We start from the raw sequence: 71,563 nt of genomic DNA on the forward strand, positions 1-71,563 counted from the left end.
TCTACTGTATCCTTTTACTCATGTTCTTTATTTCTTCTTGTGAATTCAAGTTGCTGTCTAGAGTCCTTTTTTTCAGCCTGAAGAATTCTCTTTAGTATTTCTTAAAGAACAGATTTGCTAACAATAAAGTCTCTTAGTTTTTGTTTATCTGGGAATGTTTTAATTTCTGTCTTGTTTTTTAAGGAAAGCTTTGCTGGATATAGAATTCTTGATTGACAGTCTCTTTCAGTGCTTTGAATGTGTCATTTCATCACCTTCTGGTCTCCATGGTTTCAAATGAGAAATCAGCTGTTAATCTTATTGGGGATCCCTTGTACCTGGTGAGTAATTTTTTTTCTTGCTGCCTTCAAGATTCTCTCCATGTGTTTCACTTTCAACAGTTTGATTATGATGTGTCTATGTGTAGGTCTCTGAGTTTATCCTAGAGTTTGTTATGCTGCTTAGATGTGTAGATAAATGTTTTTCCATCAAATTATTTCTTCAAATATTCTGAATCTTTCTCTCCTTTGCTTCTGGAACTCCTGTTATGCATATGGCATTATGCTTGATGATGTCCCATAGGTCTTTGAGACTCTGTTTATTTTTCTTCATTAATTTTTCTTTGTGTCCTTCAGACTGACTACTCTCCATTGACTCATCTTCAAGTTTGCTGATTTTCTTGTTGCGTGCTCCAATTTTCTGCTATCACTCTAATGAAGTTTTAATCTTAGTTATTGTGATTTCCAACTCCAAAATTTCCATTTGGTCCTGTTATAAATATAATTTTAAATCTCTTTATTGTTATTATCTATTTGGTGAGACATCATTCTACTTTCCTCTAGTTCTTTATACATTATTTCCTTTAGCATGTATTTTAAAAGGATTATTTAAAGTCTTTGTCTGGTAAGTTCAATGTCTGGGCTTCCTCAGGGACAGTTTTTATTGATTCCTTTTTCTCCTATGTGAGGACCAGTTTCTCCTCCTTCTCTTTCTCCTCTTCTCCTCTTTTTTCTCCTTCTTGTCCTCCTCTTCCCCTCTTTCTTCTCCTGCTACTCCTTCTTCTTTATTTTTTTGAGACAGAGTCTCACTCTGTAACCCAGACTGGAATGCAGTGGTGTGATCATAGCTCACTGCAGCCTTAAACTCCTGGGTTCTGGGTTCAAGCAGTCCTCCTGCCTCAGCCTCCCAAGTAGCTAGAACTACAGGTGCACACCACCACAGGCTAGTTTTTTAAAATTTTTTAGAGATGGGGTCTTGTTATGTTGCCCAGGCTGGTCTTGAACTCCTGGTCTTAAACAATGCTCCCTCATTAGCCTCCCAACGTGCTAGAATTACAAATGTATTGGCCATGAACCTGGCCATAGTTTCTTATTTCTTTTCATGTCTCTTTATTTGTTTGTTTGCTTAAACCTGAATATTTTATATAATGTATTATGGATGCTCTGGAAATTATATTCCAGCCCCTCCCCACGTGTTGATGTCGTGGTGTTTGGTTTTTTTAAGTGACTTTTCTGAACTGCTTCTATAAAGGTTTGATCCTTTTGTCTGTGTGGTATTGAAATATGGGGCAGAAATTTCCTTAAATGCCTGCAACTAAAATGTCTCCCAGCTTTTGTTTAGGGTCTGTCTGTATGTTGAAGCATATTCAAAACTCAGGTAGGCAATTGATAACTCTGCCTTAGCCTTCACGTTCTGCTTGTGCAGAGCCTCAAGGTCATCCAGAGGTAATAGTTTAGGGCCCTCTCAAGTCTTTCCTGTGTGCATGGACAGCCCTGGGCAACTGTACCATCCCACACATGCTCATGGACTTCTAGAATCCCAGGAAACGTCAGAGCTTTTCAAAGCCCCTATAGGACATCTTATTCTTCAGCTTTTCCTTTAAAGCTTTTTAGTTAGCTTATTGTTTGCCCCAAATGTTATATACAACCAGTGCAATCACAAAGTTAAATAATTGCCTCTAAACGTTTTTGACAAATACCACCAGTGAAAAGGCAAGAAAACCTTTTTGCATTGGGTAAGCTCTGAATGAGCTAAAATACAGTCTTGCAAGTGGGGTCACCAGATGGGCCAACAAGGACAATTCCAGGGCATGTGACTTTGAAGAAGCTTCAACTCTATTCTGTCCCTCTGGTGGCTGCCAGTTTGATAGTTTTCATCATAAATGTGGGCTACTGGTTTCCAAGGCTACCACAGAGCTGAAAAGAGGGGGATGGGAATAGGGCAAGTAAGAACATCACAGAGGTCACTGTTCTTATCAAGATTTAGCCTTTTTTCTTGAATAAATGCTCCCTCAATTGCTGCAAGCCTTTGATTAATTTCAAGATTCTGAAAAAGTTGATTCTGACCATTTTTTCCACTTTTCTCATTGGAGGAAAGAATTTTCCAGTCTTCCTCCACCATTTTTACTGATGTCACTCACCTCTGTTCTAAGGCCAAATATTGCCTTATGTAATTTTCACCATAACTCTATGAGGCAGATATTGATTTTTTAAATTATTATTTTATTTTCTCCATTTTACAGATGAGGCATCTGAGGCACAGAGAGGTGAAGTGACTTGCCCCAGGTCACACAGCCAACAAGTGGTAGAGCAAGGATTCAAATGCAGAGTTTAACTCTAGGCCCGGAATTCTCGCTGCGATCTTTTGTCTCCCTAGAAGTAGGAAAGGAGCACTGGCTTTGGGAGTTAGGAAGTCTGAGTTCAAGTCCCAGCTTTGCTGCTGTCCAGTTATGTGAGCCTCAGTGCATGACTCTCTCTCTGCCTCAGTTTTCCCATATGTAAAATGAAGTCGTGGACTGATATCTCCTATTTTCTCCAAGAGTTAGCATTTCCCCAGAGTGAGAACTGCCCACCAGACATAAAACTATGACCCCTGCATGGGGACCAGGCCTGGGCACTGCTGCTGCAAAGAAAGGTACCCTGTCCTCCCAGAGCTCTTCCTTAGTGGGCAGCAGCAGCCATCACAAACTGCTCCGGCCCAGCCTAGTCACTTGGGTGCTTTAGGTGACTCCAGAGGAGGCTTTTGCCTGCCGGGACTGCCACTGGCAACAGGATCCTTTCACTTGTGTTGTGGATCCCAGAGCACTAATTCCCCCTCTGGCTCCTAGGCGGTGCTGCCCGACACCAAGGAAGGCCAGGCTGAGAAGGAGAAGTCTTTGCTCCATCCGCTGCTCCTCTCACTTCTACTCCCCATCTTAATTCCCCTCCCACCAAAGCCTGCAGGAACCTGACTCTGCTTTCAGTCCATGGAATAAAGGGCATTCTTTAAAGAAAATATTTTCCCAGTCTTTTCTTTGACCTACGAGGCCCTACTAATATCAGGCTTCCAAGTTACCCCCATGACCTCATCTCCTATCGCTCACCTCCCTCCCTGGGCTCCTGACACACATGCCAGGCACACTCCCACCTCAGGGCTTTTGTACTTGCTGTTCCATCCACCTGGGACGTCAGAGGGCTCATTCTGTCACCTCTTCAGGTCTTTGCTCAAACAGCCCTTTTCAGTGAGGCCTTCCCTGGACTCCCTAGTTAAAATGCCTCACTCCTAACCTCCCTTTCTTCTCCCCACTTCATTTTCCCCCTTAGGACAATAAATTGCTTTTATGCCCAAACCAGTTTGTTTTCCTTCCTTTGCAAACTAAGCATTCCTATGATCACAGCCCTCAGTGAAGACTCAAGAGCTGAACCTCCAAAGGCAAGGGCTCCTCCTCTGACCCCACCAAAGGTCTTGGCATGGAGCTGGGTGAATCGGAGGCCCGGACCCAAAGCAGGACAACTTGCCTTGCTTCGGCAATTGGCACAGGGATGCTCTAAGATGCAGCTGTGTGCAGGACGACAGCTGGGCCACAGACAAGGCAGGGAGAAGACACAGATTCAGATTCAGATGAAGCTGGACTCTGCCCTGTCCTTCCCATCCTTGCCAACTTGAGACCTGACCCAGCAGTTGGGAAACATCTTTTCCTTTTCTCTTGCTAAAGTCCAGCTGGGGCCAGCCTTTTTCCACCAGGCCATGTGAGCAAGATGGAAACTATGACAGTTCTGGATGGGCTGGAGGCTGGACTTTATCCCTGCCACATCCCTGCCAGCCAGTCATCCTGACCTACCACATCCATGCCACCTGCCTGCCAGGCCATTCCCAGAGTTGCTCTGTCCTGGACAGCTTGGCAGCTGTGAAGTGCCTCACACAGTGGAGGGAATAGGAGACGATGTCACTCAGGAGTTTGGTTGACTGAGCACTCCTGGAAAGATGGGCAGACTGAGGCGCCACCAGGGGAGGAGGTGCTCAACAAAATCTCGTGTTCAACAAAATCATGTGGCTTGCGAGACCAGACAGGCCTGGGTTTTAACCCAGTTTGTACTAACTTTCGAAGTGGTCAGAACTATTCTTACAAGGTGTCAACGCATACTGAGTGAGGGCATGGGTCAGGGTTGTTTGTGTGTGTTGCCCATTTCATCCTCCTCACAATCCAGTGTAAGAGAGACTGTTATAACCTTTGATTAGGGAACCAAGGCTTCACTGTATGTGAAGTGTTCTACTCTACCAGTTCATTTCATCTTCACGCAACCAGGGAGCATTACAATTAGCCACTCCATTTTACAGATGAGAAAACTGAAACCCAGAAAAGTTGAGAAGTGCTGGATGAGAAGCCTGGAATCTCCAGGCCAAAAAGGGCTATAGAGAAAACTACAGCACACTCTTCTGGGGAATGTGTGATTCTAGTTTTGTTCATTGTCTCTGAACTTGATATTTTGCACTTTGTAAATTGCATATAACTGATAGACATACAAACTTTGTCTTGTCTGATGGAATTGACTTCCATCCCTTTGTGGAAAAATTAACTCAGCCTCCAATTATAATTCAGGTCCTTTATTCCATATAAATTTGTGCTTGTTTGACTTGTCCTTTGACCCAGTTGTAACATCTGTCTATTTATTTTACTCTATATACGTTTGTACTTTTCTTTTGAATGATTTACAACATCTGTCTTGCCCCCTCATTGGTTAACAAGCAAAGTAAAATCTTTAGTATGGGTTCATTTTTATAGCTGTAAGAGAGTCATGGTTTTAATCTTTTTCTGAAAATTATCTTTTAACAGAGCCTTAGAAATCAATGCCTGATTCTTACTGAAGTAGTCCTGGAAACCAACCCTCCCATTCCTCCTCGCTCACCTCCAGTGCTCAGGGCGCCGTTCCATTTTGTAGGTAATCCTCATTTGAGGTGCTACCTATCACCCCTCAGCTTACAAATATGCAAATTAAGGCTGAAAGAAGCAAAGCAACTTGCCCAAGTCTACACAGGAAAGCCAAGCTCTGTGTGTGTGTGTGTGTGTGTGTGTGTGTCCTGACTGCTTGACCAGGTTGTGAATTCAGCTCCAGGTGGAGTACAAAGAACACATTTGGAAACAATCTGGTGCTTGGTGGGGGCCAGGTGATGCTGTGGTTAAAGAGCAGGTTCCAGGGGCCTTGGCAGGTTGCACAATCTCCAGGGAGTGAGACTGCAGCAGTACTGTTAGTACTGTTGGTAGTGTCTTTGACCCCTGCAAATCCTAAAGAACAGTCCAGGCCTAGAGGTGGCCTATTTCTGTCCCTTCCTAGCTCTCCGCTTAAGAAAATTGCTCGGGGTCATACTGCTTGTAAGTGACAAAGCCAGGATTTGAGCCCAGAAAGTCTGACTTGCGAACTTGCATGCTGCAGGCTTCAAGACTTGGACTTAGACCCAAGTTTGTTCTTCTCAGCTGTGTGACCCTGGAAAAGTTAATTAATTTCTCTGAGCTACTTAACTTCTCATTTAAAAGTTGTTAAGAAAATTGAATTAGATAACATGAGCTACGTGCCAGACACATAGTAAATCCTCAATAAATAGCTGCTGTTTTCCAAGACCTCGTTATCTCAAATAATGAGCCACCTCTTAGGAGCCCTTACCATGAGCCAGGTACCATGGGAGACACTTTATTGGCATCATATCTGGAAATCCTCCCAGCAGCCCTTGGGAAGACACCACTATAACCCCTATTTGACAATTTGAGAAGCCATTTCCCCAAAGTTGCACAGTGAGTAAGCAAAGAGGCCAAGATGTAAACCCAGGTTGCCTGACTCCAAGGTCTAGACACTTTTCGACAACTATGCACCTGCTAATCTATTTATTCACTTATCACATATTTATTGGGCACCTACTATGTATGCCAGGCTCTGTTCTAGGTGCCAGGGCTATAGCAGTGAACCAAACAGACACAAATCCCTGTGCTCGTGGAGCTGATGTTCTGGTTTGGGGAGCATCAGGCAGAACTTATAGCCTTTCAAGGTGAGGCTGGTCACCCCTCCCACCTGCCTGACCAAGGTGGGCAAGTGCCTGATGGAACTTTGGGGCTGGAGCTGGACATGGGTGGCATGGGGGCAAGGCAAGGGTCAGGCCCAAGTCTGTGAAAGGATGGAGACAAGGAGAAGTAGGGGGTACAGAAAAGAGAGTGGCCTCAGAAACCGACCCACTGTGCCTCCAAGGACTTGGGTTCTCTGAGGACTGTCTATCCCTGAGGGCAACGATGCCCAGAGCTAAAATCAGGTATTTCCAGGTGTGAAGGCTGATTGCAGTGTAGACAGAGCCTGCTGGGGGACTCTGGTCTAGGGCTTCCCTGAACCTCCTGGTGGAATGAAGTGACGTTGGAGCAGTGTGCCTCTTGCTCCGTGGCTGCCGTCCGCGGGCATTTGGGTGGGCCAGGGTGCCCTCTTGTGGTTTCCCTTGTCTCTGCAGAGACTCTTCATGTGTCCTTGTGGTTGGAGGAGCTTCCCATGCCTAGACCATTTCTCTGTTCCCAGCCTGGACCCTTGACCCTTTTTTCTATTCCCAGCCTTTTCTGCCCCTGAGGTCTGAAAAATGGTCCTCAGTCATGAATCTTGCCTTTTCCTGTGTAGATCTTGAAACTCAGAGCTCAGAATCCCGCAAGTCCTTAGTAATGCTGTTGGAGGCATGGCACTGTGGTGAGAAGGCAAGCAGGCTGACTGCCTGGCTCAAATCTTGACCCTGCTGCTTAGGACGATGACACAACTTCTCCCTGAATTCTCTCATTTTTCAAGCGAAGATCATAATAGTTTCTACCTTAAAGGGTTGTTCTGGGAATTAAATGACACAATATACATTGGGTAATTTGTCTGTCAAAGCGTCAGTACCAACCCCCTGACCCCCACCACACACACACACTCTCACACCTTTTATGTCTTTCCTTAGTATTGCAGGTGCCTGAAACCTAACAAGTGCATTTTTCAAAATGACTTGCCAGCTGGGTTCCAAGTTAGATCCAGCCACTGGGCGGCAGAGGCAGGGGTACATCATTGCTTCTCCAACAGCAGTGGCAGAATCTCGAGTTTCAGGTTTCACTTTGGCAGCAGCCTCTGCAGGCCCCCCCACCACCCAACATACACACATGCTGCCCCAGGATGGGAGGCAGCTGTGATCACTGCTGGCGGTTTCCTGAAGCTCCTGCAATGTCCAGACTTTCTGAAAGTTGGTGGCAGCTTTCCCTAATCTTTACCTTCCAATCCATTCACTGGTTCAGTAAGCACCACATTTTCCCCTTTAAATCCCCTTCTGCTGGATGTCGAGCAACCAGGGCTCTCATTCATTGTTGGCAGGTGTGGAAAATGGTATGACCATTTTGAAAACCCATTTGGCAGTTTCCTATAAACATATACTCTTCCATAAGATCCAGCAATTCTACTCCTAGGAATTTATCCAAGACCAATGACATCATAAGGCCATACCAAGACCTGTCCATGTATGTCTATAGCAGCATGACTCATCATCATCCCAAGCTGGAAACAACCCAAATGCCCATCAGTAAGGGACTGGATAAATTAGCACATCCATACAACAGAATATTACTCAGTAAAAAGGAAGGGACTGATACACACGACATGGATGAAGTTTGGACATCATGATTAGTGAAAAAAGCCAGGCATGAAGGGGTATTATTTTATGTGTCAGCTATGGAGGGGTGCCAAAACTTCTTCAAGAAAATAATTGCCATGCAGCTGTGAGGAGTGCAGTTTGCTAACATCCTCCAGCTGTAGGACCACTGGGACCATGCCGAAGCCATGCTCTTTACAGGCAGCCCACCGAGCAGAGAGAGCACTAAGGCCTGGCCATTTCAGTCCAACAGGGAACTCTCTATGACATTTCTTGGTGCTGGAGTTCTCCGTTGGGCTGGCTGAGACTTTCTCACTAATCCTTATTCCTTCCTTCTCTTCTTTCGTAGGTGCCAGATCTGCAGAAAGGCCTGAAGGTTCTCCCCACATACTCCTGTTCCCACTCCCCTTTTTCTTTTGTGACTTATCCCCAGTAAACCTCTAACACTGTAACTCCATCTTGACATCTGCTTCCTGGGGCAACATATACATTTCATTTATATGAACTTTTAAGACAGGCAAAATTAGACACAAAAAATATAGATGCAAAAACCACAGATCAGTGGTTGCCAGGTGATATGGTTTGGATGTTTTGTCCCCTCCAAATTGCCTGCTGAAATGTGACCTCCAATGCTGGAAGCAGGCCTAGTGGGAGGTGTTTGGGTCATGGGGCTTGATGTCCTCCCCATGGTAATGAGTGAGTTCTCACTCTGTAAGTTCATGTGAGAGCTGGTTATTTAAAGGATCCTGGCACCTCTTCCTTGCTCTTTTCCCTTCTCTCTCTCCATATGACATGCATGCTTCCCCTTTGCCTTCCACCATGACTGAAAGCTTCTTAGGCCTCACCAGAAGCCGAGCAGATACCGGTACCATGCTAGACAGCCTGCAGTGCCTTTCTTTACAAATTACCCAGTCCCAGGTATTCCTTTATAGCAATGCGAAATGGACCAACACCTCAGCTAGGGGCTGGAAAGATTAACTGCTAAGGCACATGAGGAAATTTTTTGGAGTCATGTAAACATGCTATATCATGGTCATGGTGGTTACACTGGTCTATACATTAGTCAAAACTCATGAAGTATACAACTAAAATGGGTGATTTTATTGTGTGTAAATTATACCTCAATAAAGATGAATTTTTAAATATCCTTTCTTTTTGGAAATATGTAGAGAATATGGTGATTATAAGACCGTGTGCTTTTGTCAAAACTCAGAATTATACACTGAAAAGGGGGAGTTGTACAATCTGTAAATTATATTTTTGGCCAGGCATGGTGGCTCACCCCTGTAATCCCAACACTTTGGGAGGCCAAGGCAGGTAAATCACTTGAGGTCAAGAGTTCGAGACCAGTCTGGCCAACATGGTGAAATCCCATCTCTACTAAAAATACAAAAATTAGCTGGGCCTGGTGGTGCGTGTCTGTAATCCCAGCTACTTGGGAGGCTGAGGTAGGAGAATCTCTTGAACCCAGGAGGCGGAGGTTGCAGTGAGCCAAGGTCATGCTACTGTACTCCAGCCTGGGTGATGGAGCAAGACTCTGTCTCCAAAAAAAAAAAAATATATATATATATATATACACACACACATACACACACACACATATATATTTTTTCATTGAAGAAGAATGAATTAGGGAAATAATAATTTTTACTGATTATCATGTGGTTATTGCTGAAAATAACTTCATAGATGAGGAGGGAGGTGTTAAAAAGTGATCTGCTTCATTGACGGCCTCATACTTCCTGATTTCAAAACTTACTACAAAGCTACTTCAAAACATTATGGTACTGGCATAAAGACAGACATATAGACCAATGGAACAGAATAGACAGCCCAGAAATGAACCTTCACATGTATGGTCAAATGATTTTCAACAAGGACGCCAAGACCATTCAATAGGGAAAGAACAGCCTTTTCAACCAATGATGCTGGGGAAACTGGATATTCATATAAAAAGAATGAAGCTGGACCCCTCCCTCACACCACACACAAAAATGAACTCAAGATGGATCAAAGATCTGAATGTAAGACCTAAAAATATAAAACTCTTGGAAGAAAATGTAGGGCAAATTCTTCACAACATTGGATTTGGCAGTGATTTCTTGGATATGACATCAAAGGCACAGGCAGCAAAAGGAAAATCAGGCAAATTGAACTTTATAAAAATTAAAAGCTTTCGTGCATCAATAGACACTATCAACAGAATAAAAGGCAATTCACAGAAAGGGAGAAAATATTTACAAATTATATATCTGATAAAGGAATCATATCCAAAATATATAGAGAACACCTAAAATTGAACAACAAAAACCAAACAACTCAGTTAAAAAATGGGCAAAGGACTTGAACAAACATTCTCCTAAGTCATACGAATGGCCAATAAGTACATCAAAAGATGCTCAGCATCCCTAATCATTAGGGAAATGCAAATCAAAATTATAATAAGATACCACTGGCTGGGCATGGTAGCTCACGCCTGTAATATCAGCACTTTGGGAGGCTGAGATGGGTGGATTGCTTGAGCTCAGGAGTTTAAGACCAGACTTGGCAACATGGCAAAACTCCATCTCTATTTAAAAAATAAAAAACATACCACCCCATACTCATTAGGGTGGCTAAATGGCTACTATGAAAACAAAACAAAACAAAACAAAACAAAACAAAATAACAAGTGTTACTGAGAAGGTGGACAAATTGGAATGCTTCTGTACTGTTGGTGGGAACGTAAAATGGTGCAGCCTCTGTGGAAAACAGTGTGGTTAGTATCACTAAACTGTAGACCTGAAGTGATTACGATGATCAATTTTATGCTATGTGTATTTTACCACAATAAAAAAAACTTTAAAAAACTAATAGAGTTAAATAAAAAATTCTTTTCTTTTTTTTTTTTTTTTTTTTTTGAGACAGAGTCTCGCTCTGTCGCCCAGGCTGGAGTGACGCAATCTCAGCTCACTGCAAGCTCTGCCTCCCGGGTTCACACCATTCTCCTGCCTCAGCTGCCCGACTAGCTGGGATTACAGGCACCCGCCACCACACCTGGCTAATTTTTTTGTATTTTTAGTACAGACGGGGTTTCACCATGTTAGCCAGGATGGTCTTATCTCCTGACCTTGTGATCCACCTGCCTCGGCCTCCCAAAGTGCTGGGATTATAGGCATAAGCCACTGTGTCCGGCCTAAAAATTATCATCTTTTTAAGAAAAGAGGTATCTGCTATGGGTGTCAAATATGCTGGGTACCCCATAGACAAGGGGAATGGGAAGTTGGGAAGTCTTGGATATCAGATACTTGGTAGAAGCAAAGAACAATATCAATCATGGAGGGCTTCCTGGAGGAGGTGATATGGTTGGGTTGATGCTAGGCCGAGGAAGAATTACAGTAGTGAATGACTTCGCCTCAGTGCCCATCTAGGCACTGTCCGTTGGTTCAGTTCTTCATGGTTTCCAGGGAGGCAGGGAGCTTGGAATACCCACATTGCTGTCACTTGGCAACCAGGAACTGGTGGCTGCAGCCACCGGCCAAGTTCTTTCTATCATCCCGGGCCCTCATCTCTGGCATGGGCTCTTGGTAGTGGGGGCCCAGACAGGGAGGCACCCACCACCTGCTTCCTTTCTCAGCCACTCACAGCACTTACAAGGGCAGAATGGGACTCTTGCTGATGTAGGTAAGTCCACAGAAAGTGCTGGATGAATCAGGGGCAACACACACACACACACACACACACACACCCCAGCCCCAGGAGGTCCTCCCATTTGCTCCCATCCCTGGAGGACCCTGGGGTTCAGGACAGGTGGAACATAGTCCTGGCCTTCACGGGATTCACAGCCTGGTTCAGGAGATAGAGTTTACCTCATTCTTTCAATACACTGATGCCAGTGCCTATTCCATGCTGGCTGCTGGGTTACAGACTTTCCAAGGCATGGCTCACCCCTGGTCAGGGGTGTGGGAGGACATAGCAGTCCGCACTACAACACCCTCATCACCCTTCAGCAGTCACCTCTACACGCAGACTGCTTTCTCTAAATTATGCGACTCTCTGCCTGAGGGCCTTCCAGGACCCCAGAAGCAGCTCTCAGCCTGTGGCAGATGCTCTCAAATGGAAGAGCTCTGAGACATGCCCCATACTGCCTCCCAGAGTTCCCAGGTAGGTGTGCGGTCCAGTTGCCCGTAGAGGTAACTGGCTTCATCACACTCCCTCTGCTGGCTGCCTTTCCTTCCTGTCTCACTTCCCTACTCCACTGCCCCCACTGCTATTTCCTGGAATCAGCTCCCAGATAAACCACTCAAATCCCTGTCTCACCATGGGCTTCTGAGATAATACTTGTTAAGACAGGGATGATGGTGTAGAAGAGGGAGCCAGCGTTCTATAAGATGCCAGCTACAACCAACTGTATGCAAAGCAGTGTTGAACCAAGGGGTGGGGATGACGGAGCTGCCTGCCCTGGTGCAGACAAGGAGTGGGTACATTTGCTGTAAAAAACTTTAAAGTAGTAATAAAAGAGACCAAAAGTCAGTCCACTTTTTGCTATCATCATGAACCAGCAATTTACATCAACTTCAATGATAAAATTCTCCACCTGACTAAGGCTGATAGCTCTCACTGTCCCATGCCCACCCCTTGGTACCCCACTGACGCCAAGCACACTGAGGAAAGAGCAGTTAATCATGGGCAAAGAGATGAGGGAAACCTCACTCAGGAGGCAACATTGACCTTCTAATCACACACAGCTAGCTGCATTCCACCACGCCTTTGCACATACTGTTTCCTTTTAGTGGAACACCTTTTGCTCCTAAATCCACTTTTTTTTTTGAAGACAGTCTCGCTTTGTCACCCAGGCTAGAGTGCAGTGGCTTGATCTCAGCTCACTGCAACCTCCACCTCCTGGGTTCAAGTGATTCTCCTGCCTCAGCCTCCCAAGTAGCTGGGATTATAGGTGCCTGCCACAACGCCTGGCTAATTTTTGTATTTTTAGTAGAGACAGGGTTTCACCATGTTGGCCAAGCTGGTCTTGAACTCCTGACCTCGTGATCTGCCCGCCTCAGTCTCCCAAAGTGCTGGGATTACAGGCGTGAGCCACCGTGCCTGACCAGTGCTTTTTTTTTTTTTTTTTAATTTAAACACTAGACAGTGAGCCCTATAGGGACAGGAACCTGTTCATCTGTGTCTGGCCCACACTAGGCACTTAGGAATGGGCTGCCACTAAGTAGGCACCTTAAGTGGACACCCTGCACTATGGTTCATGGCAGCCCAGCCTATCAAAGTTTATTGATGGAATGAATCTGTAGAACTTTTCCATAACTGGATAAGGGTATCACAACAGAAGGGACAGAATAAGCAAAAGCAGGGAAGCCCGAAAGTGCAGAACTTCTCAGTAGAAAGGGCAAATAGCTTTATGCCACAGGCAGTACATCTCAGAGTGGAGTTCCACAGCCATCAGCTTTAGTGTCGTTCAGAATGTGGTCAACATACATGCACTCTTCCTCAGACCTTCTCATCCAGAATCTCTGCAGAAGGAGTTCAAGAATCTGGGTGTCTCAAGGAAACTCTAGGAACACAAAATTTGGAGAGGCACAGGACCAGCTGACAAAGGGAGTGGTGAACTATAAAGAGATAAGAGTGGCCTGATTGGGTTGGGGCTAGGACAAGAATTCATTTCTTCATTCAGTATTCATTCTTTCTTTCAATAAGTATAGATTGATCCCAGATGGCATTCAGGTACATATGTGCACAAGGTAGACATGCTCCCTGTTTCTTTGTCACAGTCTAGTGGAAAGACAGTCATTAAATAAGCAAAGAAATAAATACCCAATATAGTTTCAGGTTATGATTAGTGCTTTGCAGGGAAAAAAAAAAAAAAAACAGGAGAGGGGTTAAAGACTGGAGAAGGTTATTTGGATGGAATGGTCTGGGAAGCCCTCTATTGAGGATGGTAGGAGTGAGGGATGGAGCCACTAGAAATGAAGAAGCAAGACACGTAGATATTTGGGAAAAGAGCATTCCAGGAAGAGGAATGCAAAGGCCTAAACAGAACACATGAAAGAGGGAAAGTGGTTGGGAAGCTAGATGCTGGAGGATCAGACCAGGGTGGAAGCAGTGAAGGTGATGGGAAGTGGTCAGATTCATAATATATTTTGAGAGTGAAGTCAACTAGCTTTGCTGTTGGACCATATGTAGCTGTGAGAGAAGGGGAGCCAAGGTCATTGCAGGTATAAAGGGGATGGGAGGACAGTTGAAGGAGATTGAATCAGAGAGGTACAGGACTGGCAGGGCTGGGGCAGGAGGTGGCAGACCACATGCAGGTTCCTGCAGACCACGGGGAGGACTTTACTTTTCCATTGAGTGTGATGGGAACCCTGTGAGATTTTGAGCTGAGGGATGTGATCTGACGTGTTTTCTTTTTTCTTTTTGTTTCTTTTTTGAGACGGAGTATCGCTCTGTTGCCCAGGCTGAAGTGCAATGGTGAGATCTTGGCTCATCGCAACCTGCACCTCCCGGGTTCCATCGATTCTCACGCCTCAGCCTCCTGAGTACCTGGGACTAAAGGCGTGCGCCACCACGCCCAGCTAATTTTTGTATTTTTAGTAGAGACAGGGTTTCACCATGTTGGCCACGCTGGTCTCAAACTCCTGACCTCAAGTGATCCACCTGCCTCGGCCTCCCAAAGTGATGGGATTACAGGCGTGAGCCGCCACATCCGGCCGATCTGACCTGTTTTCTAACATAATCTCTCTGGTTGCGAAGTGCAGTACAGAGAGAGACAGGAATGGAATGGGGCAGTTCCGAGGCTGATGCCAGGCGTCCAAGTGAAAGATAACAGGAGCTTGGACCAGGTTGGTGACTGGGATGGGGAAACTAAATTTATTTGGGTAAAAACAATAAGTGGATTTCATGAAACTTGTTGACGTAATGGGTGGTAAAAATCATAAAGGGGGTAGTCAAATAAATGATTGAAATTTGGTAATGGGTCAGGAGCTTCAGCTCTGCAGGCAGCAGTTGTGTCTTCTTGGAAAAATGGTTTCAACTCTCAGCCGTTTTGTCATCTGCAAAATGGGGATAATAATGGTACATCATAGAGTTGTTGAGAAGGTGATGTAAAGGTTTTAGTACAGGATGTAGCACACAATAAACACTTAATAAATGTTATCTTAGAAGCCAGACTGCTAGGTTCCTGTAACCATCTCAGCCATTCACCCGCTGGCTGTTGTCATCTTGGTCAAATTAGCCCTCTGTGCCTCAGTTTCCTCATCTGTGCAATGAGGCACATTAATCGTTAATATCAACTGCATAGAGTTGGGTTGTGAAGATTAAATAAATGAATACAAGTAAAGCATTTAGAATAATGTGGCCGGTAGTAAGCACTGCGTACGTATTAACGATTATTAAGAATGTATTTTAGCCACATTTCCCAGCCCCTTCCCCGGCCTAGCATAACCCATTTTGTGCATGGGAAGTCTGGCTCTCAGCAAGGTGGCCTCTTGGAGGGCGCTGTGCCTGCGTGAAGCGATCCTGTCGGCCGCGGCGAAGACCCAGGTTCCGGCTTTGAGGGGCCACGCCCCGCGCGGTCCCTGGCGGAACCTTTTAGTTCTGCGCTCGCGTTGCCAGCCCGGCGCGCCTCACGCAGTTGCGCCCGCTCCTGGGGCTACTTCCGGCGGCCCCGCCCCGCCCCGCCCCGCCCCCGGGCGTCTCCATCTTGGTCTCAGGTGTAGACTCTGCCAGAGCTAGCGCAGGAGTCAAGCGGAGTTATAGCTACCCGGGCCGCGGAGCTGGCTCACTGCACTACCCCCTCCCCCTTCTCTCCTCCAGACGCCGAAGTCGCTGGCGCTCATGGCGGGCCTGGAGGTACTGTTCGCATCGGCAGCGCCGGCCATCACCTGCACGCAGGACGCGCTCGTCTGCTTCTTGCATTGGGAAATGGTGACACACGGCTACTACGGCTTGGGTGTCGGTGACCAGGTACGCCACGGAGCCGGCCAGGGTGGAGGAGGGAACTGTCTTCTGTCCAAACTCAGAGGCCCGGAGGCCTTGTCCAGAGCGCCCGATTTCCCCGCCTTTCCCAATGCAGGGCCTGGGGCACATGACGGCGTTGGTAAAACCTGCGGGTCGGAGGTTACTCACCTGCTCCAACCCAGCCCAGAGTCCCTCACAGCACAGCTGGCACAACATGATTTGTAAACTCAAGGGCAGAAACTCGCTTCAACACAGCCTGGCAGCCTCTCAGGCCAGGACTGTGTGGACCTGGCATTCCATAGAATGGAAAAGAATCCAGACAGGAGTTTAGCTCCCCAGAGCACTCCTCACCCACCTAATCTCCTCAGAATTCCTTCCCACCCAGCCTCGGGGTGAGGGGACTGACTCAGTTCCGCCCTGATACCACACTAGAGCCTCCACCAAACATCTGGATCCAAGCACAGGTACGGGAGTGAGCTTTGACCTACTCAGCCCCAGGCCACGGCCCTTTTTTCACCCCTTAGCATGGGCCCAGAGAGTTCACATGCCTTTCACGCTTTACTGAAGGGCCCAGCGTAGTCCACTCGCTACTGCCATCCCCAGCTTAAGCTCTAGGAAACAGTCCCCCCTAGAATCGTATACACATACAGCCTGGATGTGAGAGTCATATAAGATTTTCTCCTCATAGCTGTCCCCATAGGGCCAGCCCACTCCACTCCCATCCCCAGGCTCCACCTCTTACACCTAGGGACGTTGTTGTCATCCCCACCGAGTTCCAGGACCGCTGGGCCCAACCCACCTCACTAAGTCTTTGCTCTAGCATTCTTCTGTCTTTCCTGTCTCTTCCCTGTGACCCTCATCCCCCACATCCACATCATCCTAGACATCTGCTTGCTGGGACAACTGGGCCTGCCTACATGCGTGCCGCTCACTGTCACTGTTCTCTCTCAGAACCAAGACCAGCCATGGGAAACAGACCACCCCATCACCCTTCCTCTCCTTTTTGACTGCTTCAGTCCTCAACTCCTCTAATCATTTTTTTTAGCTTCTCAAATAGAGTCTTAATTCTCCTCTCCTGACATAGCTTTAGGGACCTATGTCTTCAAACTTGTTTTGTACATTCTGAGCACTTAGGCAAGTATCCCCTTTCCCCTACCCCTCACTGCTGTCCCTATTCCTCTCTGTCTCTTAGAACTAAAGACCAAGGGCGAGGTGGCGGGCGCCTGTAGTCCCAGCTACTCAGGAGGCTGAGGCAGGAGAATGGCGTGAACCCGGGAGGCGGAGCTTGCAGTGAGCTGAGATCCGGCCACTGCACTCCAGCCTGGGCGACAGAGCGAGACTCCGTCTCAAAAAAAAAAAAAAAAAAGAACTAAAGACCAAGACCACGATACCCCTCTCACACTTTACCTCCTTCAGCAGGAACCAGAGCCTAAAAACTGTCAGGGATTTCTGGCTCTTCCCCCGCCCGCCCCCGACCTCAGTTATCTCACTGGGACCCCAGGTACACACTCAGGATCCCCATTCCCACCTCCAAACTCACACATACTTCATCTCTCAAATGGGCTCTATGACTGGAGATGAGGATGGAAAAGAACAGCCAGCCTTTCACACACACACATCTGGAAGCAGGAACCATTTCACCTTCCCAAACACATCTGTCCCTGTCCTTTCTCTTTGTGCTGCTCTTCATTCCACATACCTTCCAAATGCCTTTCAGCATTTCAGACCTTAGTACCAGGTAGAGACACATTTCAGTGTCAGGCCCCTGTTTCAGTGCATAGTCCCCCTAACAGAAATCTTGTCTCCCCACTTGTCCTACTCCAGCTTTTTAATCTTGAGCAGCTCTTCACTTGCCCCAGTCATTTAATTTCAGCTTTTCCTAGATTCTTCAAAGAAACTGGTATCTGGGATGGTGCAGGGGACAGTGGGGCTGAGAAGAGGAGTAAGATTTGATTTTGACCTGGGAGCTCCTCCATTGGCCCTCAGCTCTCTTGTCCTTCAGATGGAACAGCTGTGCTCTGCACTGCCCCTTCTCATGTACCTCACTCCCCTTACCCCTAACTGGCTACTTCTACTCTGCCACACTGTCAGAACCCTGTCCACCTCTGCTCTGGAACTTGTTCTAGAGGGTGTGCCTGATGCCCTTCTCTTCTTGCCATTCCACAAATAAATATCAATCGCTGTGAATCTGCTCCCACCATTCTTACCCTCACTCATCCTGTTGAATCACTTTGACAGTTTGGGAACATCAGTTCACATAAGTCGATACCTTCTTTTAGCTGGCATTATCACCTTTCCATACACTCAAGGCTGCAAAATTTTTGGATGAAATGTACAGAAAGAATACAATCTCATTTTAATACTGTTTTTTTCTGTTGTTGTTGTTGTTGTTGTTGTTTCCAAAAAAAAAGGCCTTTACCAATTCCCCAAGGTCCATCTGATTTTTCTCTGTTCATGGTGCTATTTTTTGAACTTCTGCAGGCCAGAAAAAGATGCTGGTTTCAGAAATCTTTGGGGAGGCCCAGGAGCCTGGGGAATGGGGTTTTTGTAAGGCATTGCCACCTTTCTTCCTGAATCTTGCATGCTCTTGAAGGAATGGGTGTTTGGATTGCAAACTAGAGTGTGGTGTATTTTTGCTTCTCTCTGCCTTTTTTCCTTGATTGCCAGTGGGGCTCAGGTTGCACTTGTCCTCCTGTCACTTCTGCTGAGTCTACTTTCATTCAGAGTGGAAGCTGGAGAGGCATCTTTCCTGTTAGTTTATTTAAAAGGAGGTTTAATTTTTCAGCCTGGGGCCAGCCAACTCAGCTGACTTGATTGTATTTTCCAAGCTCAGAGGATATTTGTGTTGCCTCTCCTCCCATCTCCTGTTTCCACCCTTCTGGGGGTGATAACAAGAGGAAGGTCCAAGAGTGTATGCTTGACTACACAAGTTGACAGTTAAATGGAAAGCTAGATTGTCTGCTTTCTCTTAGGTTTTACCTCCTCTGTTATAGGGGAATTGTGTACGTAAAACTTGATTAGAAGACCAGTGCAGCCACTGGCTTCAACAAAAATCCAATCTTAGAATTTGGATTTCTTTCTTGATGTTAGAACCACTCCTTGCAAGAACTTTACAGCTTTGCCAAGTGGTTTAGGTGGCAAGGGGATAGGTAAGGGATGACTTAGGTGGTCATCGACATAAGTTAGATAATTTTGTTTTCTGTTGTGGAGAATGTAAGGATTGTGATGAAAGAGAGAAAATGCCCAAAATGATCTGTTTAAATTTCTTTGGGTGCATGTTAGCTCAGAGGCATTGGATCAAACTCATGACCATTAAAGAACGCTTCCAGTGCCAGGATTTTACCTAGGAAGACAGTTATCTTTATTCTTTTAGGGCCATCTTATGGACCTGGCTGGGGAAAACCTTCTCTAGCCATAGCCTGGGGCAATCAGAAGCTCTGAATTCCAAGTACAACCCTACAGCTGACTTGCTGAGACCTTGGTCAGCTCTCTGACCCTCTCAGGCCTTAGAATTGTCTTTCTTTTTTTTTCCAAGATGGAGTCTCACTCTCAGGCTAGAGTGCAGTGGTGCGATCTTGGCTCACTGCAACCTCTGCCTCCTGAGTTTAAGCAATTCTCCTGCCTCAGCCTCCCCAGTAGCTGGGATTATAGGTCCCCGCCACCATGCCTGGCTAATTTTATTTTGTATTTTTAATAGAGACGGGGTTTCACCATGTTGTCCAGGCTGGTCTCGAACTCCTGACTTCCAGTGATCTGCCTGCCTCTGCCTCCCAAAGGGGTGGGATTACAGGCATGAGCCACTGCACTCAGCCTCAGGCCTTTGATTTTTCATCAGAGGAAGTTAAACCATGTGACTGCGTACTTAGGCTACTTTCCAACTGTGGCTTTCTGGGACTCTTGATATTTGATGTCAGGGTTTACAGGGCAGTTGCATGCCATGTTTGGCCTGATATCCCCAGGGTCTGTCCTCTGTTTACTGGGAAACATCAGTTGCACTGCAGTTAGAGACAGCAGTTTCACCTGACTTCAGGGATTTTCTGTAACTCTGGAAGCCAAAGGTGATGGGGAGGTGAGCAGACCAAATTGTTTATATTCCAAGAGAGAACTGTGGTGGTTTGAATGCTGTACGTGGAGGATATAATATAAATTTAAAGGCCTTTGACAGAGCAAAGATGAGGATGTCATCAAATTTCTGGCTTCCAAAGTAAACAAATCCATAACGCTAAGCACTAAACATATTTGGGAAAGTTACCCAGTTTGGGGTGAGGGGATAGTTTCTCTTTCTCAGAAGAATGGTTTGATTAGTTTCATTTTTGTTTTTCCTCACTCTCATTTCTGTGCTTCAGGCCTGTGAATTTCATCCTCATCCAGCCAGGTTTTAAACCATGCCAGCTGTGACATCCTGAATTTTATTTGGATTCTCTTTCCCCAAAGGATTTCTGAGCACCAGGGGTGACCAAAGAGGACAGGCCGGCAGTTCTCAATGTGTGGTCTCCCCTTGTCCTTAGTGTGTGAAGTTTTGCTTTGCTGGACCTTTGTCTTTTCCATTTTCTTCATCTCCAGTCCCACTCCCTCCCGCCGTATTCTCATGACTGCAGATCTTCCCAGTCCACCTGACCCATGGTGAGCAATATAAATATACATCCATGAAAAAAGATTCTAACTTTTTTTTGTGCTTTTTAAAATTTTTACATAAAGGTACTGGAGTGTAAACCTCATTTTGGGGGGAACTTTCCTTTAAATCATATTTTTTATTTTATATATAATACTATCATTAGATCTGGTTTGTTCCTTCTGACTGCTAAATAGTATTCCACTGTAAGCATATTTTGTATTTTATCTCCACTTTGGCTACCTTAGCCAAGGCTATAATGAAGATCCTTTGTTATGGACCCTGTGCACAGGGTTTCTTCTGGGAGTAGGGATTTTAAATTATAGGCTATTGGCTTACTTAATTGCACTAAAAACTGCCAGATTGCTCCCCAAAAGGGCTGTATGAGTTTAAATGCCCACCAGCAGGGACTAGAGGTTCCCATTCTCCCCACACCTACACAGACATCTGGCAAAAAGTAGAAAACTGGGTAATAACAGTCCGAATCGTATAACTTAGTGTCTCATTATTTCAGTTCTGCTTCTCTGATTGCTAGTAAAATTGAATAACTCTTTAAATACTATTAACCGCTCTTTTTCTTGTTCGTATCTTTTGCCACTTTTTGGAGTTGCCAGTTGTTATTGTTCATTTTCCAGGCATTCCCTTTATGTAGAGGTTATTAATTTCTTTCCTTTGCAGCCATAGCAAATGTGTCTTCCTAGCCTGTGGCTGCTTATTAACTTAGTAGTGTCTCTGTTGAACAGAAGCTTTCAGTTACAAACAATGTCAAAGGCAGCATTTTTTTTCTTTTATGAATCTTGTTTAAGAAATCTTCCCCACCTGGAAATCACTATATTATTTTTCCTGTAGAAATAATTTGAGAACTATTTCTCAAACTTTAGTATGGAAAGTCTTAGGATTTTTTAAAAAGAAAAAAGGAAGACGTCACAACTCACAATAAAAGATGTATTTTACACCCACCAGGCTGACAAGCATGAAAATGGCAAGCATTTTACCCCTACTAGATTGGCAAGCAACAATAGCAATGTTGCCAACTACACGGAGCAACAGGAGCTTTCATACATTGCTAGTGGGAGTATAAATCAGTAACTCTTTAGAAAACAACTTGACTTTATCTTGTAAATTAAAAGCTTTTCCTCCATGCATACTCTATAGAAATTTATCCATGTATGTACCAGATGTGTACAAGAATGTTCATAGCAGCATTGTTCATAATAGCAAAACAAATAAGCTGGGAAATACTCCAAATCACCATCAACAAGTACATGTATAAATTGCAGCATAGTTATACAGAATGCTGTGTAGCTGTGAATGTGAATCAGCTGTAGTTAAATGCATTGACATGGATGCCTTTCCAAAAACAATATCGAATAAAAAAGGCAAATGACAGAAGTGATGCTGTTTATTTAAAATTCAAAAATATTTGAAACAATATATTTTTGTGGTTGCATGTAGAGTAATATAACTCTAGGGAAAAGTAAAGAAATTGTTTAAGAGTGGTGATTACCCTTGAAGGGGAAGAAGGGACATTTATTGGAGTTTGCTACCCAAGGCTTTAGCAGTATTGCTGATGTTCTATTTCTTAAGCTGGTGGTAGAGACATTTTATAATTCTTTGTTATTTGTACATATGCTACATTTTGTGTACTATGAAATTAAAATTTTTGTACATCACTGCAGTCAGTTAGGGTGTATTAGGATCTGTGTTTTTAGTCAACACCTTGGTAATCTATTGTAGTTAGCCTAAGGTCCAAACTTTGAAAAACACTACTTAGAACTTCTCAGTGTTCCTCAAGGTGACTGGCTTTATTCTTAGCAGAGGGATGGGGAAGAGATGATTATTAAACCAACACTGCAGATTCTTGACAGGTTCCAATGCTGTGTCAGAAAGGTAGCTCAGTATGAGGGAGAGCACAGTAGAACAGAAGCCCAGAGACCTGGGCCCTAGACCTCTCTCTCGCTGTAGGATCTTGGGCAAGTCATTTCTCTTGACCTCCACATCTTCATCTGTGAAGTGAGGCGGGTAAGATTAGCTTATCTTGTGAGGTTCTTTATAATTCTGTGTTTTGAGGTCATGATCTTTCTCCTCTCAACTGTGGTGTCTTCCCAGCCGGGTCCCAATGATAAGAAGTCAGAACTGCTGCCAGCTGGGTGGAACAACAATAAGGACCTGTATGTCCTCCGGTATGAGTATAAGGATGGGTCCAGAAAGCTCCTTGTGAAAGCCATCACCGTGGAGAGCAGCATGATCCTCAATGTGCTGGTGAGTCTCTGAGACACGTAAGTCTGCTGATGAGATGAGGATGGGAATGGCTGTTTTGAAACCCATTTAACAGTCTGGATCCAGAGCTCCAATGTTTGTGTAGCCCTTACCCGGTGATCCCACTTCTGGAAATTTATCTTAAGGTGAGAACCCTAAGTATAAAAAACATTTGTACACAAAGATATTCACCACCTGGAATTAAGAAGGAGGGGCTTTCTGTCAACAGGGAAATGGTTAAATAAAGTAAATCTATTCAGTGACAAGATAGAAGGAAAAAACTTAGGTAACTCCAGTGGGCTACTTCAGTTCCTTAAATAAATTGAATTCTTTGCTGCCTTGGAGCCCTTGCACTTTATATTTCCTATGCTGGAAGGCTCTTCCCCTCCCCCATCTGCCCCTCTCACAGCCCTTCACCATTCCTTCAGCCTGGACAATTCTCTTTCATGTTTGGCTTCCTCAAAAAGTTCAGTTCTGACTACCCACTCCTACCACTCCTACTGCCAAAAAAATCTAAATTATGTCTCTTTACGCCATCATTTTATTTTCCTGCCTGACACTCATTGCAGCTTGTAATTGTGTACTTATTTGTGCTTTGCTTTTATTCTGCCATGGGACTGTATGTGCCACAAGGACAGTGACTTTCTTTTTATTAACTTTTGTCTTAGTGGTTTGTGTGTGACCATGTGGAAGCATCCTGCTATATGTATTATACTGCACTTTGCCTTTTTTTCACTCGATGTTTTGGAGGTGTTGACATGGAAATACATGTAGATGTACCTTATTTGTTTTAACTGTTATGTAGTTTCTCATGGCACCATAATTTCTTTATTCCTTTCCCTTTTGATGAACATTTAGATCTTGTGTCAGATAGGGTTCTTGGTTTCAAACAACAAAAACCTCTTGGGTTAGTTTAATCAAAAAGAGTTTATTAAAAGAACCAGGATCACCCAGGTGCAGTGGCTCACACCATAATCCCAACACTTTGGGAGACTAAGGCAGGTGGATCACTTGAAGTCAGGAGTTTGAGACCAGCCTGGTCAATGTGGTGAAACCCTGTCTCTACTAAAAATATTTTTAAAAATTAGCCAGGCACGGTGGTGGGTGCCTGTAATCCCAGCTACTTGGGAGGCTGAGGTAGGAGAATCTCTTGAACCCAAGAGACAGAGTTTACTGTGAGCTGAGATTGCACCACTGAACTCCAGCCTGGGCGATAGAGCAAACCTCTATCTTAAAACAAACAAAACGAAACGAAAAGAACCAGGATAGCTCATTGAAACAGGTTTAAAGCTAGGTTTCCAGAAGCAATGTCCCAAATCATGCCCCGGAAACCGCTGCTGCCACCAACACTGCCCAGTATTAGGTACTGGCTGATTCTGTCTGCCCTGGTGCACCCTTCTGTTAAGCTGCTGATATGACCCCCTGGCCTCTGCTGCTACCCTCATTAACAAGATATCTGCCCCTTGCTGGGTCTGCCTCTTCATGTTACTCACCTCCAACTCAAAGTTGATGCATCAGTTCAACACCTCAGTTACCATGCCTGAGCCCTTTTGCGAAAGAGCCTGGGAAGTAGGTGTTTTAGCCTCTGCCTTGGAAAGGCAGTATTCCTAAATCAAAGAAGTCTCTAAGCCTTAGGAAGGTATTTTATATAAACAGTCCTTATATATGTCTTTGTGGACATATGTGAATATTTCTTTAGGTTGAAGACTCTGTTACTCTCCCTCCACCCTCCCACTCTTAGCCTAGAAATATCCCAGTCTCTCACTTTCTATTTTCACTCATCTAGGAATATGGCTCACAGCAAGTGGCAGACTTGACCCTGAACTTGGATGATTATATCGATGCAGAACACCTGGGTGACTTCCACAGGTACTTCTAAATGATGTCTCTTCCCTGGAAAAGAGAGAACCAATGGCAAGATATAAGGAATAGGGTAGATGTGTCCAGAAAATTAAGGAAGGTGGATGGAAGGACCTTTTATTTCTGGGCACAACTTCCTAATTTTCTTTTCTGTTTTTTATGTATTTGAAGAGGAGACTCACATAGGAAATGCCACATGAGACAAGATGATGCAATCAAGAGTCCATAAGTGCTGTGGTGGCTGCACAGTAGAGGTGGAGCCAGGCCAACTCATTCAGCCAGAGCAGACTCCTGGGAGAATGTGTACCTCATTGGGTCCCCAACCCCAATCTCCAACTTAAAAAAAAAAAAAAAATTATTTTCTTTAGGGTCGTTTTGGGTACAAGCAAAATTGAGCAGAAAGTGCAGAGCATTCCCATATTACCACCTGGTCCCATACACCTACAGCTTATAGCTTCCCTGTGTCAATATCCCATACATAGTGATACACTCCTTACAACTGATGAGTCTACATTGACACATCATTATTAGGGCTCAAGCCTGCTGTTGTGCAGTCTGTGGGTTTTGACAAATAGATGAGAATGTGTGTCTACCATTATAGTATCACACAGAATAGTTTGACTACCCTAAAAATCTGTGCTCCTCCTATTCTTCACTCCCTTTTCACTAACTCCTGGCAACCACTGATCTTTTTACTGTCTCCATAGTTTTGCCTTTTCTAGAGTGTCATATAGTTGGTATCATACAGTAGTACATTCTAGGCCTTTTCAGCAGATAGAACTAGGAAAATTTTTCCTTATGAGTTTAAATTGCCACCTCTGTTTTTAATATAACACTACAGGATTCTTTTTCTCTTATTCCGTACTTATATGTCCCTTCTCCTGTGGTGAGAACCCTGATTCCCAACAGCATCAACATATTTACTTATTTGCTTGATCCCAGAATACACACAAATATTTTCTGAATGACATCAGTGCCTACCAAGAACAAACCTACTAAGTAAAGTTCCACATGATTTATTTCCAGTTTTTTGTCTTTTACCTATGTCCCACAAAAGATGTAGGCAGAGTAGTGTCTTCCAAAGGTACTTAGATTAGTGCTTGTTTTTTAAATCAGTATAATGAAGTTATCTGTTTTATAGATAGGTAAGCTGATTTATGTCTGCTTTATTCCGTTATAGGGAATTTTCCCCCATCTTCATTGACCACCGCAGGATTTTATTTTTTATTTTATTTTATTTTTTTGAGATGGAGTCTAGCACTGTCACCCAGGCTGGAGTACAGTGTGACAATTCAAGCAATTCTTCTGCCTCAGCTTCCCGGGTAACTGGGATTACAGGTGTGCACCACCACACCCAGCTAATTTTTGCATTTTTAATAGAGATAGAGTTTTGCTGTTGACCAGGCTGGTCTCAAACGCCTGACCTCAAGTGTTCCACCCGCTCAGGTGATCCTTCCAAAGTGTTGGGATTACGGGTGTGAGCCACCACGCCCAGCCATCCTCAGGGTTTTAGAGTAAGCTTGGCATCACTATAAATGCACAGTTATGAAACCTTAACTGAACCTCAGAACTACCCAGAAACCCTGTTGCATTTAATAGCATCTAATCAGCAATACTCTGTTTGAACCTATTCCAGTCCTCACAGAATTTCAAACCACTGCCACTCCTCATTTCTCCTCCCCTCTTCCACGCAACTTCTGTGTGAGGAGGTCTTTTACATATTCCCCTCCTGCATGCCACCCTCCAGTGTATTTCCCTCATAGCAGTCTGACCAGTCTTTTTCAGACATAGATCAGATCATGGTTACAACTCTGGCTTAAAACCCTTCAGTGATGCCACTTCACACCCATTAGGATGAGTACTATCAAAATAACCAGAAAATAAACAAGCGTTGTCAAGGATGTGGAGAAATTGGAACCCTTGTGCACTCTTGGGAATGTAAAATGGTGCAGCCACTATGGAAAACAATATGACAGTTCTTCAAAAAATTACTGTATAATCCTGCATGTCCGCTTCTGGGCATATACCCAAAAGAATTGAAACTAGGTCTTGAAAAGATATTTGTACACACATGTTCATAGAAGCATTATTCACAGTAGCCAAAAGGTGAAAGCAGCCTGGCTGTCCATTGACAGATGAATGGATAAACAAAATGTAGTATGTAAATACAGTAGAATATTATTCAGGTTTAAAAAGGAAGGAAATTCTGGCCCATGCTACAACATGGACAAACCTTGAAGACATTATGCTAAATGAAATAAGCCATTCACAAAAGGACAAATTCTGTATGATTCTATAAAAGGTACCTAGATTAGTCAAATTTATAGAGACAGAAAGTAGATCGTGGTTGCCAGATACTGGGGCAAGAGGGGAATGGGGAGGGGAGTTAGGAATTAATGGGTACAGAGTTTGTTTTGCAAAATGGAAAGAGATCTGGAGGTGGATGGTAGGTGATTGCACAACAGTGTTAATGTACTTGACACTACTGAACACTTAAAAATGGTTAAGATGATAAATTTTATGCATATTTTACCACCATTAAAAGGCTTCAGGGAATGCTCATTGCTCTTAGGATAAAGAACACAATCCTTGATGAGGCCTTAAAGCCTAGCATTCACCCCTTCAATCTCACCTTGTACGGCCTTCCCCACATCCCTGTGCTTCAGCCACAGTGTCATTCTGCCCTCTTCAGACTGCTTCCCTCTGCATAAAGTGCTCTCCTTGATCTCATGTAGCCAACTCCTGTTTATCGTTTGGTTACCAATTTAAATGTCAGTTCCTTAGAGAAGCTTCCTCTGGCCCCCAGGCTTAAAGCTTCAAAACATTTTACAATTTTTTTTGGAGACATGTTTCCCTCTGTTGCCCAGGCAGGCTGGAGTACAGGGGCACAATCAACTCATTGCAGCCTCAACCTGCTGGGCTCAAGTGACCCTCCCACCTGAGCCTCCCAAATAATTGAGTCTACAGGCATGTGCCACCATGCCCAGCCAGTTTTTTATTTTTTGTAGAGATGAGGTCTTTGCTGTGTTGCCCTGGTTCAAAACATCATTTTTTAAGCATTTAATCAATCAGTAGATATTTTACATTTGCCTTCTTAGAGTTGGTCTTCCCTTGCTTGTGATCTCCTTGAGGGCAGGGCTTGGGTCTCTTTTGCGTACTTTAGACAAAGCGGGGAAAGGGGGAAATGAGCCAGGCCTGACCAGCAGAATGCTGCTCCTCTGGGTGTTGCACACACTCTGACACTGAACCCTTTTAGTGGGTGAGGGAGGGACATTTGGAGAATGGTCTCTTGACTTCTTCACTCTGGAGTTCCATTGGGACAGAAATTGACAAAACCTGTGGAAGAACCTAGGCATATTGGCCATTCATGCTCATTAGAGCATTCCGTCTGCTCAGTAATACTGAGAGAGAATTGTGATCCTGTCTCTATTTGTTTTTTAAGTACATTTGTTTGAGGGGTTTTTGTGTGAGGGAGAGGATGTGTGTTGTGTTTTGTTTTGTTTTTTGATTACTGTGAAATGAGGGACACAATAGTACTATCTCAGGGTTTTTCTGAGAATGGAATGAGATGTCAGCACATAGAGTGCTTAGTGCTTAGTCCAGCTCTTAGTAAAATACACAAAGGGGAAAAAAATCTGATCACCAGGAATCATCTCCGTGGAAATGGGCGGTGAAAGCTGAGGTATGGCTCTGCCTCCTGATCAGAGGCCCTCTCTCCCTCCTATACCTTTCAACCATAGCCGCCTCCATGTAGCCCTCTTTGTTAGGTCATTGTGGCATGTCTTGACTCTTCTAGGAATTTGTGCTCCTCAGTGAGCAAACTGTGATTTGCTAAGAAATATAAACCTATTGTGTTCCATTCTGCTGTACCCTTTCTGTGTCAGATGAGATGATAGGCTGTCGCAGTTGTTCTGCCAAGGCTTAAAAATTATGTGAGAGCCTCTCCTTCAGGACCTGGTGGTTTTTTAATCAGGCCTGAATTTTACACATGCCTAGGGATATCAGAGGCCTCCCTCTGATCTCATTAAAAGGAAAGAGGATTTGAATTTACCCCCGCACCCAGCTTGGGCAGGCAAGCAGCTCATTTTTTTACCCATGGATGTCCAGTGGCTTACTTACTCATTTAGATCAAGGCTCATTTTTTTTTTACCCATGGATGTCCAATGGCTCCAACATCATTTGTTATTCCTTCATTGAATTGCTTTTGAAACTTTGTCAAAAATCAGTTGTCTGTACATCTGTGGATCTATCTCTGGATCCTCTGTTCTTTTCCATTGATCTCTATGTCTCTTCTTCTGTCAGTATTACTCTACCAGTATTGATTATTGTAGGCATTAATATTGAGTGGAATAATTCCTCCCACTTTTTCTTCGTCAAGATAGTTTTAGCTATTCTAGGTTCTGTGTCTCGTCCTTTTTCTTTTTTTCTTTTTCTTTTTTTGAGACAGAGTCTCGCTTTGTCTCCCAGGCTGGAGTGATGGCTCACTACAACCTCTGCCTCCTGGGTTCAAGTGATTCTCCTGCCTCAACCTCCTGAGTAGCTGGGACTACAGACGCATGCCACCACGACCGGCTAACTTTTTGTATTTTTAGTACAGACCAGGTTTCACTGTGTTAGCCAGGATGGTCTCGATCTCCTGACCTTGTGATCTGCCCATCAGCCTCACAAAGTGCTGGGATTGCAGACGTGAACCACCGCCTTGTTCCCAATCTTAGGGGCAAAGCAGTCTTTCACAGTAAAGTCTATTGTTATGGGTAGGTTTTCTGTAAATGTTCTTTATCAGATTAAAGAAGTTCCCCTTTATTCTTAGTTTGTTGAGAGTTTTTAATCTTGAATGGATTTATCATGTTGGATTTTGTCAAAAGCTTTTTTCTGTATCAATTAATATGACCATATGATTTTTCTTCCATAGCTTATTGATATGGTAGATTACATTGATTGGTTTGTGACTACTAACCAGTCTTGCATACCTAGAACAAGTCATACTTGGTCATGATATATAATTCTTTTTATACATTTTTAAATTCAATTTGCTCATATTTTATTGAGGATGTTTTATGTGTGTAAGTTCATAGGATATAATAGTCTGTATTTATTTATTTATTTTTTGTATGGTCTTTGCCTGGTTTTGATACCAGAGTAATACTGGTCCCATGAAAGGGGTTGGAAAGTATTCCCTCCTCGTATATTTTCTAGAAGTGATGGTAAAATTGATGTTAATTCTTCTTTAAATGTTTGATAGAATTCTCCCTGAAACAATCTGAGGCTGGAGATTTTTGTTTTTTGTTTTTTGTTTTTAGAATGTTAAGTGTAATTCAGTTTCTTTAATGAAACTATTCAGATTATCTGTTTCATTTTGGCTGAGTTGTAGTTTATGGTTTTTAAGAATTGGTCTATTATGAATTGTTGGATTAAGTTGTTCTTAGTATTCTCTTATTATCCTTTCAGTGGCTACAGATCTATTGTAATATCTCCTGTTTCATTCTTGTTACTGGTGACTTATGTCCTCTCTCTTTTTATATTTGTCAGTCTTGCTAGAAGTTGGTCAATTGTATTCTTTTTTTTTTTTTAAGAATTGACTTTTTGTTTCATTTTCTCTTTTTTTTTTTTTTTTTTTTATTGACTTATGTTCTTACCTTTATTACTTCTGCTTGCTTTGGGTTAATTTGCTCTTCTTTTTCTAGGTTCTTTAGGTCAGAATTTTGGTTATTGATTTGAGTTCCTTCCTCTTTCTTGATGTAAGCATTTAGTGCTATGAGGTTTCTTCTCAGCAATCCTTTAGTTATATCCTGCATATTTTCATATGTTTTTATTTTCATTTTAATTCAGTGCTATATATTTCTTTTTTGGGACTTTGATCCAAGGATTTTCTAGAAGTATGTTGCTTAATTTTCATGTACTTAGAGAGTTAACTTTTTGTTTTGATTTCTGTTGTGCTTCCATATGGTTGGAGTACATACTTTGTATGGTTTCAGTTATTTTACATTTGTGAGCTTTGCCTTATGGGCAGGATGTGGTTCATTTTAAAATACCAGTGTTTTAGGAAGCCTGGAGTCTACCCATTCTGTTACCTCAGCCTGCCTCCACACCTCAGCTGTGGCTCACGTCACTTGTCTCTCACAGGCAAAGAAAAAGAGGCCCAGGCAGGATGGGATAGGTGTTAGGGGCAGCCTTCCGAGGACTCCTGAGTTAGTGACAGAACTGGACCTTGAGCCCCCAGAGCTCTGCCTGCCTGGACCAGGAACCTGATTCATCCTCCCCATGGAGCCTTTGCCTTCCATGACCCTTCCCATGACACATGATGAACACACAATGAAGCTGAGGGAGGGGTGAGGTGGGTGAGAACAGAGGAGTAGCCAGTCCAGGCTCTGTGCCCCTACACCCTCACCTCTTTCTAATGGGGTGGTAACGAGGAGGGGCAACTCAGATGCCTAAGAAGCTTAGGCCCAAATCTCAGAGACAGCGTGGGGCTGTTGCCCCCCTCACCCAGGTCCACCAGGCGGCCTGTTCCCCCACTTATAAACAGGCCAAGCGCAACGCCAGGAGCTCTCAGGGCCGCCGCTGCCATCGTTGTGGCCAGAATACCGCTTCCAGGGTTCCTAGCCAACTGCAAGCAGTTGACTCTTCGTCTGCTTCCTGCAGGACCTACAAGAACAGTGAGGAGCTTCGGTCTCGTATTGTGTCTGGAATCATCACACCTATCCATGAGCAGTGGGAGAAGGCTAGTGTAAGCAGTCCCCACCGGGAGTTCCCCCCTGCTACTGCTAGAGAGGTGGACCCACTCCGGATTCCTCCACACCATCCACACACCAGCCGGCAGCCTCCCTGGTGAGTACAGAGCGTCCAGCGGGAAGCCCATGCTTTTGCAGCGGGATTCCAGCCAGCTATCCTCATCCTGCCACTTGACCCCATCCCTGGCCCGTGTGTGTTTTCAACAAAATGATCAATGTCTTGGGGTTCAATGGAATTAGAAAGTGGAGACGTAAGTGGAGCAGTGAGTTCTTGAACTGCTACTAGTCACCCTAATTACCCCACATCTTAAGCCTGCCTGACTTCTTTCTAGAGGCCACACAGAGCCCCTGAGTCTATCCAAGGATCAGTGCCTCTGGGGCTTATGTGCAGTAAGTAGTCCAGGGTTGCTGCCCAGGTAATTCACAGCTAATTCATCCCAGAGCTCTTTGTCTAGACAGGGCCCTGGGCCAGTCTTTTTGAGAAAATGCAAAGATGCAGAGGTACTAACCCAGAGGAGATGCAGTCCCAATGTCTTGCCCATTTCATTTCATTTCACTGTAGTCCCCCAACCTCGCTATCAACTTCAGAAGTTTTCCAAAATAGCATGGGGTGCGAGTGAGTCACATTCCAAGGTTTTTGCAGATTAGGATGGCAGCGTTAGGACTGGAGACTTCTGCTCAGAGGGAGGAGACAAGGACCATGAGACCCTAGTCTCTAGCTGAGATACCACTTCTCAGTTTGGAGCCCATACTGTGATATCATACTGTTGGTGGGGATGAGGGACAGAGTTCACTGTGAGGGACATAAATAAGCACTTAATAAATGTAGACTACCATTGTTATTTTATTCTGGTTCATAATTATATGCCTTTAGTTAGCTAAAAATGGGAAATCAGTTAAATTATTACAGGTAATGATTGGCATATCTCTTTGGCAAAGTCTTTACCAAAAATATTGAGTCCTGTGAAGACAATGGAGAATTAGAAAAAGTGGTTGAAAAGATTGAAAATGACTTGTCTGATGTATCTTATTTTACCAAAGGGAATAGAGATAAGATGACCTGCCTGAGTTCACCAGCCACCAATAAAGAGGTAGAGCCAGGGCTGGGGTCTAGGTATCCTTACTCCCTGCACAGTGCTCTGCCTGTGATGTAAACAGATGTGATCTAACCACCTTTCCATGCTGGAAAGATTTAAGAATAAGCCCTGGTCAGAAGTCAGGTTGGGAAAAAATTTTAGACCTGAAGTAAATAGTAATTCTCAGCTTTATTTGTTTATTTCAAAACAAATATTCGGTGAAATAGCTCTTACTATATTGAAATGGAATTCATAGGTATTCTAACTTACCTCATCCACATTTCAGAGGAAATCAGTATAAAGTCCTAACTATAATATAAATTAGAAAAAGAGAGTAATTAATAAGATGATGATGTATATTCCATGTGTAGGTGCATGAGTACACTGGAGAGCAGAGATGTTTACATATGTATGTGGTATTATCTTGAATTCAACAGTGACAAAAGCTGTTGTATAAGATGTATTATGTCAGCAACTCAAATACCACAAAACTCTGTTGCTGTTACTAACATGACTTTTTTGAAATGGTAAACAGCTGTTAGGAGAATTGCAAACAAAATAGTGATTGAATATTGTTTCTTCAATTATGCCATAGTTACATTCCTGGAAAAATGTGCTTGTTTTAAAGTAACAGAAAAAAAATACTTTATGTTCATACATAAAATGGCCTTACATTCAGATAATTTATTTAGGCTTACACCTCCATGAATATCTAAACAAGACATTTGAAAATTGTGTGGGATGTAGGTCATTCTTCATTTCGTGAATCTCTACTATCAATTGTAGAATATCCAGCATCTCTGGTCTCTGCCTGTAAATGCCAAGAAGGCCCTCCAACTACTGTGACAAGCAAAAATGACCCCAGGGCTTGCACTATGGCACCTGGAGGTTATACCTCCCTATTTAGGACTCATAGACCTAGAGTATAGAATTGTGAAAGTAAAAATCCTAGCCTTGGAAGAACTGAGAGAATGAGAAAATCACCATGTTGCAACTTCTGCTGAAATAATGTACCTAGTCACAAATTGTCAATGGTTGATAAAACTATGAAGTAAAGGTTGATAGGGGACTTTATAATAGGTGGATCTAGCAAGTAGCATATGAACCCATTGATTAATCTTAACGCTAAAAGTGGGATAGCCAGATACTGTTTTCTAATATTATGCAATAGTAAGTTCACAGCAACCTCAATCTAGATCTAACTGCCAGTTTCAAAATATGAAGGACAGAAGAATGAGTTAAACAGACACATGAGGATACAACATCCAAAACTGGAATACAGAAAAATTGTATAGGATAAATTGACCTTGTTTTTTCACCAAATAAATTAATCGCATGGGGAGAAAAGGGAGAAACAGGCCGTTATGGAAAGAGTCATGCCAACTAAAATGCAGTGTTGGACATTGTTTAGATCTTGATTCAAACCAATTCAAAAAATTATTTTTTAAACATTTGGGGAAATTTTAGCATGGACCAGGTGTTAGATAACATTATCAATTACTGCCAATTTTGTTAGGTGAAATAATTCTGCTTATGTTAAAAAAAAGAGGTCTTTATCTGTTAGAGATATACATTGAAGTATTTAAAGGTGAAATGATGTGTGTGGGATTTGCTTTAAAATAACTTCAGCCCCCAAAAGAGTAAGGTGTGGGGGAGGGGAAGTATAAGTAAAATAAGAATGGTGGACTATTGATAATTATTGAAGTTAGGTGGGAATACACACAGGAACTCATGATACTGTTCTTACTATTTTTTGGTATGTTAAAAAATTTCCTTAGTAAGGATTTTTTATTAATACCAGTTCTTCACAAAGTCTTTCAAAAATAGAAGGGAGAGAATACTTCCCAGCTTCTTCTGTGAGGCTAGAATTATCCTGATACCAATACCAAAGACATCACAAGAAAACTACAAACCAGTATACTTTATGAATACAGATATAAAAACCCTTAACAAAGTACTAACAAACCAAATCCAGCAACGTATACAAAGGATTATATACCCTGACCAAGTGAAATTGATTCCAGGAATGATTGATTTAACATCTGAAAATAAATCAGTGCAATACACCATATCAATAGAACAAAGGAGGCCAGGTGCCCGGTGCCTCATGCCTGTAATCCCAACACTTTGGGAGGCTGAGGCAGGTGGATCACCTGAGATCAGGAGTTCAAGACCAGCCTGGCCAACGTGATGAAACCCCTTCTCTACTAAAAATACAGAAATTAGCTGGGTGTGATGGTGGGCACCTATAATCCCAGCTACTCAGGAGGCTGAGGCACAGGAATCGCTTGAACCCAGGAGGCAGAGGTTGCAGTGAGCTGAGATGGTGCCACTGCGCTCCAGCCTGGGTGACAGAGCAGGACTGCATCTCAAAAAAATAATAATAATGATACAACAAAGGATAAAAACTACATGTTCATCTCGATAGAGAAATAGCATTTGACAAAGTCTGACACCCTTTCATGACAGAAGCATTCAGCTAGCCTGGGAAATACAGTGAGACCCTGTCTCTACAAAAAATTTAAAAATTAGCCAGGCATGATGGCATATACCTGTAGTTCCAGCTACTTAGGGGGCTGAGGTGAGAGGATCACTTCAACCTGGGAGGTCAAGCTGCAGTCTGTCATCACACCACTGCACTCCAGCTTGGGCAACAAAGTGAGACCCTGTCTCAAAAAAAACAAAAAACAAAACAAAACAAAACGCATTCGCAATAGAAGGGGCCAGGCATGGTGACTCACCCCTGTAATCCCAGCACTTTGGGAGGCCAAGGTGGGTGGATCATTTGAGGTCAGGAGTTCAAGATCAGCCTGGCCAACATGGTGAAACCCTGTCTCTACTAAAAATGTAAAAATAATCTGGACATAATTACGCATGCCTGTAATCCCAGCTACTCAGTAGGCTGAGGCAGGAGAATCACGTGAACCTGGGAGGTGGAGGTTGCAGTGAGCCGAGATCACGCCACTGCACTCCAGCCTGGACAAGAGAGTGAGACTGTTTCAAAAAACATGCACACGGAAACAACAACAACAAAAACAATGGAAGGGAGGTTTCTCAAGCCAATCAAGAGCATCTACAAAAAGCTCACAGCTGACAGTCTCCTTAATGGAGAAGGATGGAGTGTTTTCCTTTTAAGATCCGGAACAAGGCAAGCATGTTTGCTTTTGTTTTTGCCACTTTTATATAACATTGTACTTGATATTCTAGCCAGGGCAATCACTCAAGAAAAAGAAATAAGGGGTATTCAGATTAGAAAGTAGGAAGTAAAAATATCTCTATTTGTCAATGACGTGATATCTTGTATACGGAAAATCCTAAGGAATCCTCTAAAAAAACAGAACTAAGCAAATTCAGCAATGTGGCAGGATATAAAATTGATATCCTGACTAACACGGTGAAACACCGTCTCTACTAAAAATACAAAAAATTAGCTGGGCGTGGTGGCAGGTGCCTGTAGTCCCAGCTACTCGGGCGGCTGAGGCAGGAGAATAACGTGAACCCAGGAGGCAGAGCTTGCAGTGAGTTGAGATTGCGCCACTGCACTCCAGCCTGGGCGACAGAGCGAGACTCCATCTCAAAAAAAAAAAAAAAAAAATCGATAAAATCAATTGTATTTCTATAGGTTAGCAATGAACAATCTAAAAATTAATGAAATTATCCCATTTATAACAACCCCACAAAGAATATAATACTTAAAAATAAATTTAACAAAAGAAGAATTGTAAAAGATTTGTGCACTGTGAAAGATTTGGGAAAGAATTGTATAAGGTTTGTACAGTGAAAACTATAAAACATTACTGAAAGAAATTAAAGATTTAAATAAAGGAACGACATTCTGTGCTCATGACTAGGAAGAATTAATATTAACCATACTCCCCAACTTGATCTATGTATTCAGTGTGATCCCAATGAAAATCCCAGCAGGTTTTGGGTTTTTTCCCCCAGAAATTGGCAAGCTGATCCTAAAATTCAGGTAGAAGTGCAAGAGAACTAGAATGGCTAAAACAATCTCAAAGAAAAACAAAGTTGGAAGACTTCCAGATCCCAATTTCAAAACTTATTACAAAGCTTCAGTCATCAGGACAGTATGGCACTGGCATGAGGATAAACATATAGAGCAAAGAAATAGAATTGAGAGTCTAGAAATTAACCCATACATTCATAGGGAATTGATTTCAGCAAGGGTACCAAGAGAGTTTAGTAGAGAAACCATAGTCTTTTCAGATGGTGCTGGGACAATTGGATATCTACATGCAAAGTAATGAAGTTGGGTCCCTTCCTCAGTTAACTCAAAATGATTCACACACGTGAGTGTAAGAGCTTGAACTATAAAACTTCTAGACCTAGTAATAAGTCTACCTTGGGTACTCTTATTCGCTGACTTTCAGTTAGACTGGTTTCTTAGACACAACACCTGGGAGGTCAAGAGCACAAGCAGTGAGGAAAAAATAGACAAATTGAACTTTGTCAAAATTAAAATATTTTGTACATAAAACAATAGTATCAAGAAAGTGAAAAGATAATCCACAGAATGGGAGAGAATATTTGCAAATCAGATATCTGACAAGAAACTTGTATCCAGAATGTATAAAGAGCTCTTACAACTGAACAATACAAAAGAAAACCCAATTTTAAAACGTTCAAAGGATTTGAATAGATATTTCTCCAAGGAGGATGTACAGATAGTCCATGAACATATGAAAAGATGTGCAACAACATTGGTCATTAGTGAAATGGAAATCCAAACCAAAAATAGCATTATTTGCAATAGCCAAAAAGTAGGAACAATCTAAATGTCTATTAGTTGATGAACAGCAAATATGATATATGCTTACAACTGAATATGTATATTATAGCAATAAAAATGAAGTACTTATACATGTTATAACATAGATGAACCTTGAAAACATCATGTTAAGTGAAAGAAGCCAGTCATAAAAGACTGTATATTATATGATTTATTTAATGTGAAATGTCCAGAATAGGCAAGAGATAGAAAGCAGATTAGTGTCTGCCGGGGTGGAGGTAGAGGATGGGAAAGCAGGAATGAGGAGAGACTGCTGATGGGTACAAGGTTCTTTTTGGGGTGAAGAAAATGTTCTAAAATTAGAATATTTGCACATTCTGTGAACATCTAAAAACCATGCATTATACATGTTAGCTGGTTGAATTTTTTAAGTGAAATGTATCTCAATAAAGCTGTAAAAAATGGGTATTTTACAAAAGTCCTAGAGTTAGCTTAATTGGAAATACGAATATATAATGATAGAAATGATTTCCTTGAGATCAAACCGTAGTCCAAGAGAATCGATAATAACTGCCCATGACTGGGGCTTTTTTTTTTTTTTTTTTTTTAAATATTTTTCCTTCAGCTAGAGAGTGGTTTGTTAGTACCTAAACAATATTTTAAGGATTCATCATCATACCAGCCAAAGTGATTTATTTAAAATTAGCTACTGAATGCCTTCCCCCTAAGGAACAAGGCAAGGATAACCACTCTGACCACTCTTACTCAGCATAATACTAGAAGTTTTGCCCACACATTAAAACAAGAAAAAGAATTATCATACAGATAAGGTAGGAAGAAATAAACCAGTTTATATATGCAGATGACATAATGATCTACATAGAAAATCCCAAGGAATCTACCTAAAATAATAATAAAAATTAGTTTAACAAGGTTGCCGGATACCAGATTAACATAGAAAAATTAATTGTATTTTTATATACTAGCAATAAACAGATGGAATGAAATTTAAAATACCGTACTGTTTGTAGTTGTTCAAAAACTACTCGGGTAGGCTGGGCATGGTGACTCACGCCTGTAATCCCAGCACTCTGGGAGGCTGAAGAGGGTGGATTACCTGAGGTCAGGAGTTTGAGACCAGCCTGGCCAACCAACATGGTGAAACCCTGTCTCTACTAAAAATAGAAAAATTAGCCAGGCATGGTGGTGCACACCTATAATCCCAGCTACTTGGGAGGCTGAGGTGGGAGAATCGCTTGAAGCCAGGAGGCAGAGGTTGCAGTGAGCCAGGATTGCACCACTGCACTCTAGCCTGGATGACAGAGCAAGACTCCGTCTCCAAAAAAAAAAAAAAAAAGCTAAAATACTCAGATATAATTCTAACGAAACTTGTATAAGACTTTTATACTGAAAACTACAAAATGCTAGTGAAAGAAATCAAAGAAGATCTAAATAAATGGGGAGACATAACATATTCAGCATAGTAAAAATGTCAGATACTCCACAAATTGATATACTATTTTAATGCAATTCCTATCAAAATCTCAATAAGAATTTCTGTAGATATAGCAAGATATAACAGATAATTCTAATATTTATATGGAAAGTCAAAGAATCTAGAATAGCTATAACAATTTTTTAAAAGAAGTAGAAGAAGTCATTCCACCCAATATTAAGGCTAATTATATAACTAAAGTAATCAAGATGGTGGAATTGGCAGAGGGACAGACATATAGATAAGTAGAACAGAATAGTGAGCACAGAAGTAAGACCAGCAAACTTCTGACAAGGGTGCAAAAACAAGTCAATGGAGGAAGGACTGTCTTTTCAACAGATGGTGCTGGAGCAATTGGATAATCAAAAGCGAAAATATGAGCCTTGACCTAAACCTTATATAAAAATGACCTCAAATTGGATCATTGATTTAAATGTAACATACAATGCTACAACACTCCTAGAAGAAAACACAAGAGGAAATCTTCAGTATCTAGGGCTTAGTGAAGAGTTCTTAGATACAGCACTAAATGCACATTATTTTAAAAAGATGCTAAATTGGACTTCATCGAAATTTAGAACTTTTAATCTGTGAAAGACCCTGTTAAGAGGATAGAAGCATAACCTACAGTTTGGGAGGAAATGCTAGAAAACCATGTATTTAACAAAGGATTCATATCTAGATAAAGAACTCTCAAAATCAACAGCTTAAGAAACTATCCAATTAGAAAATTGAAAAATGAAGGCCAGGCATGGTGGCTCATGCCTGTAATCCCAGTGCTTTGGGAAGCTGAGGTGGGTAGATCACCTGAGGCCAGGAATTCGAGATCAGCCTGGCCAACATGGCAAAACCATGTCTCTTCAAACATACAAAAATTAGCGGGTATGGTGGTACATGCCTGTACTCCCAGCTACTCAGGAGGCTGAGGCAGGAGGATCACTTGAACCTGGGAGGCGGAGGTTGCAGTGAGCCGAGATGGCACCACTGCACTCCAGCCTGGGTGACAGAGCAAGACTCTGTCCCCCCAGAAAAAAGAAAAAATGGAAAAATGATATGAAGAGGTGATACACTGAGAAGCACGTACAGATGTCAAAGAAGCAATGAAAAGATCCTCAGCATTGCTAGCCATTAAGCTAGGTGAAATGCAAATGAAACCACAATGGGATGTTTCACACCTATTAGAATAGCTAAAATTAAAAATAGTGATGATACTAAATTCTAGAGAGAGTGCAGAAAAACTGAATCATGTACACTGCTGGCAGGCATGTCAAGTGTTACAGCTACTCTGGAAAATCATTTGACAGTTTCTTAAACTAAACATGTACTTAATAATTAGATCCAGGAATCACACACCTGAACATTTATCTCAGAAAAATGAAAATTGTGCCCACAGAAAAACCTGTACACAGATGTTCAGAGGAGTTTTATTTGTAATAGCCAAAAGCTGGAAATAATCCAGATATCCCTCCTCCAGTGATGAATAGTTAAAGGAACTGTGGTGTATCCATACTGTGGAATACTACTCGGCAGTATAAAGGAATGAACTGTTGAAGCACAGCAAATTGGTTAATCAAAGTCATTATGCTGAGTGAAAGAAGCCATTCCCAAAAGGTCACATATTGTGTGATTCCACTTATATAACATTTTTTAAATGATACAGTTATAGAGGTGCTAAACAGATTAATGGTTGCCAGGGGTTATGAGGGCAGAGCTGTAGGTGTGGTTATTAAGGGGAGTAGCATGAGAGAGATCTTTGTGGTGGTTTAACTGTTAGAGAAAACTGAAGTGTATTAGAACCTCTTGTACTGTTTTTCCAACCCCTGTGAATCTTTTTTTTTTTTTTTTTTTTTTTTGACAGAGTCTCCCTCTGTCACCCAGTGTGGAGTGCAGTGGTGCTATCTTGGCTCACTGCAGCCTCCGCCTCCTGGGTTCAAGCGACTCTCCTGCCTCAGCCTTCCGAGTAGCTGGAATTACAGATGGCTGCCACCACATCTAGCTCATTTTTGTATTTTTAGTAGAGACAGAATTTTACCATGTCGGCCAGGCTGGTCTCAAACTCCTGCCCTCAAGTGATCTGCCCACCTCAGCCTCCCAAAAGGCTGGGATTACAGGCATGAGCCACTGTGTCTGGGCCCCTGTGAATCTTTAATTATTTAACAGTAAAAGGGTTTTCAAAATTTAGATGCTGAAGAGCCACTTGGGTTCTTAAGTCCATGGTATTTAGTCAGCTGTGTGTAGGGGGACAGTGGATGTAGCCCTGAGTGTTTCACAAAGGCCAGTGAGGCCTTTTGTCCTCATATCATCTAGTCAGGGATGAGCAACGGACTGGGAGCACATAGGGAAAGGAATCTGAGCCGTACTTGAAGGCTTCCCCAAGGAAGGGACTGACCACTAAGCAGACTCCTAAAGAATAAGGAAGAGATGTTAGCCAGACAGAGAGTAGGGCAGAAAGGGCATCTTAGCCTGAAGGCCTGTTCTGTACAGAGCCCTGGAAGGACAGGCAGTGGAGCCAGAGCCGGGCAGGGGTCGTTAAGTGGGTTGCTGAGACCAGGTCAAGCTTCCCCACTTAGGGTAAGGGAAAGGATACAATACTCCTTACCAGGGTAGAAAATTACCAAGAAGTGATGTAGGCCTTCGTTCAGTGAATCCATACTAAGTGAAGGCTCTGAGTCTCTGGTCTGAGGAGGCTTCGGAGAAGATGTGGATATTCTACTAGGCCCAGAAAATAAGGAGGGTACCATTCAACCACTGGACTGCTGCAGGTCCAGCAAGTCCTGCCCCAACCTGGTTTTGGTTGGCAGAAACCTCTGGTCCTCTATCTCTGGAGTTCACCCTACTTTTGACCGTACCACCACTCAGTTATTTTTGTCTGATCTCAAGATTACTGGCTTTTTTCAAGCACATATTTTCTTTGCTCTGTGTTTTCACCCATTGCTTGGACCTGTGCATTGTGCATTTTTGGTGAGTCCTCTGTTCAGCAAATATTTGTTTCTCTGTGGGTTCAGGGATTCCTAGGGCTGGGCCCCTACTACAGAGGCATGCACTTCCCCTGTGGCATGGGAAATAGGTGAGTTAAGAGAGATAATTGCGGGCCGGGCGCGGTGGCTCACACCTGTAATCCCAGCACTTTGGGAGGCCGAGGCAGGCGGATCACAAGGTCAGGAGATCGAGACCACGGTGAAACCCCGTTTCTACTAAAAATACAAAAGAAATTAGCCGGGCGCGGTGGCGGGCGCCTGTAGTCCCAGCTACTCAGGAGGCTGAGGCAGGAGAATGGCGTGAACCCGGGAGGCGGAGCTTGCAGTGAGCCGAGATTGCGCCACTGCACTCCAGCCTGGGCGACAGAGCGAGACTCTGTCTCAAAAAAAAAAAAAAAAAAAAAAAGAGAGATAATTGCTGTTACAGAGGTTAACACAGAGATACTTCATGAATATCCTGGGAAAGGCTACTTGGAAGTGCTGCCTGAGCTGTGTCTTCACGGGAAAGGGAATTATTTCTTAAACTCTCTCTCGGCCTTTTCATGTGTCTGAATTACTACATAACAGATTTTTTTTTTTTTTTTATGAAGAAGGTTGTTCCAGACTGAGGAAACAGTAGATTAGAGGCATCAAGGTCTAAAAACTTAGGGCTGTCCCTGAACTTCAACTGGACAAAAATAATTTTTCTGGAATCCTAGCATATACCAGCTAGGGAGGATGGGGCCAGATTTGGGGAAGCCCCTGATGTGAAGCACATGAATCTCCCTGTGGACAATTGGAAACCACTGAAGGATTCTGAGGGCAACAGTGCCTTTGGCTAAAGAGCCTGGTGGGTTGGAGAGGATCAGGCAGAAGATCAAGCTTTTCCCTCCTCCATACCACTCTGAAGGAAGAACTTGGTCCCCTTCCTTCCCTGCCTCACCTCTCCCTCCATGTCATGAAGAGTATTTTGTGGCAGTTAGGAGCACAGGCTTTGGAGATTGATCAGCTGTGTTCAAACCCTGAGCTTGTACCTTTCCCTGTCTCTCAGCACATTTAGCCTCTTGGAGCCTCAGGTTTCTCATCTGCACCTTGGGAATAATTACAGCTGTCTCAGAGGTTTTGTAGGATTGAATGTGATGATGGATGTCACATGTTGACATTCAGTAATAATTCAGTGGTCTAGTAACTGGTCACTGGAAAAAAAATATTCAGTGGATTCCCATTCAGGTAGCTGGCAAAGATGAGAACAAGATTGAAGGTTTAATGAGTAGAGGTCTCTCAAAAAATAACCTTGTTTTATTGTTTTTAAATACTACCATCTTCCCCCTAAAACAGATTTGATGTAGGATTAGGTGTGAGAGTGTCAGCCCAGAGAGGGTGTTGGGCAACTGTATTTAGGCCCAGGCCCAGGTCCATGATAGACATTGTTTCCGTTATCATCGTCATCATCACCCTGTGTTGAGGACAGAAGTAATTTCCCTTTCTTGGCTGTTCACCGTGTGTAGGTCTGTGAACCAAGTGTGTTAATATATGGTTGCTCATCTTCTGGACAGCCCTACAAGAAGATCAGTGGCATCCCTACTTTACAGGGGAGGAGACAGTGGCTGAGAGAGGTAGCACGTAGCTTCTCAGCGTTGTCTCGCTGGGAGGGTGAGCACTGGGATTTACCCCGAAGTGGATCTAACTCAGCAGCTCATGCTTTTCCCACTGCACCTGTCGGCGTTAGTTCATGTAATAAGCAGTGTGTGTACAAATTCAATGTAGCGTAGACTGATTATGGAGAAAAGCCCATCTCCTTTCCCCTCCTCAATTAAGTCTTTCTCAGGCAGACCTATTTCACAAGACTAAGGCACTGAACTGGAGAGATGGTTGGAAGAGGAGGCAGAATGTTTAGGAGGCTTTTTCTTAGCCTCTAGCAAATTGGCAGCCTATCAGATCTCCCCTCTGTACTCACCTCACCTGCCTCTGCCCCCACTCTCTGCTTATTCCTTGGCCAGACCCATTTGTCCATGAGCTCAGATAGCTGTGGTTCCTTTACTACAGCTCGCATCACCACCACGTTGCTCAGCAACCAGGCACTCAAACTTCCACCTTTTCCTTTCCCCCTGAAATGCCTAGTTTTGGGGTGAAGCCACAGGCAGGAAGGAGGCAAAAAGCAGCACAGCAGCTGGCCTCTCTGTCTGCTGCAGGGTGTTAATTATCCCATCACTGAGCAGCCATCACTGAACACCCTGGTGCTCTGAGCAGAAATAGCAGCCTCTGCTCCTTCCCATAGGACACCGTCCTGTGTCTCACCCCTCGCCTTAAACACTCTTGTTTTGCCTATCTCACACCTGGAAATTTCCAAATACAAACTAAAGTTGGGATTGTCTGCCCTAGAGCATAGAGACTTGTTTCCCTAGGTGTGTAGTGATGTATGACTGCAGCTTGTAAAGGATTCTGGGTCTGCTGTGATACTGGGTGTGTCTAGGCTAGGAGTATAGCTAGAGAAGACATTCCATTGTAGTGGAAAATTGGAGGTGGGCAGGTCTTTCCTACTCCTGAGATGTCTAGGAAAGAATTACTGAAAACAACCCATCTATAAGGAAAATATTTTTTTATCCAGCCTAACTTTTTATTGTCATTATAAATCTAACCTGTTTCCTTTTGCTTCATCTGTCCTCTGATAGTCAGGAGACTGGATGCCCCAAATCTTGCTCCATGTTTTGAAAAAAACAGTTTTTCTATGCTTAACCAGCTTCTCTAAAAATAAATCTTTAGATATAAAGCTCTTTTTTATGTCATTCTGAATTCATTTTTAATCCCAACCAGTCTGTATCTTTACATATTTTTAAATGTTCCAAATAGTTTGTATTCTGCATTTTCTTTTTAAATTTCATAATCCATTTACTAAAGTGCTAAACATAACTCTTTTAGCATCTGATATTTCATTTTACTAGTATGCTATGGTTTATATCACTTCTATGGGGTATTTCAAGCATTTCTAATTTTTCATTGTAAATAGTACAGCTATGAACATCCCTGTGTATTAGGGTTTTTTTTCTTTTACTTCCTTGAGTTATATTACTTACACTGGAGAACCTCAAACCCTCTAGCACTCTAAAAATTATTGAGGACCCCAGAGAGCTCTTATATGGGTTATATGTATCAATATCTACTGCATTAGAAGTTACAAATGATATTTTCAAAATGCACATTTATTCATTTAAAAATAAGCCCATAAGTGTTAATATAAATAACAAATTTCTCTGAAAATATCTTTTCAAAACAAAATTTAGAAGAGTAACGTTCTTTTACATTTTTGCAAATCTCTTTGATGTCTGGCTTAATGAAAGACAACTAGATTCTCATTTCTGCTTCTGCATTCAGTCTGTAGGGGATATGTTGTTTTCATTGAAGCCTTTCACATATCAGTTGTTGGAAAAAAGGACTAGTTTAATAACCTTTTCAAATAATTATAGATATTCTTCTTTACTGTTTTGTTTGTTTGTTTTGAGGCGGAGTCTCGCTCTGTCGCCCAGGCTGGAGTGCAGTGGCGCGATCTTGGCTCACTGCAAGCTCCGCCTCCGAAGTTCACACCATTCTCCTGCCTCAGCTTCCCGAGTAGCTGGGACTACAGGTGCCTGCCACCATGCCCAGCTGATTTTTTTTGTTGTTGTTTTTTTTGTTTTTTGTATTTTTAGTAGAGACGGGATTTCACTGTGTTAGCCAGGATGGTCTCGATCTCCTGACCTCACGATCCGCCCACCTCGGCCTCCCAAAGTGCTGGGATTACAGGTGTGAGCCACTGCGCCCGACCTCTTCTTTACTGTTGAACCAACTTGACAGGTAGTAGTTTTTGTAAGGGTTAGTTGTAATGTGGAATCTGAATCCGTATCAGTGAACTTTTTTATATATCTGTTACATTAAAATCCACTGGTCTATCATGCCCTTTGAATGGACTTTTTCCTGTGTATAATACTGTCATGGAAGATCCTGTATTTTGGTCATTTGGAAAATATTGATTCACTGAGATATGCAGATCTGCTCTCAAAGTTGACACATTTTATTATATAATATCATTGCTGATTTTTGCTTGAAAACTTGAATTTTCTCATTGGCGGTAAATACCATTCATTATTTTCCTTGAAGTAATGGGCTCACATCCTTTTGGAGAAGATGTCTGCTATGTAGCCAAGTCTGAATAAACATGGTTTGTCATTCTTTCAAGTAAAAAAAAAAAAAGTTTTATGTGAAAAAATGACTGCTTCAGCTAGCGACTTGAACAACTGCACAAGTACTTTTCATCAAGACAACCATTGTGCCTCTGTGTGCAGTAGAAGTGCTTTATGCAAGGCCAAGTGTGATGGCCCACACCTGTAATCCCAGCACTTCAGGAGGCTGAGGCAAGTGAATTTCTTGAGCCTAGAAGTTTGAGACCAGCCTGGGCAACATGGTGAACTCTGTCTCTGAAAATTAGCTGGATGTGGTGGCGTGGCCCTGGAGTCCCAGCTACTTGAGAGGCCGAGATGGGAGGATTGCTTGAGCCCAGGAGGTGGAGGCTGTGGTGAGCCATGATCACACCACTGCACTCCAGCCTGGGCGACAGAGCAAAACCCTGTCTCAAAAAAACAAAAAAAAGAAGTGCTTTATGCCCGTTTCCCACTTCACACAGAATATTAAAAAGACATATTCAAATATTGAAATTTTACAAAACTTGACAATCTATACCTCTTCATCAAGTACATTCTAAAGTGAAGCTGGATGTGGGTGAGTGAGTGGTAAGGGAGGATGCAGTGACTGCCAGGTTAGTGCTACTGCTTTGAGTCATACTATGGCATCAGCAGTTCCACCCACTATTGCTTTTGCACCATCAGTGCAAATGTCAACACAGCAAAAAAAGCAAATAGTTTCTGAGATAAAATAGCTTTGACCTCATGGTAAAATGTGGCTCATGTCCATGAGCCACATTTAAAATTTTTTTTTTCTTGAGGTTTACTAGCCATTTGGATTTCATCTTTTGTGAAGAGGTAATCAAATCTCTTGTTCGTTTTTCTATTGGCTTGTCTTTTTATGACTTGTTGGCATTGTTTATATATTCTGAAGTTAAGTCCTTCATTAAATAAATGCATTACAAATGTCTTCCTCCCCTCTGTAGCTTGCCTTTTTACCCTGTTAATGGGTTTTTTTTTTTATTGTTAAAACATTCTTAATTTTTATGTAATCTAGCTTATCAGTTCTTTCCCTTTGTTTCATACTCTTTTGATTTTTGTTTAAGAAGTCTTTGCCCTATGCCAAGGTCATGGAGAAATCCTTGTATATTTTCTCCTAGAAGCTTTAATGGTTTACCTTTTATATTTGATCTATAATCCATTTAAAATATTTTTCATGTGTGGTGTGAGATTTATATTTTTCCACATGGCTATCCAGTTGGTCCAGCACCATATTTTGAGAAGATTGTCCTCTACGTATGTTACTTTAATAATTTAATTTTCATTTTTCATTACTTGTGAAACTATTCTCTATTCTTAAAATTTGTTTTCATTCTTTTCCCCTTGGAGTCACATAATATCCCTTTGGTTTTTTCCTGTGGATAGCAAAGTTCAGTAACATTTATATAGCCACTATTTATTTATTAAGTGCCAATGATTCCAGACAAATGCTGGGCATTTAATCCCTGTGCTCTTATTTAATCCCCTCAACAATTCCATGAGATTGGTAAGGGCTCTCCCCATTTTGCAGGTAAGGAAGCTGAAGTTCATGTACAGTGAGTAACTTCCTCACAACAGTAAGAAGGAAGAGTTGTGTTATAATAGTAAATTATTGAATTCTACTTATTGGACTCTAAATGTACAGGCACTACACTTTTGTAAGCATTCTCATTTAATATATATGTAACAACCCTGTGAAGTAGATACTATTGTCTGTATTTTACGCAAGAGAAAGCTAGGGCTTGGAGATTTTATAACTTGCCCTGGGTCACACAGCTGTGAAATGGTGAGGCCAGAATTTGAACTTGACTCCATCATGTGCCACTTACTGGGAATATGTCATGAGGTGTGGACCCAGCCTTCAAGGAGCTCACAGTTGATTGGGGCTAATTGTCCTTTTCATTCCAGATCATAAATCTTTTTAAAACAATTTTAGAAGTATGTCTGAGATCTGCTGAACTTCATTGAAGAGTGATTAATCTGAAGGGTAGAAGGAAAGGTTTCATAGAGATGATGCCTGATGAGCTAAGTTTTAAAGGACCAATAAAAGTTCTTTGGTATTGACGGTAATTGACTTTTATGCAGAGGGAACGATGGGTACCAATGGGGCTATGAAATCATCTTGTACAAGTGGGGGAGTTTTTGTTTCACTCATGTCAGCATGTGAAGGGAGAAAAGATGAATGTGAGGACCAAATCACAAGGCCAGTATGTGCCAAGAAGCTGGATTTGATCCATGGGGTGATGGGAGCCATCAATGTTTTGAAAAGTTACGTGGTTGGGACTCGGTTAACCACAGATTTTTTTTTTCTCTTGAAGAATCCCAGTCATATTCTGACAGTGGACATGTTAACATGGTTAATATTTATTGAGCTTTTACTGTGGGCTGAGCAGTTACAGTAAGTGTAAAGTATATGTAAAACAATCTCTTTTAAGCCTCATAAGAGAATGAGGTAGATGCTCTTGGTATCTCTGTTTTGTGCAAAAGAAAACTGAGGCACCAAGAGCTTGACTTGCCCAAAGCAACATATCTCATGAGCATTGGAGCAGGATTCAGCCCTTAGTATTTCCCACTTTTGATACATATAGTGGCAGTTGTTTCAGAAGAAATGAGCTTGGCTTGGATTGCTCCAAGTACTGGTTGGAACACAGTACAGCAGTGGAGCAGAGACATAGGAGATGACACTGTGGGGTAAGCACAGGCCAGTGCATGTAGCCCATGGGGCCAAGATCAGGAGAATGGGAAGCCACTGGGCAGGTTTTACAAGGGAGGCACTTCATATTGTTTACATTAAAAAACAAAATAACCCTCTGGCTCCTTTGTAGAGATGGATTATAGAGGGACAAGAGTAAAAACAGACCCAGAGAAGAAGCTGACGTAGGCAGCCAGGCAAGAAATAATGGTGGTCGGTGGTAGATGGTGGCATATAAGGCAGGTGGCTCTAGGGTCTGTTTGGAAGTACACCTGGCAGGACTTGCCACTGGGTTGGCTTAATGAAGGGAAGAAAACTCAAGGACGATGCAAGTTCTTTTTTTAGCCTGTCATTTCTGGTTTGGGGCTACCATAACTAATGATTCATTACTTTTATGAACATACTTTTATGCCATTTGGAGCACGTCTCTGAATGTTTCCTTAGAATAGATTCCTATAGAATTACTACATTAAGGACCAAGTCTGTTTATAGAGATTTTCATACTTATTGCTTAGTTGCCTTTCTAAACAGTGGTGTTAATTGACATTCTCACTATGTTTCAGTGTCATTTTCCTATCCTTACCAGTGCTGGAGTCAGTCTCATTATTCTTTTAGATTACTTAGAAAAACAGTATCTTCGTAACATCTGTTAGCTAACTGAACTCAAAGTGTAAGGCCAGTAAAGTGAGGAAAGTGTTTGCAGCATATATGTGCATCATAAATTGCCACAAACTTAGTGGCTTTAAACTGCACCCACTTATTATGTCATAATTCTCTAGGTCAAGAATATGGATTTGCTTGGCTCATTCAGGTCACTGGCAGAATTCAGTTCCTTGTGGTTATAAGACTAAGGTTCCTATCCCTCTCCCTCAGTTCCATAAGACCTTCTGCATTTCTTCTCATGTGGCTGCCTCCTCTTCAAAGCCAACAGTGCTGTGTTGAGTCTCTTCTTGGGCATTCTTCTTCTGCCACATTCCATGTTCTGTGCTTTTAAGGGTTCCTGTTTATTAGATTAGCCCACTGAGATGATGTGCCCTTTTGAGGTCAACTGTGCCATATAACAAAACAATCACAGGATTGCTTTCTCATCACATTCATAGGTCTTGGGGATTAGGAGTTGTGGAGTCTTGAGAGGGGATTGAATTCCATCTACCACAGTCTGTTCTCTGGCCTCTCAAATGTGAAATATATCTTTGTTCCCCTGAGGTTTCCAAGAGTCTTAACCCATTATTGCATCAACTCAGTCTAAAATCTTATCTAAATCTCATTAACTTGAAGGACCAAGACCTAATCATCTCAGTCAGGTGCAGTTGAGGCTCCTGAGCACAACTCCTTTCAATTAGTTGACCAAAGAAACAAGTTCTTTGTTCCCATCATATAGTAGTGGAGTGACAGAAGGTAAGATATCTGTGTTTTCTAACATAGAGAAAAAAAAATGTACATGAAAGATATTAAGTACAGTATTATTTGTAGTTACACATGCATACCCCAGAAACATCATCAATGCTTGCAATAGAAAATTAAGTAAATTTTTTAAATTTGCTTCTCTTGAGTATGTATTGGCCATTAAAAATGTTAATAGCAAAAACAACTTAGGAAATACAGCACCTATTTTTCCTTAATAATAGAGATGGGGGTCTCACTGTGTTGCCCAGGCTAGTCTCAAACTCCTGGACTCGCAATCCTCCCACCTCGACCTCCCAAAATGCTTGGATTACAGGCGTCAACCACTGCACTCGGCCTTTACAGACATGGTTTTGCCATGCTGGCCAGGCTGGTCTCGAACTCCTGGCCTCAAGTGATTTGCCCACCTCAGCCTCCCAAAGTGCTGGGATTACAGGCATGAGCCACTGTGCCCAGCCTACAACTGCCTGTCTGACCTTTCTTGTTCTCTGTTTATTCTCTCCTCCCCATATTTCGTGGTCCAGAGAGAAAAATAGAGATGGTTGCATATTTCAGAGCAATCAAGACTCTATTCTCAAGCATTTTAACAGCCACTAGAAGCCCCCTATGTTTGCCACTCTGTCGGGGGGCACTTCATGGAGTCAGGTAAGATGCTCATTGCCCTCTGGCACCACCTGGTCTGCCTCCAGTTGGGCAGGATATTGGAGGCTGCTAGAAACTTTGACTGCTAGCTCCATGAACTGTGGCTTGGGAGCAGTAACCTAGGTCAGGAAATATTCCTTCCCTAGGAAACCTGGCCTTGTCCATTTAAGTCACAGTATTCTGCGATTCCAACCCATCAGGTGGAACTGACTGGAGGAGCATCTACTTTTGGATTTTTTCCCAGTTCTCTAATTAATGACTTCTTACCTGTAAGCTTAGATTAGCTGCTGTATATAAGGCTTTCCCAAGGTCTGGCAGGAACCTGCCACTGCCCCGGAACTGTCAGGTTTGTATTGCTTGCCAGGGCTCTGCAAAGATTCCAAAGCACATCTTTCAAAATACTAAATATTTTTGTTGTATTATATCCATATCCATTACAGAAAAAACAGGAAAGTATAAAGAAATACCTCACCACCCAGGAGTAACTGTCACTGTTTGCACTCTCAGTACGCTTCTTTCTAGTTGTAATTATACATACCACCACCACTACCCTGCATACACACATTTTTCACAATTAATTTCCCTAGGCTATTGATAAACCCCATTTCCCCTCGATACTTAACACTACAGCATGAGCGTTTTTCCACATCGTTTTTAAAACATTCTCAGAACATGGTTTTTATTGTTTCTATGGCTACATTTAGGAACCTGCCATGATGTTCCTAACTGGCCTCCATTTAAGCTGACTGCAGTTTCCTTGATTAATGTCTTTGTGAATATATTTTAATTTAAATTCTTTATTCTTTATTTAAAATGAACACCTCGACAAAAAATTATCAGATCAAAGAATATAGAGATATATAAGAGGGTCTCACTCACTACTGCCAGCCTGTGCTCCACATCTTCCCGCTGCTCTGCCGCCTAGAAGGAGGAGCTCTTCCCGCTCCTCCACCAATCACAATGGAAAAAGAGATTGCCATACTTGTCATTGACAATGGCTCCAGCATGTGCAAAGCTGATTTTGCTGGGGATGACGCCCCTTGAACCGTGTTTTCCTCCACCGTCAGGTGCCCCCAACACCAGGGCATGATGGTGGGGATGGGCCAGAAGGACTTCTACCTGGGCGACAAGGCCCAGAGCAAGCACAGCATCCTGACGCTGAAGTACCCCATCGAGCACAGGATCGTCACCAACCAGGAAGACATGGAGAAGATCTGGCATCACACTGGCTACAGCAAGCTGCGTGTGTTCCTGGAGGAGCACCCGGTGCTGCTGACCGAGGGCCCCCTAAACCCCAAGGCCAACAGAGAGAAGATGGCTCAGATCATGTTTGAGACCTTCAATACCCTGGACATGTACGTGGCAGTCCAGGCCATACTTCTATGCCTCTGGGCGCACTACTGGCATTATCATGGATTCTGGAGATGGAGTCACACACAGTGCCTGTCTACGAGGGCTGTGCCCTCCCCACGCCATCCTGTGTCTGGACCTGGCTGGCCAGAACCTGACCACCTCATGAAGATTCTCACAGAGTGTGACTACAGCTTCACTAGCACGGCCAAGCGGGAGATCGTGCATGACATCAAGGAGAAGCAGTGCTACGTCGCCCTGGACTTTGAGCAGGAGATGCCCACTGCCACGTCATCCTCCTCCCTGGAGAAAAGCTACAAACTACCTAACAGCCAGGTGATCACCATTGGCAACATGCAGTTCCAGTATTTGGAGGCGTTGTTCCAGCCCTTCTTTCTGGGCGTGGAATTTTGCAGCATCCGTGAGATCACCTTCAGCTCCATCATAAGATGTGATGTGGACATCCACAAGGTCCTGTACGCCAACACAGTGCTGGCCGGTGGCACCACCATGTACCCAGGCATCTCCAACAGGATGCAGAAAGAGATCACTGCCCTGGTGCCCAGCATAAGGAAGATCAAGATCATTGTGCTCCTAGAGTGCAGGTACTCCGTGTGGATCAGCAGCTCCATCCTGGCCTCATTGTCCACCTTCCAGCAGATGTAGATTAGCAAGCAGGAGTATGACGAGTTGGGCCCCTCCATGTCCACCGCAAATGCTTCTAAATGGACTACAAGCAGATGTGTAGCATTTGCTGCATAGGGTAATTCAGATGTATAAATTTGCCCCGACAAATGTATACACCTCATGCCAGTCTCACAAAACTGGAATAAGCTTTTGGAAAGAAATTTGTCCTTGAAGCTTGATCAGCAGTGGATTGTATAACTTGTTGCTAATTTTGACCTTGTATTCAAGTTAACTGTTCTCTTGGTATTTGTTTAATACTCTGTTCATGTCTCTGATTTCAACCCTTAGCACATGTGGTTTGGGCACTTCATGACTGAGATGAAGAACATGCCTGTGGAAGACAAGTCCATGGCTTGGTGGGTCTGTGTGGCTGGCAGTCTCCCACTGGTGCAGGGTATTAATGTATCAGGGCTGAGTATTCTGGGATTTCTCTAGAGGCTGGCAAGGGCTCCTGAACCAGTTGTCATTTCTGTCTTGCCTGTAGGACCCAGTTTCCTTTCTTAGCTGATGTTTTCCTGCCAGAACACCATGGGCTGTTACTTGCCTTGAGTTGGAAGCGGTTTGCATTTACACCTGTAAATTTATTCATCCTTTTCATTTATGTAAGGTTTTTTTTTGTATGCAATTCTTGAGTCTTTAAGAGATGACAACAAATTTTGGTTTTTTTACTGTTATGTGAGAACGTTAGGCCTAGCAGCACATCATTGTGTAAGAAAAAATAAAAGTGCTGCCATTTAAAAAAAAAAAAAAAGACATATAAAACTTCTGAAGGACTATGTATTTTTATGTCTATCTATATCTATATATACTACAGAGATAATATGGAATTACTCTCCAGAAAGCATGCAGTCATTTATGTGCTTTCTAGCTCATGCATTCTCCATGAAGGCAGAAATCGGCTGTTGGGGTCAGGGGCAGTCCTAGAGATTACAGTGGTTTGTGGCCCTCCTTCAGGTACAATGCATAAACAGATACACAGTATATCTATAGTACTAAAATTTTATACAGGGGCTATATTGACAAAAAGGTTGAGAAGCACTGTTCTAGCTGTATGTGACTCCATACATCTGTCTCTACTTTGGAAGCTTCTGTCTGAATCTTAGCTTTGGGATTTTGGTTTTGGGTTTAAGAATAATATTTTTCTGATGTAAAACTTCTTGGTTCATTATACAAAGTTGAAGAAACTGAGAAAGATGTGAATAAAATTTATCTGGAGGTTACCAATATTACTATTTTAAAATATTAATATTTAATATTTTAATCTATGTTTTTAGGTTTGTGTTCCGCCCTTCTTACATAATTGTCATTGTAGGATTATTGTTCATCTGAGCCAAGGACCACCCTGAAATATCCCTTGTGTTATGGTCTCATGCAGGGGTTTGCCATGCCTGCAAGTGTGTTTGTGATCCCACATGTATCAGGTGCCTGGCTGCTCTGGGACTTGCAGTAATTGTCTCTTGTTTGTTTCAGGTGTGATCCCCTGGGCCCATTTGCTGTCGGGGGAGAAGACTTAGACCCTTTTGGGTGAGTACTGCTGGGGAGGTGGCAGCGACACAACTTGCTTTTGTGGCTTTTCAGCCCCAGTTCATCTTCTAATTTTAGAGTTTTCAGTCAGTCTCTTCCTTTGGGGTGGAGGAGGGAGTTGTTGCTGAGCGGCTGAGAAAGCACTGCCACATGCGCTGTCCCTCCTCAGCTAGAGCAATGCAGGAGAGCGCTGAGTGTTGGCAGGGAGGTGAGCAAGCCCAGCAGGCAGCTCTTCTGCCATTTCCCGGTCCCCCTGCCCACCCTAGTTTATCAACTGTATAGTGAAGAGCAGATGGTGGGCCTTAGGGCAGCTCAGGGCTATTTAGAAATTACCCCACTTGATAAAGGGAGCCTCTGAGCCCCATTAGACTCTGGACGGTTCTTATCATGCATCCAACAAAGTTACTATAGCCTCTGCTCTCCACTCTCTTCCCTGAATGATTCCAACTAGATTTTAACCTCTGCTGCAAAGTGACCCCAACTTCAGCATCTCATTCCTAGACAGTGGGGATATAACTAAGCAGTGACCTCAAAATTTGGGGAACCATCAGCTCATTCATCCTAGTTTGAGCACATGAGGTCAGGTCCATGGAACTCCATGAGGGACAGATGCTGTCAGGAGCCAGACTTAGGCAATCTACAGGCAGTCAGAAATTGCCCTGAGTCCCTTAAGGGAAAGAGCCAAAAAACCAACATCACGAATTTTCTCAATGCTATTATTAGTCCTTAAACCTAAAGTAGCACCCTGCAGAACCTTGTGAGTGCATTGAAGTTGACCTTGGCAAGTTCTGGCTCTTGGTCTTGATCAAGTTGGCCCTCTTGGGTATAGGATAAGGCAGGGATCTCAATTTTGAGGAGCCCTACAGAACCAAAAGCACTGTGCAGAAGAACCAACCCCTGCAGAGCCAAAAGTACTCAGCTGTGAAGTATGCTCTTCGTATAGGCTTTGTGTTCTTGCCCTTGCCCACTTTTTGCTGGCTCTCAGGCAGCCATCCACATGTCTGCTTGGGCCATCTACATTAGACAACCCAGCCATTCTTGGTCCATTCTCACCTCCCTCACCTGTTCTCCAAGGGCAGTCCTTGCCACACCTGCTTACCCAACTTTTCTTCTTGCCTTAGGCATCGGAGAGGTGGCATGATTGTGGATCCCCTGAGATCTGGCTTCCCAAGAGCACTTATTGACCCTTCCTCAGGCCTCCCGAACCGGCTTCCTCCAGGCGCTGTGCCCCCAGGAGCTCGCTTTGACCCCTTCGGACCCATTGGGACCAGCCCACCTGGGTAGGTAGTCACTCAGGTATGCTGAGAAGTAGGACCTGATGGCAGCTTGGCTCAGTGTGGCAGCAGCGAAGGTTTCTAGCCCCAGGCACACAGTTGCCACTGCCTTCACCTGTTGCTGCCAGGAGAGTGGAGCCTCCTCCAGGGCCCTGCCTGATGTCTCCCTGGAGCCTTCTAGGAGCTCCCTATCCCTCAGTGCCTCTCTTTCCCCAGCTCCCCTCTGGGGAGGACTCAAAGGAGGAGGAGGAACTAACAGTTCTTGAAAGTTAAGTATGTGTCAGAAACTCATTGGATCCTTTCTTCAGCAGTCTTGGGTAGATAGTGGTGTCTACATTTTATAGATGCAGAAAGTGAGACCCTGAAAGATTAGGTAACTTATACCAAGTGGGGGAGTCAGGATTCAAACCCAGGCTGTCTGGCTCTTGAGTGCATGTTTTTAAATTCCTCACACCACCACATCATTTTGAAGGGCAGGTTCCCTCAGTGCAGGGTCACGTCTGCCCATGTCCCCCTGGTCTCTCCATCACTCCAACTCATCAGCCCCTCTTTCCATTCCAGACCTAACCCAGACCATCTCCCCCCGCCGGGCTACGATGACATGTACCTGTGAAGGCCTCAAGAATGTAACATCCCAGGCTTCCCTCCACTCTCCTGGAGCTGCCACTGCTGTCCCCATCAGCAACCATGTTCTTGCGGGCTGGGGGCAAGGGATTCTGCTCATATGTTTGCAGGCCGGCTGGGATAGCCTCCCCACCCCTTATCAGAGCCAAGACACCTGCTGCAGCTCTCCACCTAGCTGCGGATAGCTCCCAAAGAGAAATCAGTGTGTCTCTTTCACCACCAGCTCCTCCCCTTTCACCACCAACTCCTCCCCACTTCCCAAGGGAGACTCCGGCAACCTTCAGCAACATATATCCTCGACCAGATGCAGTGCTATAAGAACAGAATGCATTTTGGATGTTATTATTAAGAACCAAATGTCAATACAGAATTCATGTTGCCGGCTTCCCACTTTTCTTTTTACATTAATGCATAGCTCCTTCCATTTATGAGACTTTAGAGTTTGAGTTTCTGTAGGGCTGAATGACTCTTTTTCCTTCCCAGGGCCCATTCTTGCTTCTCAGGCACCTTCCGTTCATTAATTGCCATTGCTCCTGACATCACTAAGATGGGTCCCGATCTGGCTGCATGAATGGAAGTGAGTGACTGGAATCCCATAGGCCACAAGGATGACTTTCACAAGGGCAGGAACATTGTGGAAAGACTACATCATTCTGATGAGGCAAAATCCTCCAGCTCTTCCTGTCTGGGCCAGTTTTGTAGGTCCATCTATGCATGGGCAGCAGTAGTCAAAAAGCCAAGGAAAAAACAGAGCAGACCTGAAGGCTAATCTTATTTTTGCCAGTAACTTAGTGACTGACCCTAAGCAAGTCCCTTCTCCTCTTAGGGCCTTGTGCCAACCCTGTGAAATTGGAGGTGGCTTTCCTGCTCTAAAGCATTTTGATGTCTCATTCTGTGTTTGGTAACCCCTGTAAACTGGGGCAGAGGAAAAGAATGATGGTTCAAGGCCGTACTTCCCTTGAACCTTGTGTGGTTCTTGCCTAACTGTGGTTTTTGGACCCCATGGGGCCCAGACCGAGCACAGGAGCATGGACTACATCTGAGTATGGTGTTGAACTTTGGGAGGAGCAGGGAGTCCTGTGCCTTGTGTCCTGGCCCACCTGACCTTTGGTGTTCTCCGGATCCTTTTCAGCCCGAGGCCTGACAGACGCGGGCAGTGATGAGCCCTGTTCTGGAGTGGAAAGAGCACGATAGAGCACCAGGCTAAGAGGCACGAGATCAAGGCGGTAGTCACTTCCGCTCTGCAGCTAGCATTTCAACCATATGTGGGTCCTTTCATTTCTCAGCTCCTTGGATTCCTTCCCCTAAATTAGGACCTATTATTTACCTGTAGGTAAACAAGCTACTGTAGCTCTTCTGAGGTATCTGCTGGGCTGTTTTCTGTAGCCTCAGATTGCATATCTTCTTAGCCTGAGAACAGGTAGATGAAAACTAAATCGATGCCTAGGCCCAGGGTCAGTCTCAGATGGAAGCTGGGCCTGGGTGGGGAGGCTGTCCTGCGCAACCACCTGGGTACTTCTGTCAGTCCCCATGGCAAGCAGTGATTTAGTAAAAGACCCCAGAGACTGGGAAGCCAACCACCTTGAAACCTTTAGAACATCTCTGCTTTGAAGAAAGACCCAGAGATCAGGCAGAGGTGCAGATTCGATCATTACTCATAACCTTTGAGAGCTGGCAAATGGGAGGAATGTTAGTTTTTGTTTTGGAATTGGAGCATACTTGCAACCAAAAGGACTTAGAGCAGTTTGCTCATAAAAACATCCTTTATTATAAAAGGAAGTATTTAAAGGATGATAAAGACCATCAGACAGAAGCGGGGAAGGTAGATAACTTTTAGGATCTTGATGTGAGGAAAAGATAAAATTTAAACAATAAATTTGCCACTTAGATTTTCTAGTAGCAAAGGTCGAAAAGATAGTCATATACAAAATTCTGTTTTCTGAAAACAGAAAATTGTGATTCATCTGCAGAATCAGCCATTTTCTGTGAGTTTCCTTGCATCAAGGACACGGAGAAACAGAGTCATTTTCTTTGGTGTTCTATGGGAGGAAGTGAATAGAGCCTTTAGGAACTTCCTGGTCAAGCTGATGGTGCTTATTTTGGTCTGGGCCACTTCCCTCCTTCCAGTCATGAGTAATCATCAAGCAGGAGGTTGGAACGTTTCAGGTGTATATTTTGTAGAACCCAAAAGATTGGAGCCTTAACAATAAACATCAGCACTAAGTGACCTGTTCCTCCTTTTTTTAATAACAGCTTTATTGAGATATAATTTACATACCCATAATTTACATACCTGTTTAAAGTATACAATTCAGTGGATTTACTGTGTTCACAGTGTTGCAAATACACCACCATTTCTAATTCCAGAACATTTTCACCACCTCAGAAAGAAACCACACACCCATTGGCATGACTCCCCATTACCTTGCCCCCAGCCCCAGGCAACCACTAACATCTATCTCTAAAGACTTTTTTTGTTTTTTCTGGACAGTTCTCATAAATGGAATCACTCAATATTATGGCCTTTTGTGTCTGGCTTCTTTCATTTCATGTGATGTTTTCAGGATTCATTCATGCTGTAGCATGTATCCATGGTATGGATATATCACATTTTGCTTATGCTTTTATCAGTTGATGGACAGTTGGGTTGTTTCTACAAAAAGGCTATTGTGAGTAATGCAGCCAAGAACATTTGTGTACCAGTTTTTGAGTTTTCAGTTGTTGAGTTTCAGATGTTTTCAGTTCATTTGGGTATATACCAAGGAGTGGAATTGCTGATTCACATGGTAGCTCTATATTCTACTTTGTGAGGAATTGCCAGACAGTTTTCCATGGAAGCTGTACCATTTTACATTTCCACTGGTAATTTATGAGGCTTCCAGTTTCTCCACATCCTCACCAACACTTGTTATTTTTCATGCTTATGGCCATCCTAGTTAGTGTGAAGTGGCATCTTATTGTGGTCTTCTCTTCCATTTTTTTAAAAAAGAATTTTGACCTACACCACGCAAGGCAGAGACCAGAGTCAGTTCCCCTTGGGGAGCAGTCTGTGGTTTTGATCATCACCACCTTGGAATGAACATGGCTGGTGAGCTGCAGAGGATTTGATTAGACTTTTGGGGATGGTTCTGGGCTGGATGTGATACAGGGCAGGTTCTGTCTCTAGAGAAAGTTCTCATGACCTTTTCAGGTCTAATGAGATTCACATCATCACTTTGGTTTGGTTTGAAATTTCTTTGTTTATCCAGTAAATTACAAGTAGAATAAAGATCTAGTTCTAAATTGTCTTTTGGTGGTGAAGTGCTATAGACCATCTCGGACCGTTTCTATGATGTACCAGCATCCCCCACATCTCACCTTCTCTTCTTTGGCTTGTCCCTTCCCCAATTCTTAAGAGTTAGCTGTGTTTCTTACTGCATTTGTCTCCTAAGTCATAAGCGCCTGTCAGCCTTCATTGTGAAGTCATGCGTCTCTCGAGACCGAAGCTCCGAGAATGTATTGTGCTCACAGTGGAGGTGGTGTGCCTGTGCTGGATGGTCATTAGTTGTTGACATGTAGTTAGAAAATAGGTAGCAGGTTCCACACAGCCTCACTCTTTGGAACCTTGTTTCTCCTATGGCCTCCCTTTCTACTGTCGTTAATAACATTCTGTTAATGATCCATTGCTCTCTTCACAGGAGAAAATTAGAATCTGTGGAGCAGTTTGTATTCTTTGTCACCTAAATTTGTCTACTGTACATTTCCAATAAGGCTCCACCAGGGCAAGGGAAGATTCCCCACATGTGTATCCCCAGCTGTTTCTGTCATAAAACTTGTGTGTGTATAAACCACTATTGACTTTTTGTACCAAAGGAGATACTCAAAGACAGATATCCAAGTCCCCAGCCCTTTATTGCCCTTGGGATACCACAAGGCACAGATATAGGCAGCTGCTGTGTGGCTCTGGAGTTCCTAATTCCCAGATTGTAGCAATGAAGATGTGATCCTGTTGCTCTCTGGACCATAACCTTTTTGGTTACAAAAGGTAAATTTCTGTTTATTGCAGCTGAGCCCCAGGACTAATGCATCACTGCATTAACCCGAGGACACATGCACCAAGTCACTGCAGCCATGCTTGGTCCTGAATCTGTCCTGGAGGGTGGGTCAAAAGGCAAGTATGGCAGGTAGGATGGTAGGCAGGGAGGGGTGGCAGGGCCTAGCTGGCTGAGGACAGACCCAGCAACAATGACAGGAGATTTGAACACCGCACAAGTGGCAGTGCCTGTGGGAGGCGCAAAGTGGAAGGCCCAGCCCCTGCTTAGAGGAGCATGAGGCTGACGGTGCAGTGCAGTAGAGGACACTGGGTGGCCATTTGAACAGCTGCGCTCCAGATGAGCCACCTAAGGTGAGTGTTGTGAGAGTCACCATGGGTTTAGAGGGACAAGGTAGTGAGAGGATGCTGCTGACGCAAACAGTTCTCCATGAGATTTGTGTACACTTAAAGTGTGAGAAGCTCACATGTACTGTCTTTTTCCTTTACATGAATATCAAGTACAAAGAATTGAGTCAGTCAGTCCTCTTGGTTAATGGCACATTAGAACTCTGATTTGAAGTTTTCATTGATTTTGCCCCCAGGATCCACTCCATTCCTTTGCCCCCATGGGTCACTCAAATGTGTTTCATGTATCTTTTAAAATTCGGCACCTTTATAGCATACATTATATCTTCAAATCATAACCATAATGAGGTGTTATCCCCATTTCCTATACCAGAAAAGAAAGGATTGGAAAGGTCCAGTAATTTGCTCAAGGTCAAGCAGGAGTCTCAGACTCTGTCAAGCATGGGTTACTCACAGCCTTCCCTTTGTCAGTGTGTGGCCATCCTCATCTGCAAAGTGAGCATCACTCCTATCTGCAGGATTCTTGCAAGATCCAACCAAATAATGTGTCTTATTAACAGAGAGTTGGGGCTCGGTGGGTGCTTGCTGCAATTGTTACTGAAGTCATATGGGTAGATAAGGGTGGGACTCAAGGACAAGAGAGGAACCTTGGAATATCCCCCGGTGCAGGAAATAAGCATTTATCTGGTGCACACAGTGTGCTAGGCTTCTCCTCATCGCATGTAGTACCCCTGACAACCCCAAGGTAAACAACAGCTAGTGGCATTAGTTGAGATGCTGCACATACCCCCTGGGGTGGCAGAATCATGATTGGAACCCATGTCAGTGCTCTTTTCAGTAGAACTGCTGTACCCAGACCTCACATTCTCTCTAGGTGAGGTGCATGGGTCCCTGGGCAAAACCCATTCCAGAAGCTGGGAAACCACGTCAGGACTTGTGTTCTTCATAATCCCCAGGATGGTCTTAAGGCTCCTCAGTCAGTCCTGTTTGCACAGCGTGCCTTATGCTCCTGAGTACTTCCACCTGCAGCCACAGTGCCCAGAGCACGTGGTTAGGAGGAGCATCTGAAACCACCTGCACAACCTTCATTCCACAGAGGAAGAAACAGGCTCCTGAAGCCCATATGTGATGGGGAGCTCCTAAGAGGCTTCCCTGGGCCACAGGAATGGGCTCAGACTCTGCGCAGGGCTCTGTCACCTGGCCCCATGTGCTGCTCACCTCAGCCTTCTGAGTTCAGTAGGACGGCAGCTACTCTTCCCTATTGACAGGTGAAAAAGCAGGTCCACAGCTGTTGAGTGACTTTCCCAAGGTCACACAGACCACAAATTGTGGCTCCAAGTCCAAGGCATTTCCAGTGAGCACTGCCCAATTCAGTCATGGAGGTCCCTGAGTGACAAAAATATGAGGGACCCCTTCTTTCCCCGTCCCAGTTCCCGCAGCTAGGCTGAGAAGAGGAAGGTGCCATACAGGTTCAGCACCCTGGTCAGCGGCCAGCCTCCCTAAAGGCGCTGGAGGAGGCGTTTGGAGCTAGGTCAGGACAGTGTCTGCTGCTTCCTCACCCAGGATGGCCCACTCCTGGGGACAGGCAGGCATCCTGAGAGGAGGGGGTCTGGACCTAGGTTTCTTGCCACCCAATACAGAGCCCTGCCCTCTCCTCCTTCAGAAGGAAGCATGGGAGCAGTTCCATCATCTAGGTTTCTTGGTTCTCAGGACAGAAATTCAAGTGAGAAGCCTATGAAGAGAGGGATGGCCCAGGGGCCCTCAGCCATGGTGGCCTTGGACAAGTTTGGCTTTCCCCATCTGTAAAATGTAGATAAGGATGGACCCACCTCCCCAAGATCCTGCCTGTGAGAGTCCATGACTAAGTGGGCCATGGGCTGGACTGAGTTCAGTGCTCCCTTAACCTGCCCTCCTCCTCTTCCCCACAGAGCTTCCCAATTTACATGTAAACCACGGGCATCAAAGTGACAGCTGATAGCCCAGGTTTGCCCACAAATGTGCTCTGACTGGCTGCATTTTATTAAATTTGAAAGATGCATGATGGCAGCTATTAAATTTGAGTTTTGACTCTGTTCTTTACCAGTGGTGTGACCTTCGGCAAGTCACTTAATCTGGCTATGCCAAAGCATCCTCATATGTCAAATGGAGGTAGTGATAGGACCCCTCTATAGGATTGTTGTGAGTTTTAAGTGATCCAGTACATGTAAAGACATAGATGAGAGCTTGGCACAGAGAGAACACTATTGTTTAAAAATTGGGTGACTTAATGTGTGTAATAAGTAACTGGTTCATTGCAGTGTACAAACATGAAGTGTTTTCTTTTTATCCAGCTGACATCTATCAAATACTCCTTTCTTATCTCAACATCTTGGGCCCAGCCAGTAACTAACTGGGCACTTTGGTTTTCAAACTCAGTCCAGCCCAGCTTAAACTTTCCAACTCCCAGACTTCCAAGAGGTGGTCTCTGGCTTCGTCTGAGGTCTCTTGCTCCTCCAGTGTGGTGGGTGAAGGGGAGGAAGGGAGAAAAGTAAAGTTTCTTCAGTGGCCATGATGATGTTGGTGAGAGGAGATTTTTTTTGTTTGTTTTTTTGTTTTTTTAAGTAACAAAGTCTCTGTTGCCCAGGCTAGAGTGCAGTGGCATGGTCAAAGCTCACTGCAGCCTTAAACTCCTGGCCTCAAGTGATCCTCAAGATGGAGTCTTGCTATGTTGCCCAAGCTGGTCTTGAACTCCTGGCCTCATGTGATCCTTCCGCCTCAGCCTCTGGAGTAGCTGAGATTACAGGCACAAGCCACTGTGCCTAGCTATGGGTGTTCTTACTCTAATTCATACTAGGGTTTTGGGTTTGGTTTGGTTTGGTTTGATGCTGGGGTTTTTGGTAGACTATATGGATAATTGGGGGGGGCGGGTGGTGAGTGCTTTGTCCTGGACTCTCAGAGAGGAGTGGGGACTCCTGTCTATCTAAGAGGCTCACAGCCCATCTCTTTGATGTAGTATGCTGGGCTGCAGTCACCTATGCCACCCACAGCTCAGCCTCCTCTCACCTCGCTGCATCAGTGCTTGGAGCCCCAGGAACACTGGGGTCCTCTACCTACCTACAAGGGCCTTAGGACACTGCGAGGGGAGGTAGGACTGTCCCTCCTCCTCCCTAATCCCCAATACCACCATCCCTTCAAGTCAGCATGGGCTGTTCCCACGGGGGCCTTCCCACCTCAGGAATTCTCTGGTCAGAAATAGACCTCATCTTCATGTTCACAAACGCTTCTGAGCTCCAGAAGATACATTTCAAGCCCTCTCAAGAATACCCTCCTTACATTTTTCATCTGTTCAGTGCAGTATCTCCAAAACCTAGCACAGAGTGCTCAAATCTTTGTTGAAAGAATGAATAAAGGGTGCTTGGATGGGTAACACTCAGGTGGTCCACAGGCCCTGCAGCTTAGCCCTGCAGCTGGGAGGCAGGCATCAGTCCCCTTCTTAAGTGATTTAGTAAGTCCTGGACAGGGGGAAGGGTGTGGAGGTCTGGTCCCAGCAGGTGGCATCTCATTGGACACTCCCTTGTCCTCAACCACCATTCTTAGGCAGCGGGATAATCCCTTTCAGCATTCTTTTACCCACACAAAGGTCCAGCAGTCCAGCTGCTCTTGAAAATTCAGGAGTTCTGGTAACCCTGAGCCCATCCACCACAGGGCATCAGCCAGCCGGAATTGAAGCAGACCTCCCCTTTAATCCTGCTGCTGTCACAGCCACCTGCTTAGTTTGTTACTGTCACCTGCCGAGCCCTGCAGGCATTTGCACTTGGGTCCCTGCTTTAATCTGATGAGGAAGGGTGGGGGCTGTCAGGAGGAGAGTCAGCAGTAGTAACAACTCTCCTGTGGGTGCCTGACCCCCATGAGTGACTTCAATAAAATGAAATGCGGACACAAAAAGGAATCAAAAAGAGAGGAATAGGGGGAGATTGGAGGAAGAGAAGAAAGATGAGATGGGAGAGAAATGGCTTTTGCTGAATGCCCTTGGCCCTAAGTCAGTACGGCCCAGACACTGAGCCACCCGGGAAGAGGTTGGCATGGAAGCTGCCTTCTTCCTCTGCCCTCCCTGCTCCCCTGGGGCCAGCTTTCCTTCCACTCAGTAACCTCCCCGTCAGCCCAGGAGAGCAGCAGCCGCCGCCTTGACCTTGGTGGCTCAGAGTCCAAGTAGGGACTGGTTGTTGAGATGAAGTACCTGGAGCTTGAGGTCATGTCCTCTGGCTGCAGCAGGATCTCTGAGAGAAGGGCTGGGGGTACTGGAGTCCACAGTCCCATGGACGGGCCTCCCCAGTGCCAGTATCACCCCTAAAGTGCATGACATCAAAAGATTCTTCTTGCCACACACATCTGCAAGCAATTATAGTGGCTGACAGTGACCTCTCTCCATGTGCTATACATTGTCTCTATGTGAACTGAGTCTTCATAATAGCCCTGTGACTTCAGTACTGTGGTTGTCCCCATTCTATAGATGATGAAACGCTGAGGCATGCCCTTCAGTATGCCTCATCCCACACTCCAGCCCAGAATGCAGACCTCCCTTCCACCCCCGGCCACCCCCCTCCCCACCCCCACTAACCCCTCCCCCACTACCACCACCACAGTGCATGCCACGCTGTGTAGGCCTCTGAGCCTCTGCTTATGCTGTTCCTCTGCTCTGAGTGCCTTTCCTTCTCTCCACTCTCTCTTCACACTGGTACTGCCTCATTGTTTTAAGATTCCCATTAGACACACCCTTCTTTCCTGGAAGAAGGGTGACGCTTTCTGACCCCAGTTCAATCAGATCTCTCCTCCACACACAGAGCCCACTGCATGACCATCACAGCAGCAATCACTGCCCTGTTTCCCAGACAGCCTGTGACCAACTCAAGAGCAGGGTCTGTGTGTACCCTACAGCGCCTAGCTCAGGGAGGAATGCAGATTGTGTGTGAATGAATGAATGAACAAACGAACATGAATAGCTAACATCAAGCAATTATGGGGTGCCAGGCACCGTGCTAAGTGCTTTACAGGTATCATTTTATTTTCTGCTCACCACAGCCTTATGGGGAAGGCACTGTTATTAGCACTACCCTTTTACAGATGAGGAAACAGGCTAAGAGGCATTAAACTACAACCAAGCATCCAGGCAGTCCCACTCAGCTGACGGACCATCCTCAGTGCACCTCCTCTGTAAGGGACTCTGCCTCTGACAAGCCCTCTGAGATTTGAGTAGGGAGAAAGCTCAGAATCACTTGGCCCTCTGGGAGGAGGAAGATGGTCATCCTGCAACCCTCTGCACCATTTAGGTGTCCTGTTCCTGTCCCTTTGCTCATGGAACAGCTTGATCTAGAAGAGAAATAATGTGGCGAAGAGGGTTTTCGGGCCAAAGACAAGAAGATACCACACGGCCAGGGTTGTTACTGTCTTTAGCCAGGCTCTGGCCATTGGGACATTGGCTCCCCTCAAAGCGGGGATTAGAAGCTTGGGAAGTCTCTTGGCTAAATCCTACCCATCTCCACTATGCTCCATCCCTAAGATATCCAACACCTGACCAGTAGATGCTAACATACCTTCACTGACAAGAAGCTCCCTACCACTCCAGCCCAGATCTCAGCAAGTTTCTCTTTCTCTAGCTGAAATGTACCTCCTGGGGACCATCAAAAGGAGTCCATTCTCCAGGAGAGACCAGCAGGCCCAGATGGAGGGCCTCCCTGACTTTGTGAGTGCTTCCTGACAGAACCTGACACAGAACCCCATTTCCTGTGGCTTCTTAATAATGCCTCCCTTCCCTCTGCTACTCCTGCCCCTTCAAAGCTCTCCAGACCCAGAGTACCAAGCTCTCAACTTCGGAAAGCCCTCTGCTTGTGTTCTCTGATCCCCTAGCTTTCAGAGAAGACAGAGTGGGAAGGTTTCCAATTTTCCTGTGGTAGACCAGAGAGATGGAGTCATTTGCCTAAAGGCCCACAGGGAGAAGGGGTGACCAGCAGGACCTAGTTCTCCTGGTTCCCAGCCCAGGACCACACAGTCCCCTCCAGAAATGCCAGGACAGAAACGCTTCTGGACATCTCTGCCCATCCTGCTAAGGGTGCGGGGAGCAGGAAGAATACAGAGAAACCAGCTTCACCTGGGGAGGAGAAACTTGATTGTTGCTGTGAGGTTGGCATCCTGGGAACTGCAAGGCCTATGGCTGGTGGAGAAACAGAAAATATCGTCAATCATCCAGAGGATGTCCTGGCTTTACAAGATAGGTGTCCTTGGCCTCTGGGCTAGGTCGGACAAGAGAAAGCTGTGTGTGTGTGTGTGTGTGTGTATGTGTGTGTGTGTGTACGCGCATGCGCATGTGTGTGCTCATGCACATATGCACGTGTTTGTGTATAGATATGTACATACAGGGAGGACATTTTAAAGAGAATCCCAGGGAAATTAATGCTTATTCTCAAGGAAGGGAGCAATAATGGTGGAATCTCAGGCAGCTGGCGTTTTTGGCTGGGAGATGCCTGAGGTAAGTGAGTAGATGTGATCATGTATACTGGGGTTCTAAAGGGCCAGGCCTGGGCACTCAAGGTCCTTGGATGGGAAGAATCCAGTTGGTTTATCTCACAGGCCCCTAAACACCCAGCAAATGTCTCCCAGGTCTAGCTGGCACCTGGCTATGTCCCAACAAGGTTAGGGGAGAAGGGTCTTCATGAGGGAGACCCCTCTAACCCTTCCACATAAAGCCCTACCAAGGCCCAGGGAGAGGAAGGCAAATGGGTTCCCAAGTTCCCAGCTGCAGGGTCCAGTGACAAAATCAGCGCCTTTGAGGCATGTGATCCTTTGCACAACTGATCATCACCCCTAGAGAGGGCTCCAGGAGTTTGAGAAGGAGCCATGGGCCTTCTGGGTCCTGCATATGGCTCTGCAGCACCGGCAGGTATAGGAAGCTTTTGTTACATGTATTCATCCACTCATTCAACAATGAGCACCTATAATGTGCCAAACATGTTTCTAACACTGGGAGTACAGCAAGAACCAGTTAGACCTAAATTCCGGCTTTCATGGAGCTTGCAATCCAGTAGGGCAGGTCGTGGGTGGGAAAGACAAGTACAAGGCTCAGCCTGCTGGGTCGTGATTAGTGATCAGAGAAAAATAAGGCCGCGAAGGAGAAAAGGGAATGAAGTGGGGTGGGGTACAATTTTAAATATGGTGTTCAGCAAAGGCTTCACTGAGGAGGAGATATTTGAACAAAGCCCCTAAGGAGGTGAGGGAGTGGGCCTTGCATATATTGAGGGGAAGTACCTTCCAGGCAGAGGAAACAGCACGTCTGAAGTCCCTTGGATGTGAGCGTGCCCAGTAAGGTTGAGGAATGGTCAAGAGGCAAGTGTGGCTGGGGTGAGTAAGCAAAGGGGTAAGGGGTGAGAGATAAGGTCAGAGAAGCACAGGGGCCCAATTGCTTAGGGCCTTGTAGGCCACTGTGAGGGATGAACCCCGGTTTGGGGTTACCTGAAGCTTATGCAGTCCAGGGGGGGCATCTTCAAGATAGATAAATCAATTCAGGGCCTTGGAAGGGGCTTGTGCTAGAGAGAGGCCCGGACACTTAAGCTTTGCCAGTCTTGCTATAAATCTGCCACTGGTTGTGGTGATAATTTTGGCTTTTGCCTGGAGAGGGAGCCATAGGAGAGTTTTGAGCAGAGGAGTGGCATGACCTGACCACCCTCTGGCCTTCCTCTGGCTGCTGAGTGGAGGATGAACCTGGTGGTGGGGCGGCGAGGAGGGGAGGAGAAGCGGGTAAGAGAGAAAGCCAGAACACCAGTGAGCAACCCCGGACTGGCAGTGACAGCCGAGGGTGGACAGCGATCAGATTCTGAAAGTGGAGCTGACAAGATGTGCTGATCTGGGATGTGAGGTGTGATAGAAGAAAGGCATAAGGGTTGGCCACAGCGTTTGAGGCCTAATCCAGCTATCCCCATTTGAGGTGGGGAGAGAGAGCATCATCATTCCTGGACCTTATACTATGCAGTTCTCCATTTTATCTGTAATCTGCACCACCACCCTGAGGCAGAGCTTTCGTTAAACCCACTTCACAGATAGAGAAATCCTGACTCAAAGAAGTGGAGTAACTTGCCCAAGGTCACACAGCCAGTAAGTGGCAGAGCCTGGATTCCAACTTTAGTCTTACCAATTCCAAAATCGGTATCTGTTCTGATGCACCAGGAAAAGCAAGGTTTGGGGCCCTAGGAGCGGGTTGGGTGGGAGAGGCAGTTGCTGGAGGAGAGGCACATTTCAGTAACCACAGGGGCCCCTGGGATGCTGCAAAGAAAGTTCTCAGCACCCTACTCCGTGTTCCTAATCACCTCCTTCTTAAACCTGTTTCTGATCCACCAGCTGGCAGATCTCAGCTGTAATCATGGGAAAATGTTTTTGTCATCTCTCAAGCTTTCTTAATTCACTGACAAGGTAATAACTGCCTTGGTCCATTATACACATTTTCTAAAGGAGTTTCAACATTAGAATGCAAAGCAGACTTCTCTGCCTTAGAAAAACCTGAGATTCCCGGGATTTAATCATCAAACAGATTTAGCCCCTAAATCTGTTTCATAAGAAAAAAACAAATGGCAATGTGGCCAGCGTGTCCAGGCCACCCAAATGTGTCTGATTTCTCCCCTAAATAAACTCGTTGCATTTAAACTGATATGAACTGATGGTCCCAGATGCATTCACTCAACAGGTATGACAGATCATTAGTATCCAAATGAGTCTGCCACCATCACAGTAATCCATATGACTTGGTTGATATTTTTATTATTATCATTATGGATTGAAAAGCCTTAGCCCATGATTTGGGATGTCCAATCCTCTGTAGTTTACTTAGAACAGCTCATGCCACGTTCTGTGGCTGTGCCTGCTTGGAGCCTGGGAGAAAGCGACACAACAGCGGAAGCCTAGGACTTGTCAGTATTTTACCATCTTGGAGCTTTGCTCTTTTCAAACCACACCCCTTCAATACCACAACAAAAATCTGGGAAGCCAAGATAAACAACCCTTGTCCCTTCCAGCCTTCCTCTAGCTCTCAGCTCTTGGTAAAACCTACCAGTAGGAGCAGATATTTGATCTGTCATAGAAGCTGTGATATTACACTCCCCAGATGTTCAACTCACTGGACTGAAGGCTCAAGTTACAGCTCATTAGGGCCTCTCTACCCTACAGACTCCATGGCCACCCCACCCTCCCATCCCCAAGAAACAGGATCCTCGGCCCATGTGGCCAACTGAGATGGAGTAAGTAGGACCTACATTGGGCAGGGGATTCACTAAAATGACTCCTGTAGGGTCTCTACACCCGTGGCTTAGAAGGCATGTGCTCTCGAAGCCCTCTGGGGCCATTCAGACTGAAGGATGCCTCCCCACAGTCCTCAAACACCTATGTCTTCTTGCCCCAGGGCCTACTTCCTTTCCTTATCAAGAGTTTAAAGAGAGTCTGCAGGAACCTAGAAACATTTCATAAGAAGAAAACAAATGGCAATGTGGCCAGCATGTCTAGGCCACCCAAATGTGCCTGATTTCTCCCCCGAATAAACTGTGGCTTCACTTTACTACTATATGGGGGAGATTAAGGTTACAAATTCAACATAAAAAATTTTTTTTCCTGCTATCCGAATAAGGTCAGGAGCAAGAGACATACTATTGAGGAGAAGGTGATCAAGGCCTGCATCATGCCCACAGAAATACAATAAAGCCCTCACCCTTTCCTGTGTAAAAGATCCTTCTTGCCCAAAGAACTGGGGAATATTGTGCACTTGGCTTTGTAAAAATGTGTCACTGCAGGAAATTAGACCCCAAGACGAAAACCAGGCTGTCGCAAACTTTGAACTGAACCCAACCCCACCAGGGAGCTCTTTCCTGAGACCATGAGAGCTGCTGGCTGTGGTGGTTCCTGAAGTCAGGCCAGAAAGTGGCAGGGAGAATGGTTAGTGCCTGGTGGATGCCTTCCTCCCCTGGAGGGGTGACTGGAGACAGAGACTGGGTTCCCATTCCCAGGGAAGAACTAGAGGGACCTCAGGGGTCATCCAGTCCAACCCCCTCACTTGAAGGCAGGGCAACTGAGGCCTGGTGAGGGTAGGATCACAGTTTAGTCAGTGGGGGTACTGGGGGTCACTCTGGTGCTGACTTTTCCCCTCATCATGAAGCCACCTCCCACCTTAGATGGTCAGGGCTGAAAGGGACCCCTCAACACCCTCACTCAGCCGATAAGGACAGAAGAGGTCCCTCACTCCCAAGGCATGAGGGAACGAGATGGGCAACCTTTCAAACAGCTCCTGGTCTTCAGAAATGCCAAGAAACCTCATCCTCCAAGAGCAGCGGTTTCCAAACTTTTGTATTTTTAGCAGCAGAAGCCATCCTCCAAACAAAACCGTATGCAAAACCTCAGCTACAAAACAGACCAGTGGGCTGCTTGCCCATGTGGGGCATGGGCTGGGCCCCGAGCTCTCCCTCCAGTACCCAGTACTTCTTCCACAAGCCCCTATGTGAGCTCAGTTTGAAACCCCAGGCCTTGGCGGGGGGAGCGGGTGTGGGGAGATCTTGTGGCACTGGAGCTAAAGCAGCCAGATAAGGTGGGAGTACTTAAGACCTCTGGAGGGTGTGGCTAGTCTCTGAGACCTGGACAACTTCATTCTCCACCAGGGCCTGGCCCCCATCCCCATTGAGCTGTCTCATGCGCAGGTTAATGGAGCCATAGGTCTTCCTGGAGCCCCTGCCGGGGACGAAGGTCCTCCGGCGGTACAGCTCGCCCTTGCACAGGGAGACCATGAGCAGCACCGACAAGAGCATGCCGCCCACCGTGAGCAGCCCCAGGCCTGCGATGATGCACTTGTCCAAGTGGGAGCCTAGGCGGGCGTAGTACATTTCTAGTCGTTCCATCTCTCGCGCTGTCACTGTGTCCGGATTGACTCGAGCCTCACGGGGGATGGCATATGCTGTCACCACCAGAAGAATCCCACTCACCAGGAAAACAAGGGCGGAAACAAAGCCATAATCCACCGGGCGACTCACGGGCTCCAGGCCTGGCCCCTCCTCTGAATGCAGGGACAGATCATCCCGCTGGGATCGGGGCAGTGAGGAGACAGCCCCAGAGGGACTGGGTGAGCTGCCCAGTCTCGTGTTTCCAGGGTTCTGGAAATGGGTCTCGTGCTCCTCTGAGGAGAAGCAGGCATTCTCCACACCCTCCCTGGATGGGGCCACCGGGCCCAGGGGAGCTG

At 44.4% G+C, this 71,563-nt stretch overlaps 2 protein-coding genes and 1 pseudogene across 10 annotated transcripts in view; 2 read left to right on the plus strand and 1 right to left on the minus strand.

The window, feature by feature from the left end:
- Positions 1 to 11,356: 11,356 nt before the first annotated feature.
- Positions 11,357 to 59,231, plus strand: PSMF1 (proteasome inhibitor subunit 1). 7 transcript variants are annotated; one of them, XM_025398218.1, is made up of 8 exons: positions 11,359 to 11,538; positions 15,679 to 15,828; positions 22,544 to 22,696; positions 24,480 to 24,562; positions 31,196 to 31,381; positions 53,998 to 54,051; positions 55,173 to 55,331; positions 55,887 to 58,183. In XM_025398218.1, the coding sequence occupies exons 2-8, from the start codon at positions 15,700 to 15,702 to the stop codon at positions 55,936 to 55,938; spliced, it is 816 nt and encodes a 271-aa protein (XP_025254003.1). In that variant the 5' UTR covers positions 11,359 to 11,538; positions 15,679 to 15,699; the 3' UTR covers positions 55,939 to 58,183. The 7 variants fall into 7 exon arrangements, with proteins under 7 accessions (XP_025254009.1, XP_025254003.1, XP_025254005.1 ...); XM_025398219.1 differs by lacking the exon at positions 11,359 to 11,538 and adding an exon at positions 15,423 to 15,575; XM_025398224.1 differs by lacking the exon at positions 15,679 to 15,828 and having other exon boundaries at positions 11,357 to 11,538; positions 57,082 to 59,231.
- On the plus strand, positions 51,451 to 52,565 carry LOC112632546 (annotated as a pseudogene).
- Positions 59,232 to 70,661: 11,430 nt separating the features above from the next.
- TMEM74B (transmembrane protein 74B) overlaps positions 70,662 to 71,563 on the minus strand; it is a 4,839-nt gene continuing 3,937 nt past the window's right edge. For all 3 annotated transcript variants that reach the window (XM_025398227.1, XM_025398226.1, XM_025398225.1), the window contains one exon: positions 70,662 to 71,563. This exon is cut by the window's right edge and continues 105 nt beyond it. In XM_025398227.1, the coding sequence (XP_025254012.1) occupies positions 70,929 to 71,563 (635 nt within the window). In that variant the 3' untranslated portion in view covers positions 70,662 to 70,928.

Source organism: Theropithecus gelada, chromosome 10 (genome assembly GCF_003255815.1).
Source record: "Theropithecus gelada isolate Dixy chromosome 10, Tgel_1.0, whole genome shotgun sequence".
Lineage (NCBI taxonomy): Eukaryota > Metazoa > Chordata > Mammalia > Primates > Cercopithecidae > Theropithecus > Theropithecus gelada.

Excerpts from the sequence above, each read along its gene's own strand:
- PSMF1 (XM_025398218.1), top strand. The coding sequence starts at position 15,700 with ATGGCGGGCCTGGAGGTACTGTTCGCATCGGCAGCGCCGGCCATCACC. Across the intron at positions 15,829-22,543 it reads GCTTGGGTGTCGGTGACCAG|CCGGGTCCCAATGATAAGAA; the intron begins GTACGCCACGGA and ends GTGTCTTCCCAG. Across the intron at positions 24,563-31,195 it reads CACCTGGGTGACTTCCACAG|GACCTACAAGAACAGTGAGG; the intron begins GTACTTCTAAAT and ends TGCTTCCTGCAG.